At 51.5% G+C, this 70025-nt stretch overlaps 2 protein-coding genes across 2 annotated transcripts; both read left to right on the plus strand.

Annotated features, from left to right (window-relative positions):
• The first annotated feature begins 19571 nt into the window (after positions 1-19571).
• On the plus strand, positions 19572-29358 carry LOC130484270 (zinc finger protein 777-like). The gene is made up of 5 exons (XM_056857174.1): positions 19572-19926; positions 21580-21706; positions 24421-24534; positions 25692-25943; positions 28082-29358. Exons 1-5 carry the CDS (start codon positions 19663-19665, stop codon positions 29209-29211), a joined length of 1887 nt encoding a protein of 628 aa, XP_056713152.1. The 5' UTR covers positions 19572-19662; the 3' UTR covers positions 29212-29358.
• Positions 29359-29441: 83 nt separating this feature from the next.
• Positions 29442-56455, plus strand: LOC130484271 (zinc finger protein 777-like). Its single transcript, XM_056857175.1, has 7 exons — positions 29442-29488; positions 36784-37173; positions 41378-41504; positions 43196-43309; positions 43741-43854; positions 44677-44790; positions 55458-56455. Exons 2-7 carry the CDS (start codon positions 36799-36801, stop codon positions 56453-56455), a joined length of 1842 nt encoding a protein of 613 aa, XP_056713153.1. The 5' UTR covers positions 29442-29488; positions 36784-36798.
• The last annotated feature ends 13570 nt before the right edge of the window (positions 56456-70025 follow it).

Below are 70025 nucleotides of genomic sequence, written 5' to 3' on the forward strand. Positions count from 1 at the left end.
CACAACGCATAGTTCAATTGTGGAACTCCTTGCCCCAGGATGTGGTGATGGCTGCCAATTTGGAAGGCTTTAAGAGGGGAGTGGACGTATTCATGGAGAGGGGTATTCATAGCTACTAATAAAAAGGGATACTAGTCACGATGCGTCCCTATTCTCTCCAGGATCAGAGGAGCAGGCCTACCTATTCTGTTAGGTGCTGTGGAACACAGGCAGGATAATGCTGCTGCAGTCGTCTTGTTTGTGGGCTTCCTAGAGGCACCTGGTTGGCCACTGTGTGAACAGACTGCTGGACTTGATGGGCTTGGGTCTGACCCAGCAGGACCTTTCTTATGTTCTTATGCTGTGTTCCTCCGTTCTGCATGTGACGACGAGCCTCTTCTGCGCTTGCCCCCAGGATTTGGAATGGGACGTGGCCTCACTGCAGCTGGCTCCCTTGCACCCCTGCTTCCCCCCCAAGCACAGCCGCGAGGAGGAGCCCCACCGGCAGGCCACCGAGATCTCCCTGTGGACCGTGGTGGCTGCCATGCAGGCCGTGGAGCGGAAGGTGGACACCCACGCTGGGCGGCTGCTGACCCTGGAGCGGCGGACGGGGCTGGCTGAGAAGAAGCTCTCGGAGACTGAGAAGGCCGTGGTGGACTTCGGCGGCCACCTGGAGGCCCTGGGGACCCTGCTGCAGGAGTATGGGCAGCTCCAGCGGAGGCTGGAGAACATGGAGAACCTGCTCAAGAACCGGAACTTCTGGATCCTGAGGCTGCCTCCAGGCTCTGAAGGTGAAACTTCCAAGGTCAGTGTCTGGGAGGATGGAGGCTGAGCGGGCTGGGAATTGAGTGTCAGAGGGCCTTTGCCCAGTGCGAGAGCTGTTGGCTGCCTGGGGGAAGAGGCCTGCTTGAAGCTCGCCTGCCCCGCGCCTTATTCTGAGACAACGACCCTGCAGCGCCCCGGTTGTTTTCTCAGCACATTGGAGGGAGCTATCAAAGCTGGCACGCCCAGGTCCTATTCTCCACTGAGCAGTTAGGTGACCTAGGTTGCCAACTCCAGGGTGGGAAATTCTGGGTGATTTGGGGGTGGAACTTGTGGAGGGAACTCAGCAGGTATGGGATCCCATAGAGTTCACCCTCTGAAGCTGCCGTTTTCTTTAGGGGAACTGATCTGTAGTCTGGAAATGCGTTAAAAGTCCAGGAAATCCCCAGAGGTTGGTTATTCTCCAGGAGACCCCAGTGTTACTTGTGATCCATGTTGGGAGGCTGGGAGTCAGGACTTGTGGCAATACTTTCATTCATTCCTTATATTTAGGACTGCATGTGACTAATTTAGTTTTTTTATTTCTTGGCAGTCCTAATTAGAGATTTTAAATCATTGATGTTTCATTATTTTTAAATGATCGTTGTTTTATTTATGTTGTAAGCTGCCTTGTGCTCTGCAAGGTAGAAAGGCAGCTAATAAATGTTCAAAATAAATTTTAAAAATTAATTTTTCTCCCATTTTGAAGAAGAGTGTGTCGGAGTGGGGAAACAAATCCAGTTCACCAGATTAGCCTCCGCCGCTCATGTGGAGGAGTGGGGGATCCAACCCGGTTCTCCAGATCAGACTCCACCAAATATGCCCTTCCAGTGCTGCTTGCGGGAGTAAAAGAACAGTACGATGGACATTCAAATCCATGGCACGTGTTCCCTGGGAAGGAGCAATATGCTGGGGTGTCTGGCTGCCTCCTGCTGATGGTGCCACTGATGTCAGCTGGAAGGCGAGAGTCCTGCTTTCCCCATGGGGGCACCCATAGAGGAGTTTGGCAGTCCTTGCTTACAGGTTGCTGCCGTGAAAGGTAGACTCTTCCACCCACCCTGGAAACAGAGGCAGAGGCTGAGACTGGAAGGCTCGTGCCCTGGAGCGTGCTCAGTCCAGTGCAGGGTTTGAAGGCTGACTTCACTAGTATCCCCTACTAAAACTCTTCCTGAATTGAACCACTTCCCATGGGAAAGAAGGCAGTTAAGGGGAGACCTGATAGAGGTCTATAACATTATGCATGGTATGGAGAGAGTGGACAGGGAGAAGCTTTTCTCCCTCTCTCCTAATACCAGAACGCGGGATCATCTGCTGAAGCTTGTGGGGGAGAGGTCAAACCACAGAAACCGGTGGAATTACACAGTCCCAACAATTAAAGAGGAAGGAATAATTACAGATCCCCGGTGGTAAATCGGTCAGATGACTGTGAGGTAGGTGGAGCTGAGAGAGCTGTGACTAGCACAAGGTCACCCAGCTGACTTTATGTGGAGGAGTGGGGAAACAAATCCAGTTCACCAGATTAGTCACCTCCGCTCACATGGAGGAGTGTAGAATCAAACCCGATTCTCCAGATCAGAGTCCACTGCTCCGAACCACACTTAACCACTACACCAGATGAAATGCATGGATCTAGACACTGGCAGAACCTTTCACAAGAGTCTCAGGGAGATCTGAAAAGCCAGGGTCCCTTATTTTAAAAAATTATGTATGGCGATGGAATCCTGAAAGGAAATGCTGCATTGTATTTATTACTGGATTCTTCAGGGTTTTTTTTCTCCCCTACAACAGACTAACATGGCTACTCTTTTGCAGTTGAAATTAGAGGGTTCTCTTAGAACATCAGTAGACTTCCCTGGGCAAATCTTTAAAGGGGGGGCTGACATACCACCCCCACAGAATATTGTTGTTTCACTGATCTGCTGCTTAGAGCACTTTCCCCACAGATTTCTGATTTATGTCTCCATCCATTATTTATTTCTCCAGTCAGAAGTTGTTTGTCCCACTGATTTTCTACATCACAGGGCCCCAACACGATTTAACCTATGGACACTTTGGAAGGTTTTTTTTGGGGGGGGGGGGAAGCAGGCATCACGACAAAATAGCCATCACGGGGAAGGGCAGTCACAATTTAGAACATAAGAAAAGCCCTGCTGGATCAGGCCAAGGCCTATCAAGTCCAGCAGTCTGTTCACGCACTGCGGCCAACCAGGTGCCTCCAGGAAGCCCACAAACAAGACTGCAGCAGCACCATCCTGCCTGTGTTCCACAGCACCTGATATAATAGGCAATTTGTGGAGGTCCCAAGCCAGTCATCCTACTGTGATGGGAGCAGCTATTTCAGAATGGGTGTTTCCTTAAAGCCTCAAAAGTGATGCCACTTGGAGACTTCTGAAGCATCTTCTGCCCCAGGGCAACTGGGTGGCCAATGTGTGAGACAGGATGGGGAGGGGCTGTGGCTCAGTGGTAGAGCATCTGCTTGATATGCAGAAGGTCCCAGGTTCAACCCCCAGCATCTCCAGTTAAAGGAACCGGGCAAGTAAGAGATGGGAAGGACCCCAGCCTGAGACCCTGGAGAGCCGCTGCCGGTCTGAGTAGACAATACCGACTTTGATGGACCAATGGTCTGATTCAGTATAAGGCAGTTTCATGTGTTCAAATGAAGTATTTCTTCAAACAACACATAGTTAAATTGTGGAACTCCCTGCCCCAGAATGTGCTGATGGCTACCAATTTGGAAGGCTTTAAGAGGGGAGTGGACATGTTCATGGAGGTGAGGGCTATCCATGGCTACTAGTCAAAATGGACACTAGTCATGATGCATCCCTATTCTCTCCAGGATCAGAGGAGCATGCCTGTTACCTTGGGTGCTGTGGAACACCGTCAGGATAATGCTGCTGCAGTTGTCTTGTTTGGGGGCTTCCTGGAGGCACCTGGTTGGCCACTGTGTGAACAGACTGGTGGACTTGATGGGCCTGGGTCTGATCCAGCATGGCTTTTTTATGTTCTTATGTTCACCTCAGGCTGCAGCTCAAGGGGTGTTCACTGGAAGGATCTGGCCCTCTCAAAACAGCCTCAAGGCACATAAAATACTTCTGAATCGGGAATGGGAGTCAGCCCAGCCTCTTCTTTGGGCAGGAATTTTTCCCCCATGGGGAAGCATTCAGACACATGACCCCCTTCCTATCTGAAGTCACTGCAGTCTGGAAAAAGTCATTCTACTTTTTCATTTTTGGAAGGTGTAAATTGGCATGAAATGGTCACACTTTTCACAGTTAAGAACACCAGACCCAAGCAGAACAGAGAGGCAGTGGGGCTTGGAATAGGATCTGACATCTCTGTGGCCAGCTCCTGACCCAGCTTCCCCATTGCCAGGGGAATGCATCCAGGGATATACTTCTGTCGAATAGGGAGGTTCCATTCAGCCATTGTAATTGATGGACGTGTTTCCCTCTGTGAATCTGTCTTAATTGCCTTTTATGTCACTTAAACAGTTGCCACGGCCACAGCTTGTTGCTGTGAACTCCATAAAATTGCTCTGGGTTAAGTAGTACTTTAAAAAAAACCTTGACTCTGTACTTTTAAGGCCTGAGGACAATTCCAGTGGTTTTGAGGTAAACCACAACAGATTCAGGGAGATCTTGGCCTTGGGGCGGATCTAGCACTCCCTTTTATCTTTATTAAATTACGTACTCTGCCTTTCTCCCTCACTGGGGACTGAACACAAAAATGCAATTTAAGCAAATGAGCTGAGAAAATGTACAATGCAGTCTCCCACATTCTGTGCTGTTTCTGGATCCATGAGCCTGGCTTACTCAGTGCCCATATGCTGACAGCCAAGGGTCAAGAGCCCTTTGGTTCTTGCCAGTGGTCCTGCCATCTCTAGGCTTAAATACCTGTAAAAAAGGAGAGAGCAGAAGCTTGGTCCAGATCTTACATATCTGGCAGAGATGTTCCTGCAGTTCCTTCCCTGCTAGAAGAGCCTCTGACTATGCCCGAGCTTTAAATACCTGTAACAAAGGAGGAACCAGATCTTACTCAGCTGGCCAAGATGTTCCCAGCCTTCTTCTTCTCTCTTAAATTGCTTATCTGCTGTTTCTAACATGACATCACTTTATTCATCCCAAACTGCTGTTTTCAATCCCAGGTGCCGGTGACATTTGACGAGGTCTCCGTCTGTTTCTCTGAGCAGGAGTGGGGAAATCTGGACGGGTCGCAGAAGGAGCTCTACAAGAACGTGATGAAGGGCAATTACGAGTCGTTGGTCTCACTGGGTAAAGAGAGCAGCCGGGATCGATTGTGTGTGTGTTCAATGCCACGAGATACAGGATGTGGTGTGAAGGCGCATCATGCCTTATTGAATCCAAGCAGGTCTGGGCCTGGAGGGGGGAACACCAAGACACCCCCCCAGGTGTTGCCTTGAGCTCTACATAGCAGGGGAAGGATTTAGATCCGGGGTCATATAGATCTGGGGAGGGGCTGTGGCTCAGTGGTAGAGACTCTGCTTGGCATGCAGAAGGTCCCAGGTTCAGTCCCCAGTGGCATCTCCAGTTAAAGGGACTAGGCAAGTAGGTGATGTGAAAGACCTTTTTCTGCCTGAGACCCTGAAGAGCCACTGCCAGTCTGAGTAGCCAATGCAGACTTTGATGGACCAAGGGTCTGATTCAGTAGAAGGTAACTTCATGCATTCCTGTGTCCTCAACCTTTTGGAGCCTGTGGGCACCTTTGGAATTCTGGCACAGTATGCTGGGTGCAGCTGCGAAATGGATGCAACTAAATGCCTGCCATGGGAGATGGAGCCTGTCACAGAACGGCTGCTGCAGGAGGCGGAGCCAGCCCCCAAATGGCTGCCCCATCTTCCCTTCAGTCACACTGAAGATCTTTGTGGTGTGGTGGCAGCTGCTGTCAAAGCAATTCTTTTAAATACCTGCACATCCAGAGGAATCTCCAATGGCCAATCAGAAGCTTGCTGGGCAAAAGCCCCACCTACTTTCTGAAGACACTTGGTGAACACCTGGAAAGATGTTGGCGGACACTATCCTGCCCACAGGCACTATGTTGGGGACCCATGATATAAATAGAAGGAAGGAACGTTATCCAAACAAACCACCATTCTCTCCCTGACGTTCTGTGGTTGACTCCATCTCTTGAGGCAGCCGTTTTTTGGGTTGCCTCTACCACTCTGTGTCAGAATTCCAGAGTTTCTGCCAGAGAGAGTGGGATAAAAGTGTAATAAACTTCAACCTTCCTTTAACTCGTAAACTATCATCGGGTGATGCTGCCAGATTTCTCTCTGCAGCTATAGGGGCTAGGAACTTGCTTTTTTGTTTTTATTTTTAAAGAAAGCTTCCGTTTTTACGATTTCTCCCCCAAAATCATCATGGATAATGTATTATGTAGCTCATAAGAACATAAGAAAAGCCCTGCTGGATCAGACCAAGGCCCATCAAGTCCAGCCCCCAAACAAGACGACTGCAGCAGCACCATCCTGCCTGTGTTCCACAGCACCCAAGATAATAGGCATGCTCCTCTGATCCTGGAAATAATACGCATGCTCCTCTGATCCTGGAGCTTCCCTGAGCAGGTGTCCAAAGAGGTGGCATACACATTTTATAAATTAATAAATAATATTCCTTGTTCTATTGTTTTTTCTCCTGTCCACAGATTATGCCATCGCCAAACCTGACCTCTTGTCCCAAATTGAACATGGTGAGGACCCAGGATGTCCTGGGGAAGGAGAAGATGACCCAAGGATCATCGGCCTGGGTAAGCTACAGGGAGCACCATTTCCCGGGCAGTTCAAGCGCTCTTTGGGTGGGAAGTGCGGAGGGATTTCCATTCCGAGGGAGTCAGGCAAATGAGCAGGCCGCTCACTCTCTTCTTGACTGCCACCATGTTGGAAATGTGTGGAGAGCCAGCAGTGAGACCGATGTGCCTCAGGTGTGCAGAACTATGTGTGTGTCAAGATTACAAGGCTGTCAGATTAGTAAGACAGGTGCAGGTTAGATCAGATGGATCTAGTGATGATGCAATCAGCCTGGAAAGTCCCTGGAGAGCTAGAGAAAGCTGGCCCGATCCAGTTATAGCCAGGTGGCTGATGCAATACAGTAGCCATGTCAGGATGACTAAGCATCTACTGTGATTGGTGGCTGCGTCCACCAGGTGTATATAATGGAGTGAAACTAAAGTTCTTTGTGGGATGCTATGAGCGGAGAGTGTGAAAGAAGTATCTGTATTATATCTTTGCACTGTAAAATAAACTACACTTTTCTAAGAAGCCGGGGACTTTCTGATGGTGTTATCCTGGACAGACTGCCAATCCGCTTGGCTTCCGCGTCAGTGTGAAGTTACAAAACATGACTTTATTGGACATGACTTTTGGCGGGGGTGTTTACATTTTCTTGGCGCAGAACTGGAGAGCTGATTGCAAAAAAAAGGTCTGTCCTCAGTGTGGTGCAGCCCTTTCTAATATCCACCTAGTGACGTGGTTTTCAAACAGGATCTATACTTACTGCAGGCTTTCAGGCCCCGTACTTCATGCTGCTTTCTCCCCTCCCAATATAAAACACAGGAAGCTCATATGATCTGATGTAAACAAGTGTATATTTTATTTTTCATGTTTGTATTTATTTATTTAAACATTTCTATCCCACCTTTCCTTGTGGCTCAAGGTGGGGATGTTGGTTTTTTTGCTGTCAAGTCACACTGGACTTATGGTGACCATCTGGTATTGACCAGAACCGAGGTCTTTTCCAGTGTGGCTCTGGCTCTGTGGAACGGGCCCCCTGAAGAGGTTAGAAGAGTTGCTTTTTATATGCCGACTTTCTCGACCACTTAAGGAAGAATCAAACTGGCTTACAATCACCTTCCCTTCTCCTCCCCACAACAGACACCCTGTGAGGTAGATGGGGCTGAGAGAGTTCTATGAGAACTGTGACCAGCCCAAGGTCACCCAGCTGGCTTCATGTATAGGAGCGGGGAAACAAATCCAGTTCACCAGATTAGCCTCTGCCGCTCATGTGGAGGAGTGGGGAATCAAATCCAGTTCTCCAGATTAGAATCTACTGCTCTTAACCACTACACCACGCTGGCTCTCCAGAGATTACAGAAGCATGTATCAGTGTGGCGTTCATGAGCACCTAACAGTATTTTATGGTCATTTCACACCATCTGCAAAGGCAAACTCACATCTGCGATTGGGTGTCCTCTCCCAGCTCACCGTGTCCCTCTGCCTCCCTCCTCCACGACCCAGCTGCAAAGACTCAGGGTTCCCTTCTCGGTCCTCATCTCCCAGTTTGAGAATTACTAGGCAAGTGACAAGTAGGATTATCCTGGTTTAGGCAAAGGGGCGGCTCTCGGTCATCTTGTTGGCCCTTCTAGTCCCATGATGTCATTTTATCCAAGCACGCTTTATGGTACTGGGTAGGGAACAAACTAATCCTAGTGTATCCTTTTCTCCCCGTTTGCCTTTCAATGCACAGAAATCCCGGCACCCATGAACGACACCGTCTCTTTTGTGCAACGGGACGTGGCTTCTTCGGGGGAGAGTGAGTGGGACAGCAAAGAAAGGGAAGCGCCCACAGACGACAGCCCTGGTGAGTTAGTGTAAGATAGGGATGGCTTTGATGGGGGGGGGGAGGGAGGGCCCCGCCTGGAACTCTTCACAGTCATGCTTGGTTTTCACCTTCCTGAATAATTTTGTGTCATCTGAAAACTTGGCCACTATACCACTCACCCCTAATTCCCAACCATTTATGAATTAAATAGCACTGGCCCCAATATTGATCCTTGTGGGATCCTACTGCTTCCGTTGTGAGAACTGTCCACTTATTCCTACTCGTTGCTTTCTGTCATTTAACCAATTTTTAATCCATAAGGGGACCTGTCCTCTTATCCAATTTTTAATCAATTTAATCAATTTTTATTCCATAAGAGGATCTGTCCACTTATCCCATGACTGCTAAATTTACTCCGGAGTCCAAGTATATAGCATCTACTAGGTCACCCTTATCTACATGCTTGTTCACTTTTTCAAAGAACACCAAAAGGTTGGTGAGGCAGGACTTCCCTTTACAGAAGCCACGCTGATTTTCCCTCAGCAGGTTTTGTTCCTCCATGTGCTTAATAACTGTATCTTTGATTACCGTTTCTACTAATTTGCCTGGGACTGCCATTAGGCTGACTGGCCTGTAATTTCCTGGTTCCCCTCTGGACCCCCTTTTTAAAAACTGGTGTAACATTTGCCACTCTGCAGTCTTCTGGTAGAGCGGCTGAATTTAGTGATCACTAACCCTCTCTCGTTGGCTCTGTGACCAACGGCTCCAGCGCATAGTAATTTATGATGTCTAGAAAGCTTGCTTCTATGCCACATCTTGAGCACATGTTTAACCAGTCAATGGGAGGGTCGTTGAAGTCACCCAGTATCACAACATTATTTGCTTTAGTTACTTCCCTTATTTCCTTCTCCATGTATCCAGCACCCTCAAAATTTCTGCCTAGCGGGCAGAGAATTGTACATGTGGCACTCCCTGCAAAACATTGGATAGCCCCCACTGTTTTAATAAATAAAGAACTGGTTTGGTTGATCAAAGGCGTTACACGTTGTTAGTTAATTAATTTGAATTAATCCATATTCAAAACCTCCAAGTAACCTCAGAGGTGAGGACTTGGAACTCCCAGCATACTCAATGTAGGAGGCCTGGTTCCATTTTCCCTCTGACTGGGTCCTCTTCTTTTCCCCCGACCCAGACGCTGGACTTGTTTCTCAGGCAGGGCCCAGACGCTTGGCACTGTTGCCAGAGGGATCGGAAGAGGCCGTGTTCCCTTTGCCTGAGCAGGGCCTGGCGTGTGTCGACGGTCAGGCTTTGGGTGCAGCCAGCGACCTGGAGGAGCCTTGCGAGGGTGAAAGGGACTTTGGGGACTTCACCACAATCATTGTCCAGGAGGGGTCTCTGCCCGGGGAGGCTCCTTACGTGTGCCCAGACTGTGGGAAAAGCTTCTTGTACGAGGAGCAGTTTGCCCTCCACCAGAGGACCCACCCCCGGGCCTCTCCTGGCCCCACAGGAAGCCCCGCCCTGAACTTGCCGCCGGGGGCCGAGCTCTACCCCTGCCCAGAGTGCGGCCGGTGCTTCCCCCACCAGGCCAGCCTGAGCAAGCACCGCCTGTGGCACTCAGGCGAGCGGCCGCACACGTGCGCCGAATGCCAGAAGAGCTTCCGGCTGAAGATCAACCTGCGTCTCCACCAGCGGTCGCACGCAGCAGGCGGGAAGGCCGGCTCCTACATCTGTGGGGAGTGCGGGCGGGGCTTCAACCACCACTCCAACTTCCTGCGGCACCAGATGATCCACACGGGGGAGAGGCCCTATGCCTGCGGCGAGTGCGGGAAGACCTTCATCCGCAAGGAACACCTGGCCACGCACAGCCGGCTGCACACCGGGGAGCGGCCCTACAAGTGCCCCCTCTGCCAGAAGAGCTTCACCCGCAAGCAGCACCTGGTGGGGCACCAGCGTCTCCACGAGGAAGAGGCCACCTTGTTGGACCACGGCCCGCCCCAGAAGCACCTGCACAGTCCGCAGGGCCGAGCCAGGCTGCTGACAGAAGCTCTGGGACCCCCCTTCAGGCATGTGACGTTCCCCCCCTAAACGGTCTGTTCGGTGCGCTGCAACACAAAACAATCACTGTATGTTGTGATGGCAGCCATCTTGGACTGAACCGCTGATGGTGTCTGGGGGCAGAATACGAGGATCTGTGGCTTGGATCCGTGGAAGAGTTTTACACATTCTCCTGCCACGCTGGAGAGAAAGAGACTAAACACTAGAAGGACTGTTAGAGTTGCTGTTTGTAAAAAAAAACATGGATTACTGCCCACTTTCCAGACGAAGGGGGACAATAGGAAGGCAGCAGCCGTGTGTTTCTCTTGCGCACTCTTGGTGGTAAAGTTGTCGTCTTTCCTGTCCTGGTTGTTGTCCTTGGGTGTTTGCTTTCCTTAGCCCTGCAGGTAACTTGATTCTGCTTCTTATGGGGAGTCGGCTGTCTTGGCCTCCTCCTCCAAGGGTCCCCCAGTGACCTGGGCTCACACGGGAACTACAGTGCAAGTCTGGCTCGGCAGGGGTGGGCACGTTTTTCAGCCCAAGAGCCACATCTGGGTCACCACCTGCTTGGGAGGACTCAGAGTCGGGTACCGGCTCTTTCTGTTTCCAGCACAGCAGGCGCTGAGCAGGGGGCCAGATGGGGAGGGACTGAGTTGAGGCCCCCTCTGCCTCCCTTCATGCTGTCGAGCTGATAACAGTGTCTCAGGAGGGGCAGCTGATGAAGCGCCTGCAAAATGGCCGGGCAGCTCGAGGGTTGGATGAAAAGCTATTTAGCTTATGGTCCACCCGTGCCCAAAGATCTTGTTCACACACACTGCTACCCAGAAGTGAATCCCCCATCCGGTATGCGTGCTTCTCATTGTTGTTTCCTAGATGTAGAACTCTGCACTTGCTGAATTGTATCTTGTTCACATCCACCCCACTTTTCCAGTGTGTTCATATCTCGTTGAATTCTGTCTTTATCTTCTGGGGTGTTTGCTACTGCTCCCAATTTGGTATCATTTGCATTTATCATTTAATGAGTAGGCCCTCCACACCCTCATCCAGATCATTTATAAAAAATAGTGAAAAGAACCGGGCCCAGAACCAAACCCTGTGGCACCCCACTGGACACCTCTCTCCATTCAGATGAAATGCCACTGACAGCTACTCTTTGGGTGTGGTTCTCTAACCAGTTCCCTGTCCACCTTGGTATCCTAGGGTCCAATCCGCAGTCCTCCAGTTTACCCATCAGAACATCATGGGGAACCCTGTCAGAAACTTTACTGAATCATAGAGTTGGAAGGGACCACCAGGGTCATCTAGTCCAACCCCCTGCACAATGCAAGAAACCCACAACTACCTCCCCCACACACACCCAGTGACCCCTACTCCCTGCCCAGAAGGTGGCCAAGATGCCCTCCCTCTCATGAACTGCCTGCAAAATGAAATCCAGGTAAACAACACTGATGGTGTTTCCATGATCCGGTAAGCTCGTCACTCAATCAAAGAAGGAAACGAGGTTGGTTTGGCAGGACCTGTTGGGGACAAATCCATGCTGACTTCCCAGGATCACCATGTTGTCCTTCAGATGCTCACAGATTGACCCCTTTAAAATCTGCTGCAGTATCTTCCCTAGGACAGAGGTCAGACTGACACCTGTAGTTTTCTTGGTCATACTTTCTCCCTTTTTTTAAGATTGTGATAACATTTGCCCTCCTTCAGTCTTGTGGCACATCTCCTGTCCTCCAAGAGGTCTGGAAGATGATGGACAAAGGCTCTGCAAGCTCTCTAGAAAGTTCTTTGAGCACTCAGGGGTGCATACCATCTGGCCAGGGGGATCTATACACATCCAATGCAGTCAGGTGCCTCTCAACAACTTCTCTGTCCATGTCCACCAGCAGCCCAGACATTGTGGCTGGCCTACTACCATCTCTAGATGGGCCTGTTCTCTTCTTCAGTTATCAAATTGAGGTACAGCACATTTTATTCCCCTCCCCAATTTCTACCAAGCAGATCACATGGTTCTTCTCCCTTTTAGCCTCACCCACAACCCTGCCAGGTAGGTTAGCCTGAGAGAGAAAGCGTGGCCCAAAGCCACCGAGTGAGTTGCAAGGATCTCCCCAGACCTCGTCCCACATGCTGAGCTGTCTGCCGTACCGGCTCACGTGGAATCGGATCACCTGACAACAGGCGAAGGTGGATTTCTACATCTGAAGAGTGTGTGCTTGTTTTGGAAGCGATGCTGGCTTTTGGGCGTGGAAATCTCAGTGGGGGGCAGGTGTGTGGGACATCCAGCAGCCAAGGGTGGGGGCTTCAGGACCCCTCCCTCTGCCCAACAAAGAAGAAGAAGAAGAGTTGGTTTTTATATGCCGACTTTCTGTACCACTTAAGGGAGACTCAAACCAGCTTACAATCACCTTCCCACAACACATACCCTGGGAGGTAGGTGAGGCTGAGAGAGTTCAGAGAGAGCTGTGACTAGCCCAAGGTCACCCAGCTGGCTTCATGTGGAGGAGCGGGGAATCAAACCCAGTTCTTCAGAGTCCACCACTCCAAACCACTGCTCTTAACCACTACACCATGCTGAATGGGTTTTGCAGAATATACAAACATATGTCTATCAGGAAGATTTACATTGGTACTCCGGCTGCAGTTGGCACCTGCTGGTACAGGCCTTGGCACAGGCCCTCGCTGCAGTTTTCAATGCATCCGCTTGTGTGTGTGTGGGGGGGATGTGCTCTAGGCTGGGCCCCCAAAGAAGGCTGAGCTCATTCTGGAATAAACAGCTCCTTTGTGTGAGCCCTTGAGCAAGGATGGAGCTGAAGTCCCTTGAGTGCGTCTCCCAGTGACAGAACTGCCAGATGTCTTCCCCCTGCTCTGGGGTCTGTAGGAGCTAAGCAGTGCCCCAAAACCCAATTTGAAAAGGGGGGTTACTGGGCCCCTGCAGTCAGGCCGGCTTAGCGTCGCATGGGATCTCGGGGGGAGCAGGAGCCCCAAACCCCAACCTTGGACTTCCTTGGCAGGGCCAACCCTGGTTAGCTTCCACGATCTGACAGGATCAGGTTAGCCTGGGCCCATCTTAGGTGGCTGTTCTTGACCTCTTAGTAACAACTGCAATACCAGCATGTGACAGATACACACACCCTCTGAAACCTTTTTGTTTTTCAAATGAAAGGATTTGTTCCTTTGGCACCCACCCCAGACCTGGATCCCCTTTGAAATGGCTCAAGGTAGAGTTGGTCCATAGAACCAGTCTGCTGGCAAGAAGTGGGGCAGGAGGAAGGCAGGTCCCCTTGAGCAATGGGTGTCTGACAACTGTCAGCTGTAGGTGGACAGCTTTCAGGTGGTCCTTTAGAACAATAAGAAGCTGGGAGTCTGTGAGGGGGAGGGGCTGTGGCTCAGTGGTAGAGCCTCGGCATGCAGAAGGTCCCAGGTTCAATCCCTGGCATCTCCACTTAAACGGACCAGGCAAGGAGGTGATGGGAAAGTCCCTGCCTGAGACCCTGGAGAGCCGCTGCCGGACTGAGTAGACAAGACTGACTTTGATGGACCCGGGGTGGGTGGGGGGTCCTGCTTCAGTATGAGGCAGCTTCATGTGTTCAATGATCTTTTAGCTGAGCCACTGCCAGTCAGTGGACGTAAGGCTAAGCTAGATGGGCCCTGTGTTCTGCCTTGGCCAAAGGCAGCTTCATATACTCCTTCTGTATATGCTCAGGGGCGCTTTCTGCATGATTTCATCATGCAGTCGTGCTGTCCTTACACAATGGTGCAGGGCCTGAGCCGTGGGCTCAAACCCAGCCCTGCTCCAAGGGTTAGCGATGCCCCTTATTTTCCAGGCCGTCTGTCCTGCCTTTCCCACCTCCGCCCTGCAGAGGGCGCTGCGGGAAGGGGTCCCCGGCCTTCCCAGGCGCGACCCTCTCTCATGCTGCCCCTCTCGTGGGGCTACAGGAGGGCCAAAGAGATAGGGGAGTAGGGACTTAAAGCAAAAGGGGGCGACACTTCCGGTTCCCCGAGGGTCGCACGCTACTCCCGAGGCGGAGCCGCCACTGCTCGGTGCAGGGAAAGGGAGGAGGAGCCTTGAGGCTCTTTGGAGAGCAACGGGGAGTGGGTTCTGCAACAAGAGTCCGGGAGCGGCTCCGTCCAGCTGCGGCAAGAAGACCCCGCTTTATTATTTCCAGCCCAGTGTTGCCAACCTCCAGGTGGAGCCTGGGGGTCCCCCAGAATTACTACTGGTCTTCCCTGGAGAAACAGCGCTTTCAGAGGGCAAACTCTATGGAATACCATCGATTCTGGGCGGAATCCCCCCCCCGCTCCAGAAATTTGTCAAGCAGACGTTGGCAACCTTTAACTGCAGCCTTAGTCCTCCTTCCAAACAGAGAAAAGGAAGGATTTCTTTACACAACGCCTAGATGAATTGTGGAGCTTCCTGCCCCAGGATGTAGTGATGGCTGCCAGCTTGGAAGGCTTTAAGAGGGGAGGGGTATCCATGGCTACTAGTCAAAATGGATAGTAGTCATGGTGCATACCTATTCTCTCCAGGATCAGAGGAGCAGGCCTGTCATATGAGGTGCTTTGGACCACAAGACAGGATAAATGCTGCTGCAGCCGTCTTGTCTGTGGGCTTCCTAGAGGCACCTGCTTGGCCCCTGTGTGAACAGACTGCTGGACTTGATGGGCCTGGGTCTGATCCAGCAGGGTTTTTCTTGTGTTCTCTCCAGGATCAGAGGAGCATGCCTATTATATTAGGAGTTGTGGTGCTGTTGCACTCTTGCTTGTGGGCTTCCTAGAGGCACATGGTTGGCCCCTGTGTGAACAGACTGCTGGACTGGATGGGCCTTGCGTGGATCCAGCAGGGCCTTTCCTTATGTTCTTATGAATACTAGTCCTGATGCATCCCTATTCTCTCCAGGATCAGAGGAGCAGGCCTGTCATATGAGGTGCTTTGGACCACAAGACAGGATAGATGCTGCTGCGGCCGCCTTGTTTGGGGGCTTCCTGGAGGCCCCTGGGTGGCCACCGCGTGACCAGACTGCTGGCCCCGATGGGCCTCCTGGGTCCGGCCCAGCAGGGCCTTCCTTGTGTCCCTAGGCGAGGGGTCAGGGTCTCCCTCCGCTGCCCCTCGCCCCGCGCCCGCCGCACGGGAACCGGAAGTGGGGCCCTGGGCGCGCGGCCCTGTGCGGCCGGCCGGCCGGCGGCGAGCGAGTGCTGCGGCCTGCCGGGGGCCGGAGCGGCGGCAGGCGGCGTGCGCATGCGCCCCCTAGCGCAGAGCGGCGCTGGCTCGCTCGCCCCGCCGCCGCCGCCGCCTGTCGTGTGTCGTGTGTCGCTGGGCGGCCGGGCGGGCTGGCGGGCGGGCGGGCGGGCGGACCCAGCAGCCGCCGCCGCCGCCGCCGCCTCCCCCCCCCCCCACCGCCGCCGCCGCCGCCGCCTCCCCGCCCGGCTGGAGCCTCGCTGTGGCGCCGCGCCCCGTCCGAGGGGAGGGGGCAACAAAGGGCCATGGCGGGGGAGGCGCCCCCACAGGTGAGCCCGGCGCGCCGGGGTGGGGGAGGGGGGCCTGTCAGCATGGCCCCGGGGGGGGGGGCTGGCAGCCCCTTGCCTTTCTCGGGGGGGGGGGCTGCAGGGTCATCCTGGGGGCTGTCAGCGGAGGGGGCTCTGGCGGCGGGGGGGGGGCGTCTGGCTGCTGCAGCGGGGCTGTCGGGGGGGGCGTTCTGGTCCCAGCCCCCCCGGGGGGGGTCTACGGGGCCCCTGCGTGGGTGGGAGGGAGGGGCGCTTGGGGGTCCCGGGGGGGGGATCTGCTCCTGGCCCCCTCCCCGGCCTGGCACGGCCTGCCTGTCAAAGCGGATCTGGGCAGCCCGGCGGCGGCCTGTGGGGCAGAGGCGCTCCGGGGTGGGGTGGGGTGGGGGGAGGGGGAGGCTGCTTGCCCCCCACCCCCGGGCGGAGCTGTCAAGGCGGAGGGGGGGGGGTCTCCCTCCTCCCGCACCTCCCCAATGAAACCGAAGGGGGGGGCTTTGTTGACATCTGGCTTTGTGGCCGCAGCCCCCCCCCCCGGCGCCTGGCCCGGCCTCCCCCTCCCCCCTCCGGCTCTGCCCCTCTCCAGCCAGGGGGTGCTGATCCGGACCCCCCCCCCCAAGCCGGCAAGGGGGGGCCTGCAGAAGCCCTCTGGGCCGGCCCTACACGTGTGCGTGTGCACGGGGGGTGCGTGGGGGGGGGCTGTCGCAGGCTCCCTCCCCAGGCCGGCTTGGGCCGCGGCAGCCTCCGGGCGGCCTGTGTTGTCTGCTCCAGCGGAGGCCTGACCTGCAGGCCCACCCAGCCCAGGGGGACGGGGCCAGGCCCCTCCGGCACAGGCCGGCCGGAGGGCGCCTACCCCCCCCCCCATGAATGCAGGGTGGGCCAAACAGCAGCCCCCCTCCCCCAAGCCGCATTGGGCATCCTCTGGGGAGGGAGGGAGGGAGGGAGGGAGCCCTTGACCGCTGCTGCTGCTCCTGCCCAGGAGGTGGCTGCCGGAGCAGGACCATGGCCAGTACCTGCAGGCAGCCCTGCCGGTTGCATCTCCCCCACCACCACCACCCCCCCAGTGATGAGGATGCCCGGCTGCATCTGTCAGCATCCATCCATGGCCGGGGGAGCTGCGACTGCGGCTGGGATTTCGCCCCCTTCAATACAGGCGCGCGAGAGAGAGAAGCTTGGAAAGGGGTGGGGGTGGGGATTCTCATTTAATTTAGGGACCTCCAGGATAAGGCCCAGGTGTTTTGGGGGGAAAGGCCTGAGGGGGAGGGGAGAAGAAACAGCAGTTGTCCCGGCTTTTGTAAAGCACCGCAAAGTGGCCTCCCCTCTCCAGCTTGAACCTTCCAGTCGTGCCAGTTTAAGCAGGGGTTTTTCACGGCGGGCGGCCGCTCCCTGGCACTCAACTCTTACACGCACACCCACACCCACTTTGGTGGAGGAACCTGGGAAAGTTGTGCTGGTTTGTGCTGACCATGTAGAGGTGGCCCTTAGTTCGCAGGTTCCTGTCCCCCAGGTAGAAGGATCAGGTAGCAGGTGATGAGAAAGATCTTTCTCGGCCTGTGACCCTGGAGAGCCACTGCCAGTTTGAGTAGACAACACTGACCTTGATGGACTGATGGTCTGATTCAGTAGAAGGCAGCTTCATGTGTGTGTGCGTGTGTCTGGAGTCTGTGGCTCAGCTGAAGAGCTTCTGCTTTGTATGCAGAAGGTCCCAAGTTCAATCCTTGTCATCTCTAGTTAAAAAGACCAGGTAGGAGGTGATGGGAAGGACCTCTGCCTGAGACCCTGGAGAGCCGCTGCCAGACTGAGCAGACAATACCAACCTTGATGGACCAATGGTCCGATTCAGTATAAGGCCACGTCTTATGTATGCTAGGGCTGGTGCTGTTCAAGCAGCAGGTTTCAATAGACTTGACCATCCAATGCCATCTCTTCCTCCAAAGTTTGAAGGCTTATTTTTAAGTTCTTTTTTAGGAAAAACAACAACCCTTCTCTGTCACGTACTCAGAGCATTGGTGAAAACTTTGTGTCTGTATTATAAATGATGCTTTTGACACCACAGCAGGAAAATGTTACTGTTTCTGTGTTCTGCTCTGGCGCCTGCAACCCTTGTTTTCCAGTTTTACTGTATGAAATGACATTTGACTGTCCAGGTCTTTGGACCTCAGAGGGGTAGCCCGTTGAAGCTATTACAGCAAAGGGTCTTGTGGCATCGTAAAGTTCAACAAATTTATTGCAGCATCAGCTTTTGTGGACTAGATCCCCCCTGAGCCGCGGCATGAAATGAGTTGGCCCGTGTCACATATGAATGGCCAGGGGAAAGTAATTGTCAAGCGTGGGCTCAAAAGGCAATAATGACATGTAAGAAGTCCAGTCTGTGATGCTTCTTCACCAAGTTCAGCGGTATACAAAGTCAGTAAAGACCTTTGAAGATGTTTGTAAAAATGGAACTTGGCTGGGGTTGACTGTCCTTCATGCCTTTAATTTCAGTAAAAAGTGCAGTGAGCTATTATTATTTTTTTAAAAAAACATCATGTCCTATTTACTGTCACCCTTGTAGCTTTTCCATAAAATACACAAAGCAAATTACAAAGATCTCATATAAAAGGAAGCAATTAAAATTGACGCTAAAAGCAACAAATCAATAAAGGTGTCTGACCAAATGCGGCTTGACTCACAAAAGCTTCCACCCTGGAAAAATTGTGTTAGTCTTTAAGGTGCTACTGGACTGGAATTTAAATTAGTAAGAGCAGTGTTTGAGAACTACAAGAAGAGGGGAGGCCTTCCAAATCCAGTTCTGTTCTGTATCTTTCCTCCAAAGCATTAAAACCCAAACTTTGTGTCTGCTGGAAAGTTTTTGCCTCTGGCTTGGGCAGTCAGCTGTGGGTGCTAAATGGGATCACCTTGGATCATTAAATGCTGGAGCCAAGCACTGTTGACTACAGGGACTTTGGCCTGATCCAACCAGGTGATTCATACGTGTCATCTGTTCTCACGATCTTGCTTGTTTTAAATGTTCAGGACTTCTCTTATGATTCACTCCTATCTTTGGAGGTACCTGTGACCTAACCCACCATATTCCTGCCAACGTTTTTGGTGTGAAGGAGTTATGGGTTCCGGTCAATAACCCACAAGCCAAACCCCCTCCAAGTACCAAGTACACGCAGGGCCCATTCATACAAAACGTTTCCACGTACATCCAGGAATCAGAAGGTGCTCCTACTAGAAGACGGCTGCAGAACATACACCTGGATATTCCTCATTCAGTATGGCGTTTGCTCTTGAGTGGCCATCATTAAATGTAAATTGGGTTTGGGTACCACCGGAGGAGAATATTGAACATTGGAATACTGAAAGCCCTTGCAACAACCCTGTAAGGTTTGTGGAGTTTTGCTCTTCCCTTGTTGCAGAAGGCTGAGAAGTGTTGGCTTGCCTAATGAGATAGGGGCTGGGGTGTGGCTCAAATTGGGCACTCCAGTGGCAGCCCATGGCTCGCGTTCTCTTCCACTATGCCACTGTTGCTGACATCCAGAGGAAGTTTCAAGCATTCCAGGAGTGAATGTAACTTGGCAGCCCCAAGCAGCTAAGAAGCAAACCAGGAAGTGAAAGAGTCAGTGGTTGGTTTCTTGAGTGTGCTGGGGGGAAGCGCGTTCACACGTTCACTGTCTGTCCTTGCCCACAGGCACCAGAACTGGACACGGAGTCTCGGCGGCCGTTGCCACCGCAGCTGTTCACCGACCCTGACCGAACTTTTGAAAGAGAAACGCAGACCGCTGAGATTTCTCTGACCTTAGTAGCATCATTCCAAGCGATGGAGAAGAAAGTGGATTCTCACGCCACGCGGCTGCTGGACTTGGAGGGCAGGACGGGGACGGCCGAGAAGAAGATCATAGACTGCGAAAAAACAGCGGTCGAAATTGGGAACCAACTGGAGAGCAAGTGGGCCGCCCTGGGGACCTTGATCCAGGAGTACGGGCTGCTGCAGAGGAGGCTGGAGAACATGGAGAACCTCCTCAAGAACCGGAACTTCTGGATCCTGAGGCTGCCCCCGGGCTCCAAGGGGGAAACCCCCAAGGTACGTGCTCCTGGTTAGTTCTGCAGAAGAGGAGCAGATGTTCCTTCTAGCATCGTGAGCTGAGCACGCAGCCGTCATTGCCGTTGTCCTCTTAGGGAGCAGCGTCGGCAGGGTGATTTTTTAAATAACGCTTGAGAAGCGGGTTGGAGTGTAAGGCCTGGTTTTGCTATAAATTTGAATGATAAATTTGAGGGGGGTTAGCCGTGTATTCTTTGGGTGAGGATTGCAGCTTTCTTAGAACTGTTGGATTTTTGGATTAAATGAGATTTGAATCTGTCCGTTCATGAAGCTGTGGATCCACAAGTTTATCAGATCAAGTCCTATAGGTTTCATTCCTCTGGGGAAAACACAACTGGTGACCCATTGGCTGGCAGCGGAACTTGGCTGTGAGGGAGCTGGGCTCATATCCCAGGTCAGCCACAAACTCCCTCTTTGAGCTTGGGAAAACTGCTAGTGCTAGGTAGGGTTGCCAGCTCTGGGTGGGGAATTACCTGGAGATTTGGGGGATGGAGCCTGGGGAGGGCGGAGTTTGGGGAGGGGAGAGACCTCAGCAGGGTATGATGCCATAGAGTGCACCCTCCAAAGCAGGCAGTTTTTCCAGGGGCGCTGAACTTTGTCATCTGGAGATCAATTGTAATAGTGGGAGGTCTCCAGGTGCCACCTGGTGGTTGGCAACCCTAGTTCTCAGCCTTAGCACAGTCATGACCTACATTATTTACTTAACACATTTGTATCCTGCATTTTCAGACATCTGCTGTAGGTGGCTAACAGGAAGACGAAAGAAATGAAACAATAAATAACATAAATTTAAAACAATGACAACAATTAAATAAAGCTAATTCCCCCTCCCCACCCCCCGTGGGCAGCAAAACAATCCTTTAATAATCCTTTTTAAAACCAGCAGTCAGTACATACCAGCAGTGTAAAACAGTCCTGGACCGAGAAGTAGTCCATAAGAACACTGAGATCAGTAAAATGAGAAATGAAGGGTGAAAATCTCAGGTGAATAGACATGTTTCCGGCCAGGGACCTAAACACTAAGAGAGTAGGTGCAAGACAAGCATTAAGGGGGAGGGCATTTCATAGATGGGGGGCCACTCAGTACTAAGGAGGCCTCATCTCTGGATTAAATGAAGAGGGTAATGAGAGAACTTAATAAGGAAGAGGTTTAATTTGCCAAAATATTTCTATCGCCTGATAATGCCAAAACTCAGAAGAGCTTTTAGTTTGGCAAGAATGAATGCTGTTCCTTCGGCGGTATTGGAGAGCAGATATTTAAAAAGTGTCATACCCAAATAGAACATGTAAATGCTCACATAGAACATATGATCATGGAATGTTCTATATTTAATTAGCAGAGGGCCAGTTTAATTACTCCTTTATTTAAAAATATGGAAATGCCCAACAAGACATCTGGTGGTACAGGGGTGCAGGTGACGTGGCGACTATCAGATACAAATGATTCTGTTACTCTGTCTGTGGCAAAATTTATAGGGGCAATAATTATATACCGAAAGAATAACTCTAAGGCTATACCTGTATGAGCAGAGATAGACAGACAGATAGACAGACAGATTCTGCAAAGGGGCCAGTGTGAGCGGGTGTCTAAGAGGGGCAAAGAGAGTTATGTGTGTGCCGTTCTCGTTGCTCCAGGTGCCGGTGACTTTTGACGATGTGTCCGTCTATTTCAATGAGAAGGAGTGGGAAAAACTGGAGGAGTGGCAGAAGGAGCTCTACAAGAACTTGATGAAGGGGAACCATGAATCACTAATCTCTCTGGGTAACGTCATGTGCACTGCTTGCCAGCGGCTGCCAGCTGGCTTGGCCAGGGAGCCTTCCTGGCCCTTTGGGTTTAGGGTGGGCTGAATTTTGAGCAGGCAGCCTCCCTCCCAACAGCTTGCCTCAATTGCCTGGGCCCAGATCATCGCACTCTGCCCCTGCCTCGCATCCTTGGCACAGTCTGTTTGTGGGGTCCTTGCTTAACCTGTGTGAAGCAGTCATGTCCTCTCTCACCCGTCCCAGTATTCTGGACCAGTTTCCGTGCAGTTGATTGCTGCTCGAGACCCCTGGTGTCCCCCTGCCCTGGTCTATGCCTGATCTCTGCAACTCTACTGATAAGCAATTTAAGCTGCAGCAGGCTGAAGGGGTCTTGGTTGCCTTGATAAAAACTGTGAGCACTTCGTAACGTGTGGTGACTTCCTTAAGGAGGAAACGAGAGGTGCCTCATAATCAGTGCCACAAACTAGCCCAAGTTTGTCAGAGCTCAAAACATAAGCACGATAAGTACTTGGAAGGGACACCACCAAGGAATACCAGGGTCGCTATGCAGAGGCAGGCAATGGCAAACCACCTCTGTTCATCTCTTGACCTGGATGGCCCAGGCTATCCAATCTCATCAGATCTTGGAAGTTAAGCCAGGTCGGTCCTGGTTAGGACTTGAACGGGAGACAACTGAGGAAGCCCAGGGTTGCTACACAGAGGCAAGGCAATGGCAAACCACCTCTGAACGCCTCTTCCCTTGAAAACTCCCATGAGGCGGAACTTTATGGGGTGACCATGAGTCGGCTGCAAATTATTTATTTATTTATTTACACAATTTGTATCCCGCCTTTCTGCCCTTACCAGGGCCAGCAAGGCAGTAAACGGTTTAAAACATGCATGATAAAATCACATTATAAAATCAACCTGCCTCCCAAACACGCATCATTATGACAACATAAAAACAGAGTTAAAATATTGTCAAAGGCTTTCACGGTCAGAGTTCATTGGTTCTTGTAGGTTATCCGGGCTGTGTAACCGTGGTCTTGGTATTTTCTTTCCTGACGTTTCGCCAGCAGCTGTGGCAGGCATCTTCAGAGGAGTAACACTGAAGGCCAGTGTCTCTCAGTGTCAAGTGTGTAGGAAGAGTAATACCAAGGAAAGAAAATACCAAGACCATGATTACACAGCCTGGATAACCTACAAGAACCAGAGTTAAAATACATACAAAACAGAGTCAAAACATAAAAACATTAGTTAGGAAGGAGGGATCACTGAGGGACTGCCGAGTGGAAAAAGGAAGCCTTCACCCGCTGGCAGAAGACAGCAGAACAAGGGGACTTGACAGCGCTCAATTATTGTTATTATTTCTTTCTTTTATGGAAGCGGATGTGATCATTGATGGGAATTTTTTTGATGGACACTGCTTATAGTGGCCATACTGAGGCTTGGGGAAGGGCCATGGCTCAGTAGCAGAGCATCCCCTTTTACATGTAGAAGGTCCCAGGTTCAATTCCTGGCATCAGGTAGTAGGTGATAAGATGCCTACGGCTATCTTTCCCACTCTCTGGAGCGCAGGAAGTGTGCAGGGGAAGGGGCAGGTACATTATTTCCTGCAACACTTTTGTGCTACTCCCTGTTAGCCATGAGAAGCAGCAGAAGTGGATCTGGACTATGGAGATTAGCAGGGCTAGCATGTCTGGCTTGCAAAACGTAACCCCATGCCAGGGTGCCTCAGTCTGGCCTACCTCACAAGGTTGTTGTTGTGAGAAAATTTGAGAAGGAGAGACCGGTGTTCTAAGCCGCTTTGAGTCCCAACTGGGGGAGAAAAGTGGGGTATAAATAAATAAATGCAAAATGCAGGCATGGCCAGAGACTGACACAAGTAACAGGTACTCGCGGAATGTTAAACCCCTGGAACATCCCATCTTTAAAATGTAAAGGAAGTGACAGAAAAATGCTTTGGATTCAACATGTTGTGTTTCTTTTATATATGAAACTAACAATAACAAAAGGGGTATTTTTGAAATATATCCAAGTAACCCTTTCATTCCTCCCCCAGGTCTTTTTCTTCCTTACTTTGTTTTGTTGAGCCCAACCAGCTTTGCTTCCCAATGGAAGCGCAGGACCCCCCAGTTCGGAGCCAGGATGACCTTGGCCTCCGTCCTTCCCTTCCGGTTGGGTGCTTCTTGCTGGAATGGCAGGCTGCGTGTTTTGCAGACGGCCTGCTAAAGGGGAACATCCTCTCCTCTGTCTCATTCTTTGCCTCCCTGCCTAGCACAGTTCAGGGTTTTTTTTCCTTTTGTGTGGGGCCGCTGGTTGCCTTTGCTCTTGGGGACAGCCGATTCAGGATCCATTTTTCAGGCTGCCCTCCCAGAGGCTGTGTTAGGGCAACAGACCAAGAGGGCACTAATGCCCCTCAGGGACTGGGCTGTTTGCTTGTCATCAGCAGCTCAGAAGATGACCGGCACCCCTTCTTGGGCCTGTGCTGGTGCCCTGCCACTGGGGGGGGAGGGAGGTATCTCACTTGGGGCAACCAAACACTGTGGACTGGCCCTGGGCTTCTTGTGTCCAGCCGCCATTTCCTGCAGAGGTTCAGGGTGGGTTGAACGCAACCTACTGCAAGCTCTCATGTGCAAATGCATCTGCACTGGGTTGGACTCATGGGGAGGGGGGCAGTGGTTTTTTGTCCAGTGATTCTGAACCTGTGGCACTCCTCTTCTTTTCCTCTGACAGACTATGCAATTTCTAAGCCAGGCGTCTTATCCCAGGCGGAGCCCGGTGCCGACTCGTGTCTCGGGGATGAGCAGGACTCGGAAGAACACGGGAGCCTTCCTGATCCCACGGCAGGTGGGTGGTGTTGGCGGGGATGCTGGTTGCTGCAAGGGTCATGTTGCAGACTCACACTCCAAGGGGGGGGGGGGCTGGGAGGGAGTATATCTTATATGAAACGATGTGACTCTGGATATACCGTTCCTGTTTTCATAAGATTTTTCGGATTATGCATATATTGGGATCCTGAAGAGTAGATGACCGCGTGGGACCGTTAAGAAAAACCTTTGTTGTTCTTACAGAGACTCAAATTTGACTTATTGATGCCCTTATTATCACATGGACAGTACTTACCGGTTGATTATTTCTGATTGTAATATTTATGTATACGTTTGTTGTGACACTTTTAACAAGTAGACTTTAATAAGAAACACACAGTATATTATTGTCGAAGGCTTTCACGGTCAGAGTTCATTGGTTCTTGTAGGTTATCTGGGCTGTGAGACCGTGGTCTTGGTATTTTCTTTCCTGACGTTTCGCCAGCAGCTGTGGCAGGCATCTTCAGAGGAGTAACACTGAAGGACAGTGTCTCTCAGTGTCAAGTGTGTAGGAAGAGTAATATATAGTCAGACTATTACTCTTTCTGACTATATATTACTCTTCCTACACACTTGACACTGAGAGACACTGTCCTTCAGTGTTACTCCTCTGAAGATGCCTGCCACAGCTGCTGACGAAACATCAGGAAAGAAAATACCAAGCCCACGGTCTCACACCCCGGATAACCTACAAGAACCCACACAGTATATTGCTTATGAGTAAGCTGGTTTATGGCCATCTATGCTTTATTTTGAGTAATTTCAGAGGGTAGGCATGTCGGTCTGCAGTAAAACAGCTACATACGTGTCCAGTAGCCCCTTGGGCTCGTCTCTGTTTATCTCGGTGGGGGCCTTGCCTTTCTTGTGTCTCAGATATTCTTGGCTTTCCTGTGGCAGCAGAGAAGCTTGGACTTGACGCCAGCTGAAGGCTGCCAGTCAGGAGCAGGATGCCTGGCACAGTCAAGTGCCGCACCCTCACACTGTCCTGCCGGTGCTCCAGCTGGCACACGAATGGGGAGCCCCTGAGAATGCAGGGAAAGGCTGGACATCTGCCCCAGGTCTGCACTGGGGCGGCCAAAAACACCCGCTGTATAGACTTTCTCTTGCAACAATTACAAACCCCCTCTCTTTTTGTAGCTGGCATAAGGGTGGTGATCAAAACGGAGGAGCCCCATTCCGACGATTGCCCGGAAGATCTGGAGCAGCACCAGATGTCGGGGAGCTCAGAGGGGGATTTCCAGGGCCTGGACCAAGATGCCCCCTGTGAGAGTCCGTACAGCGCGACGACTCCTCCTGGAAACTTCACAGGGAACAGCCTGGAGGAAGTGAACGAGTACGTGGATTATGGGGAGATTAAGCGAGTCACTGTGCAACATGGAAGCTGCACTGGTAAGTCATTGTTGAACAACGGAGGAGCTTTTCTTCTCTCTCTCTCTCCCTTCTAGGCCATCTCAGTCCTCTTTGTGTGTGTGTGAAGGGCCGTCAAGTCGCTTCCGACTCATGGCGACCCTATGAATCAACGTCCTTCAAAATGTCCTGTCTTTGACAGCCTTGCTCAGGTCTTGCAAATTGAGTGCTGTGGCTTCCTTTATTGAGTCAATCCATCTCTTGTTGGGTCTTCCTCTTTTCCTGCTGCCCTCAACTTTTCCTATCATGATTGTCTTCTCCGATGACTCTTGTCTTTTCATAATGTGACCAAAATACGATAGCCTCAGTTTAGTCATTTTAGCTTCTAGGGTCAGGTCAGTCCTCTGGCTCTGGGCAAAAAAAACTATCCCTCGTTGCTCTTCCTCAAGACTTCCCTGTGAGGCCTGTCTGGATCAGAAGGCAAACAGAGAACTGAGACTGAGAGAGTGTGTGCCCCTGGCCCCTCAGGATATCCATGGATGGGTGTTGTCTGTATGTATCCCAGTCCCGTGTCTCCCCCCCACACACATCATCATCATCAACATATCTAGTTCTCAACATGGCCATAGATGTGGATCTTTAAATCCAGAGCCTGGAGCCATGAAGAGACAAGACAGATCTCTCTACAAACCTGAGGATAAAACCCAGGTTTGCAGAAAAATCTGAAATCTTAAAACAACAACCAAGGGAGGGTAACAATAATAAAAGTGCCTGTAGTTTTAAGAAATGAATACCCTCTGAGATCTTAGTGACTCTTCTGGGGGGTTGCTAAGCAACAATACTGTCAGCCTTCCAGTCTTGGTTTCTGTCTGTAAAAGGGAGTGGGCAGCCTTTCCAAGGCTGATTTGGCCCCCTAGTCAAGCCCTTCTTCCCTCCCCACAGCCCTGGAGGGAGGACTCATTGAGGCCAGGCCCAGCAGCAACCACTGGGCAACTTGCTTAGAGTCACCGTAGGCAGGTTTACCGGCACCCTTGGATAGCAAGATAAACTTTATAACACTGAAAACAATGAACTATTTAACAATGTATTAGCTTTAAACACGGAATTGCAGTCAAGGCAATAAAAATAGCCCAATGTTGATTTCAGCCCTGAAAAATACCTCCTTTGTCTCCATTTGATGCTGCCCCATCAGCTGGACCGCCTGTAAAAACTTGCTGTCTGTATCCCCCTTCGGAGGTGAGGCGGGTGGTGCCAGAGATAGGCCTTTCCTGAGGAGGAGCCTCCACTCGAGGACTCCCCCCCCCCCACTGGTTGTTTGTTTCCTATTCAGCACTGAGTGAAAAAGTTCTTTGCCTGAATGTGGTTGCGGACGTGACCTTTGTTCTCAGTCTGCTCCATTGATTAGTTTTCACTGATGCCTTCTGTTCTGTGGTCCACTGGATTTTTAATGGATTCTATAGATTTTATTGAGTTACAGTTAATTTAGTATTTTTATGTTAATTATTGTTTAATGATTGCTGACTACTTATGGAAAATTTTAAATGATGATTTTAATAGCATTTTTTGAATGGTGCCATAGAAGGCGGGGGCTGGGAGTTTTCTGTGCAGTGTGCATATTTCAGATAAGCGCCCAACTAATGTTAAGAGGCAGCTCTTTACAAAAAAAAAAAAAACTTGGCAGTATATTGCTAAGTCCCTGACCTGGATATCCCAGGCTAGCCCAATGTTGTCAGATTTTGGAATCTAAGCATGGTTGGCAGAGCTTGGTACTTGGATGGGAGAGCGCCAAGGAGGTCCAGAGTCGCCACAGAGGCAGGCAATGGCAAACCACCTCTGAACATTTCTTGCCTTGAAAATCCTAAAGGGTCATCATAAGACCCGATGGCCCTTTATGGACACACACATGTATTACTAAGAGACTCGGCTGCCAATTTGACGTGTGGCAAAACCTCCTTGAAAAATAATTTTGCAGTACGGGATGGAGGGCAGGATTCATGTGGGTTTCTCTCCAATCCAGGCCCTTGCAATGTACACGTCCAGTCTTGCCTCTTGGATTGAAAATGTACAGACAAAGTAAAAGAGGATTGCATTAATTTCTGTATCTGTGACAGTGTTCAGGTCTCTTGACCAAGTGATACATATCAATCCCCTGATTTTTCATTTTGTTTTTTCTCCCTAAGAAGCTGGAATTGTGATCAAAATGGAAGAAGAGGAGGAGGAGGAGGAGGAGGAGGAGGAGGAAGAAGATCCCGTCAACTTAGAGCCCCGCGGGCTGTTCTCTTCGAGAGCTGAGCCCCCATGCTCGCTGAATTGCAACGCAGAAGCGATGCGGGAAGACCAGCGAGTCGCAAAGAAGCCCCCCAGAGCGACGGTGGGGATATGCGCCCCGCTGTGCGAGAGGGACAGTAGTGTAGAGGCAAGGCCAGTGACCCTCCAGCAGAGGAACCGGACACGAGAGAGGCCGTACATCTGTCCGGAGTGCGGCAAGAGCTTCATGCTGCGCATCAATTACATCATCCACCAGCGGAACCACCTCAAGGAAGGCCCCTACGAGTGCCACGCATGTGACCTCAGCTTTCGCATCAAGCAGCAGTTCATTCTGCACCAGCGACTGCACACGGCGCGGCGGGTGGCTCCTCCTCCCCGCCGCGGAGGGGCCTTCCCCGACAAGCGCAGCCTCAAGCCGCAGCCTAGGCCCCCTCCTCCCCCTGGGAAGCCCTACAAATGCAGCGAGTGCGAAAGCAGCTTCAGCCACAAGTCAAGCCTGAGCAAGCACCAGATCACGCACGTGGGTGAGCGGCCGTACTCCTGCAGCGAGTGCCGCAAGAGCTTCCGGCTGCAGATCTCGCTGGCCATGCACCAGCGGGTGCACGCGGGCAAGAGCGAGCTCTCCTTCATCTGCCCGCAGTGCGGCAAGGCCTTCAGCCGGCCCTCGCACCTGCTGCGGCACCAGCGGACACACACGGGCGAGCGGCCCTACAAGTGCAGCCAGTGCGACAAGACCTTCAGCGAGAAGTCCAAACTGACCAACCACTACAGAGTCCACACCCGCGAACGGCCCCACGCCTGCGGCGAGTGCGGCAAGGGCTTCATCCGGAAGCACCACCTGCTGGAGCACCAGCGCATCCACACCGGGGAGCGGCCCTACCACTGTGCCGAGTGCGGGAAGAACTTCACCCAGAAACACCACCTGCTGGAGCACCAGCGGGCGCACACGGGGGAGCGGCCCTACCCCTGCACGGAATGCGCAAAGTGCTTCCGCTACAAACAGTCCCTCAAATACCACTTGCGGACACACATGGGGGAATGACGGCCGCTCCCTGCCCGCTCACCACCCTAAGCCCTGGTATCCGGGGACTGAGGACCGACCGGGGGACGGATCCTACACGTGTACCCCTCCGCCCCCTCCCCTGGAACACAGACTAATGGTCTGCTCCCTTAATTAAATTACAGGTTTCAGAATCAAACTAACTATGCCTGTTGGCACAGTGACGCTTGCCGCCCCCCTCCCCAGATCTCCTACTTGCTTCTCCCTCCCACCCCGTTCTGTTCTTTTTGATAATAAATGTGGAGTCTGATTTCATTTGGTAAGCAAATGCTTAAGGTTTCAGGTTTGTTTCATTAACTCAGATGAACACATGAAGCTGCCTTATAGTGAATCAGACCCTCAAAGTCAGTCTTCTCTACTCAGACCTGCAACGGCTCTCCAAGGTCTCAGGCAGGGGTCTTTCACTTCACCTCCTACCTAGTCCTTTTAATTGCAGATGCCGGGGATTGAACTTGGGCCACTTTGTGTGCCAAACGCTTAGGGCTGTTTAGCTTGGAAAGAAGGCGGCTAAGGGGAGACATGATAGTGGTCTATAAAATTATGCATGGTTTGGAGAGAGTGGACAGGGAGAAGTTTTTCTCCCTCTCCCATAATACTAGAACACGGGGTCATCTGCTAAAGAAAGTGAGAGATTCAAAACAGATAAAAGGAAATATTTTTTCACACAACGCATAGTTAAATTGTGAAACTCCCTGCCCCAGGATGTGGTGATGGCTGCCAGCTTGGAGGGCTTTAAGAGGGGAGTGGACATATTCATGGAGGAGAGGGGTATTCATGGCTATTAGTTAGAATGGATTCTGGTCATACTGCATACCTATTCTCTCTAGTATCAGAGGAGCATGCCTATTATTTTGGGTGCGGTGGAACACAGGCAGGATGGTGCTGCTGCAGTTGTCTTGTTTGTGGCTTCCTAAAGGCACCTGGTTGGCCACTGTGTGAACAGACTGCTGGACTTGATGGGCCTTGGTCTGATCCAGCAGGGCCTTTCTTATGTTCAAACAGATGCTCGACCACTGAGCCATAGCTCTTCCCCGTGACTCTCTCTTGGGGCATTGTGTTCTGGGAAGCACCTGGAACACATGAACACATGAAGCTGCCTTATACTGAATCAGATCCTTGGTCCATCAAAGTCAGTATTGTCTCAGGCAGAGGTCTTTCACATCACCTACTTGTCTAGTCCCTTTAACTGGAGATGCCGGGGACTGAACCTAGAACCTTCTGCATGCCAAGCAGATGCTCTACCACTGAGCCATGGTCCCTCTCCAAGGCTCTCCAGGGTCTCAGGCAGAGGTCTTTCACATTGCCTACTTGCCTAGTCCCTTTAACTAGGGGATGAACCTGATGAGGAGTGCAGAGAGAGCAGGAGAAGCAATGGAAGGACTAACCTTGTGCAGTGGCACAACTGGGCACACCGAGTCTTTTAAAAACTTGTTCTTTGATAACTTCCCCACCCCCCAACAGATCTTTTTGGTGTTCGAACTTCAATTTCAAACACAAGTAACATATGAGGCTCATTGAGGGTATGTTTCCTCTTGAGGGGAAGAGATGCTAAATGATTTCCCAAACCAGGGCCTGGGCATTCTAATTTCCCACCTGGATCAAGAACATTCTGTTCATGGGAATGTGTTGTGCATTGAAGATGCAAAATTAGCATCTTTCTGCAGATTTTAGTCCATTCTAATTTGTCTTTTCTGGGAAAGAAGGTGTTTGTTTGTTTTTTGCCATCAAGTCACAGCGGACGTATGGCAAGAGGCATTTGGAGGTGGTTTGTAGTGATGGCCTAGATAGACGGCTTTAAAAGGGGATTAGGCAGATTCATGGAGGAGAGGTCTATGACTACTAGCCGTGGTGACTGAAGGAAACCTCCACGTTCAGAGGCAGTCAACCTCTAAATCCCAATGCCAGGAGACAACACCAGGGGAAGGCCTTGGCCTTTGTGCCCTGTTGTTGGACCTCCAGAGGGACTGGTTAACCACTATGTGAGGCAGGATGCTGGACTGGATGGACCCTCACTGGTCTGATCCAGCAGGGCTCTTCTGAGGTTCTTATCAGGGGAAAGCCTCAGCCTCTGTGCCCTGTTGTTGGACCTCCAGAGGAACTGGTTGGCCACTATGTGAGACGGGATGCTGGGCTAGATGGACCCTCACTGCTCTGATCCAGCAGGGCTCTTCTGATGCTCTTAAAAGGTGTGCTGAAGTAACAGGACTTGCGTTCCCACTCCGATTTTGAGTTCGCAAGCAAGTTAAACTGTTGCCTCACATCCCCCGAAGCGGTCTTCTGCCTTCCCCTGCCTTGCCTGGCCGTTAGAGCAGGTTGTGCCCCAGCTGCCGCAGGGTTTGTACTTCCAAGCTGGTACCTTCCCCAAACAGTGAACTCAGAAAAGGCCATCTTCTTGCATCCTTGGCTGTCCTTCCGGCCTGCCTCGTGGGGCTGTCGCTAGGACCACCAATCGGCTGAAGAGCTTGGCACCCCCACACACACATAAGAAAGGCCCTGCTGGATTAGACCAAGAAGGCCCATCCAGTCCAGCAGTCTGTTCACACAGTGGCCGACCAGCGGCCTCCAGGAAGCCCCCAAACAAGACCACTGCAGCAGCATCCTCCTGCCTGCGCTCCACAGCACCCAGGATAACAGGCATGCTCATCTGACGCTGTGAGCAATGCTGAGCTGCTGCGATCGATGATGCTGATGGACCCGGCGGGGGGGGGTAGCTGGACCCCAAAGCCCCCCCCCCCGCTTGGCTTGTAGCCCGCTGCTTGGAGGGCTGGCATAACCTGGGGCAGGGGCCCTCGCTGGCCGCCTCTGCTCCTCCCTGCGCGCCCTTCCTTCCACTCTCCCCGGCGAAGGGCTGCCGGCAGGGAGGGGGGTCCCGGCCGCCGCCGCCGCCCCCCCCCCCCTTGCAAGGGGATGCTGCCGGCAGCCAGGGATGCAGGGAGAGGCGTTGCGGGCAGGCTGCAGCGAGCTCCTCCCTCCGCAGGAGGCGCTGTGGCCGCGGCGCAAGCAGGAAAGCGAGGGGCTGCAGGTCCGCGCCTGCGCGCTGCCGCCGTGCTCTTTAAACGTCCCGGAGCCGCGCATGCGCGGTGGCTGCGTGAGTGAGAGGGCTCCGGTGGGTGGGTGGGTGCCTCTTTTCGCCCTTCTCGCGCCTCCGCCCCTCCCCCCCACCCGGTCGCCGCCAGGCTCGTTTCGGGCGGCCTCGGAGGCGGCACGCCCACCCCCCCCGCCCGCCCGCCCGAGAGAGCGCCGCCGCTGGCTTCCGGTCTGCCCCGCCCCTCTTCGCTGGGGAGGGGAACAAAAGGCTGAGGTGGGGGGAGGGGGCGCCTGAGGCGAGGCGGGAGTGAGTGGGGGGGATGCTTGGAGGGAATATACTCGGGGGGGGGACTCAGAGCAGTCGCCTGGGAGGGGGAGGGGTGCGGGAGGGGGTGCGGAAGGGGGTGGGGGGCGGCGGGGGGCGGCCTTGGCTGCCTTGTGGGGTTGGGGAAGCAAGAGGAGCAGGAGGAGGCAGCAGTGCTCGCAAAGAGGGGCAGAGTTGCTTCCCTTGCCCCCCCCCAGAATGGGGGAGGGTAAGAGTAGGGTTGCCAACTCAATTCCTGGAGATTTGGGGGTGGAGGGTGGGTTGAGGGAGCCCAGTGGGGGAGCGATGCCAAGGAGCCCCACCCTCCAAAGCAGCCATTTCCTCCAGGGGAGCTGATCTCTGTCTTCTAGGGCTGCCAGTGGGGTAGAGCCTCTGCTTGGCATGCAGAAGGTCCTGGGTTCAATCCCTGGCATCACCAGTGAAAGGGACCAGGCAAGTAGGTGATGTGAAAGACCTCTGCCTGAGACCCTGGAGGGCTGCTGCCAGTCTGAGCAGACAATACTGACCTCGATGGACCAAGGGACTGATAAGGCAGCTTCATGTGTGTTTATAATGCCCTAGAGTCCACCCTCCAAAGGTGCCATTTTTTCTCCTGGAGAACTCATCATCTCTGTAGTCTGGAGATCTGTGGTAATTCTGGAAGATCTCCAGGCCCCAGCTGGAGGTTGGCAACTCTAGGTCAGAAGTGGGTCGCTTGTGGCTGTGAGAGCAAGAAGAGCCCCCTATGTCCAGGAAGACAGGAGGGAGGTGGTTGTGCCGGGGGTGGGGGATGCTTCCTGGGGTTGGCTTCCCTTTTGTGCAGGGCCGAGGAAGGATCGGAGCGGGTCCTGGCTCCATGGCCTGGCACCTACCCAAAAAGGGGTCCAAATGGCAGGTGCTGAGAGTGGCTTTTCTTTGCCCGAAAGCTGCTGCCAGTCAGTCTCTGAGCCAGGTGGACTCCCATACCGGAGTGGGAGCTCACTCAGAAATGTCTTCTGCCCTCAGGCACATTCCTAGCAGCAGATGCCGGTTAAGCTGCAGGGACCATCGTTCAGCAAGAGAGAGCTTAGTTGGCATAGACAGTCCCAGGTTCATCTCCAGTTCAGGATGGATCTTGGTTGGCAGGTGTTGGAGGAGGGCTTGGCTTTGCCTGAGGCCTTGAAGAATTACCAGTCATCTTAACTCTTTTCAAAGCTGGGGGTCGCCACTAAACCCTTACCTGAGAGTTAACTCTCTCTTTTAAAAAAACATAATATATGTCCATTTTCAACCTTTGCCTAAGTGACCAGAGAGCAAAAAATAACAGAATTAGTTCATGTTGAACAGCTGATGTGGTCGCTAAAAAGGCAAATGCGATCTTGGGCTGCATCAACAGAAGTATAGTGTCCAGATCATGCGAAGTGATGGTATCACTTTCCTCTGCTCTGGCTAGACCTCACCTAGAGTATTGTGTTCAGTTTTGGGCACCACAATTTAAGAAGGATGTAGACAAGCTGGAACATGTCCAGAGGAGGGCAACGAAGATGGTGAGGGGTCTGGAGACCGTCCTATGAGAAAAGGTTGAAGGAGCTGGGTATGTTTAGCCTGGAGAGGAGAAGACTGAGAGGGGATATGATGACCATCTTCAAGTACTAAAAGGGCTTGAGGATGGTGCCAAGTTGTTTTCTTTTGCCCCAGAAACAATGGGCTGAAATTAAATCAAAAGAATTTCTGTCTAGACATTAGGAAGAATTTTCTAACAATTAGAGTGGTTCCTCAGTGGAACAGGTTTCCTCAGGAGGTATTGAGCCCTTCTTCCCTGGAGGTTTTTAAGCAGAGGCTAGATGGCCATCTGTCAGCAATGCTGATTCTATGACCTTAGGCAGATCATGAGAGGGAGGGCATCTTGGCCATCTTCTGGGCATGGAGTAGGGGTCACTGGGTGTGTGTGTGGGGGAGGTAGTTGTGAATTTCCTGCATTGTGCAGGGGGTTGGACTAGATGGACTAGATGACCCTGGTGGTCCCTTCCAACTATGACAGAGGATAGAATTTTGGCAGGTGCAACTGGACAAAAGCTCTGCAGAATTACTCTTTTAAGCATTAATGTTAAATTAGGTGGAGCTTGGTCCCTTTTGTATCTGATTCCCTCTCTCTCTTTGCATCTTCTTTTTCTGTTTAAAAAAATCTTTCTGCAACTCTTCAAACAAAATCTCCCCATCACAAAAAGGAAATAATGATCTTTTTAGGGGTACCACCATCATCTGAGGGTGGGGCATAACCCCTTTATGGGTCCCAGCCTGTAGCTGAAAACCACTGGCAAAGACTGGGCTTGAAGGCCTAATAGGCTCCTTCTGAATAAGGTAGCATCAGGCAAACATGCATATATGTGAGGGAGGCTGTAAGAGCATCATTAGCTGCTCGGCCAACACGCACAGCTGGAACATGACCATTTATTTACTCAATATTATAAGTCAGCCTGTTGTGGATGGGATTAAATTCCATCTGAAGGAGCAGGCTTGTAGCTTGGGGGTGCTGCTGGATCCTGGCCTGTGGTTGGAGGCTCAGATCTCTGTGGCACGGAGCCCCCTTTGTCAGCTTTGGCTGATAACCTCTTGTACTTTTACATCGATTAATTCTGCCTCTTCACCTGGCCCTGATGCCACCGGTACCAATATTAAAGGCGCCACTGGTTTTAATTATCAAATTGTTAAATTGTATTATCGGTTTTAATGATATTTATATAATACGTGGTTTGTATTTTAAATTGGAATATTGTTAGAAACTTGGTCGGGAAAGGGTGGGTTCAAAATCCAATAAATAACACCAGCTACAGCCATTCTTCATAAAGCATGATCTGGCCATAAAGCATGATCTGGCCATTACTGTAATGTATCCTGCATGGAGCTGTCTTTGATAATGGACCAGAAACTTTATCTAGTTCAAAACACCACGGCCACCAGGCTATTTTTGCTGAAAGATCTGCACGGACTGCCTGTCTGTTTCTGGGCATCATTCAGAGTGCTGGTCCTTCAAGTCCTAATGGTTTGGGATCGGGGTGCCCGAAGAATGGCCTTCTCCTATACTGTCTCGCTGAGATCTCCCTTCCAAGCCCTGCTTTCTCTGCTCCCACCTTCAGAGGAGAGGTGGGTGGAGAGCAGCAGGAGGGCTTTTGCAGGGGTGAAATGCCCCTTCCCCTTGAGGTTTGCTGCTCTCCTTTAGGTGCTGGGCCAAAACGTTTCTCTTTATCCAGGCTTTTCATGAAGAGGTTAATCCTTTACTGGGGTAGTTATTTACTTAACATCTGCCTTTCTCAAGGAGACTAGTCTACTCCTAGTCTGAAATGTTCTGAGACTTACTTTCAGTCGTTCAGTGTTTTATGCTGTGACTGGGTTTTTAATGGAGAGGGTTAAAAACTATTTTAAAATTGTTAACTCTTATGGCATATTATGTTTTTATTATGTTTTAATTTGTAAGCCATCTTGAGCAGGTTCTCTAGAGAGGTGGCACAGACATTTTCTAAACAAACAATAAAGAAATCACACTCTTAGCCACTGGGTGTCAAGGTGATGTGCAGCAGCTGAGTTTATGATTCTTAAAACCCATAAAACCATCACTACCTCAAAACCACTATAGGCCAGCTTCTTGTGGATTGTTCTAGACTTGCCCAGATGCATGGAGGGAAGAAAGAGGCTTTGAAGATGGCTCCTTCTGTAACTTTAAATGGCTCTTGTGCTGGGTGGCTGGAGATGCATCTCACCCTCCCAGACTTAAGATGTGCATTTTTCATTTGCATTTTACACACGTGAGAAAGTAACACTTAATTGGGTAAAAGTGAGGTGTTGAGAATCCTTCAGCATTAACGTTGCAGCAGCTGGGGAAGCAAATGTTCTGCCATGCAGCCCCCTGGAGGAAACTAGACCCTGGAAGACCAGGCCCTGCCTGTTTGTGGGTTGGTGCAGTTACAGTGGTGGCTGCAGCAGGCCCTGTGGAAGTGGCCCCGTGGCACAGAAAAGTCTCCAGGCAAAGTCTGTCTGAATCTTGTCGAGGAAGCTAAATGCTTTATGTACACAAAATAAGCTGTAAACTTATTGCAATTGTGAGGTTCAAGGCCAATTCCAAGCAAAAAAGCAAAAACATACTATGTATACTATTAATGTAAGGGAAAGTGCTTGACTCCTAGGGGTGGGGTAAGCCATAAACCCAGATAAATGAAATTAATTGCCCATTTTCTCCTTGCCAGTAGCCTCAGCGTGGTGCCATGGAGCCCCGACAAGCGGTGCCCTTGCAGGCCGAGCAGAATTTTGTCAGAGATGCCAAGCAGAATGTGGCCGAGCTCTCTCTGTGGACGGTGGTGGCTGCTATCCAAGCCATAGAGCGGAAGGTGGATTCTCACGCCACGCGGCTGCTGAACCTGGAGCGAAGGATGGTGACAAACGAGAAGAAGTATGTGGACTGTGAGAACACGGTGGTGGACTTTGGGAACCAGATGGAGTGCAAGCTGAATGCTTTGGGCACCCTGATCCAGGAGTACGGGCTGCTGCAGAGGAGGCTGGAGAACATGGAGAACCTGCTGAAGAATCGCAATTTCTGGATCCTGAGGCTCCCCCCGGGTTCTAAAGGGGAAACTCCCAAGGTCAGGCTGCTTGGGGCTGTGGTGGTTAACATCCTGGTTGCTGCTGACTTCCTCCAACTTCTTTGTGCCTGAGATAGTTGTACTAAAGAGTCTATTGCTGAAAGTTTTTGTTCAGCTTTAATGCAGGTTGGGAAGACTCTGTGATATTTTTTTCATGGCATTGTGCAGACTTGGAAAGTAGCTTCTTGTTCACCTAATGGGCGGTAATGAAGGATTGCCCACAGGTGAACAGGCAGGCCAGCATTCTTGAACTAGAAAGAACCTGGTTTGTTCTTTTGGTTTCTTTTCAGGCTCTTGAGCAACAGTGGCCCCATGCCGATAGATATCTACCGGTCTCTTAACCATGGCTGGCAAATCAGAAGCCACGCTCACCAGCATGGTGTAGTGGTTAAGACCGGTGATTTGGAGCGGTGGACTCTGATCCAGAGGACCGGGTTCGATTCCCCACTCCTCCACATGAGCGGCGGAGGCTAATCTGGTGAACCGGGTTTGATCCCCCACATTCCTCTACATGAAGCCAGCTGGGTGACCTTGGGCTAGTCATAGCTCTTTTAATGATCTCTCAGCCCCACCTACCTCACAGGGTGTCTGTTGTGGGGAAGGGAAGGGAAGGTGATCGTGAGCTGTTTGATTCTTCCTTAAAGGTAGAGAAAGTCGGCATATTAAAAACCAACTCTTCTTCCTTTCCCAGTGTTCAGTCAGCCTTCTCTGCTTTTAACCGTGGTCCAGTGTTGTGTCTTCCCTGCTGCCCATGAGTCACACTTTAATTAGGGTGGTTAAGATGGGTGTTATGGGTATTATTCACAGCCAGTGACATTAGTGCATACTGAATGCTGAAGCATAGTTCAACACCGGCAAAAGGCGGGAGAATTCCTGTCAGGGAAGGAGCACTGTGTGCAGAGGCTGGGCCTAAGAGACTGGCACCATTATTGGTTCTTGTAGGTTATCCGGGCTGAGTAACCGTGGTCTTAGTATTTTCTTTCCTGACGTTTCGCCAGCAGCTGTGGCAAGCATCTTCAGAGGAGTAACACTGAAGGACAGTGTGTCTTCAGTGTTACTCCTCTGAAGATGCCTGCCACAGCTGCTGGCGAAACGTCAGGAAAGAAAATACCAAGACCATGGTTACACAGCCCGGATAACCTACAAGAACCAATGAACTCTGACCGTGAAAGCCTTCGACAATATTTTGGCACCATTATGTTTATGCTGAACCATTGATCTTTGTGGCCAGGCAGGCGAGTAATGACTGTGGACTTCTTTATTGTGTATAACAGTGCAGGTTTGGGCTGTCTTCATTCCTGTTGTCTTGTGGACCTAGGTACCTGCAGTATTTATTTCTTTAGAAAATTTCTATGTAGCCTCTCCAGAGAATTAGTTAAAAGTGGCTTACAAAGTGAACTTTGCTCGAAGCAGCTTATGTCATTGTTAACAGCTTTATGGCATCTTAACAATTAAAGATGCTGCATTTAAAACCCAGTCAAAGCATAAAACCATTTTTCAGCTTAAAATGTAGTTCTTAATCTAGAAGCAGACTGTAAAAATGATGTAAAAACACCAACCCCCTAATTTAAAAACCAGGTGAAAAGGAATGTTTTTGCCTGGCACCTAAGAGAGAGTAGGACGGGCAAGTGTGAACAGACTGCGGGACTTGATGGGCCTTGGTCTGATCCAGCAGGGCTTTTCTTATGTTCTTAAGTGCTAGGCAAGGCTGCTGCCTGTTTAGCATCAGTTGCTTTTAAAAAACAAAGGCCAGTTTTTATAGTTGTTCTTACTTTGCCTTATTTCTGTCTTACTTTTATTTTCTTTAAATTGTAACTGTAGGCTCATCCTGGTGTTTGAGGAAAAATGCTGAGAATCAGTGAATCACACACACTAAACTTGCCTAACATAACGTAAAAAAATATGATAATTCCTCATCACATAATCTCACTATTTCACAATACCATTTAACTGATTTGTTTTTTCTCTTCCGTTTTGGTAAACTCAGACCTACTGAGCCATGACCTGAATGGGCCAGGCTAGCCCAGTCTCATCAGATCTTGGGAGCCAAGCAGGCTCAGCCCCAGTTAGGACTTGTATGGGAAACCACCAAGGAAGCCCAGAGGTCGCTATGCAGAGGCAGGCAATTGTCAATCACCTCTGTTTGTCTCTTGCCTTGGAAACCCTGTGGGGTCACCACAAGTCAGCTGTGACTTGACGGCACTTTCCACCAAACCTACTGATGATGAAAGTATCTCTGTTCTAATATAGTTTATAAGTACTTGGATCAATATTTGACTGGTCAAATTATGAATCTTTTTTTTTTACTGGTTAAAGGCTACTCTAAGGAGCCCCCCCCCCCCGGGACCTCAAGGGCAGCTGTGCTGCTCAGTCCAGGGTGGCAACATTTGACTGCTACAGGATGTGCTCAAAGGCATTGTTGGGTGTGGCCTGAGAAGGTTAATCGTGCCACTGGGAATTGTTCTTTTCCAAGAGACCTCAACGTCTGCATACCAGATCAGTCATAGAAATTGTGCAGACATATTTATTTGTTATGCTTTGAAGTTACCCTTTTTTAAACAGTTGGGAACATTTTGGCAATGAATAGCGTAGAGATAGCATAGCAGCCTGAATAGCCCAGGCTGGCACAGACACCCTATGAAGTAGGTGGGGCAGAGAGAGCTCTTAATAGAACTGTGAGGTAGGTGGGGCTGACAGAGCTCTAACAGAGCTGTAACTTGCCCAAGATCATCCAGCTGGCTTCGTGTGGAGGAGTGGGGAAACAAATCCAGTTCACCAGATTAGCCTCCACCGCTCATGTGGAGGAGTGGGGAATCAAACCCGGTTCTCTAGATTAGAATCTGCCACTCCTAACCACTACACCACACTGGTACCTGGATGGGAGACCACCAAGGAAGTCCAGGGCTGCTACACAGAGGCAGGCCATGGCAAACCATCTCTGCTCATCTCTTGCCTGACCCAGATGGGGCAGGCTAGGCTGATCTTGTCTCAGAAGCTAAGCAGGATCAGCTCTGGTTGGTATTTGGAAGGGAGATCACCAAAGAGGTCCAAGGTTGCTACCTAGAGGCAGGCAATGGCAAACCATCTCTGCTCATCTCTTTCCTTGAAAACAGCTTGAGGAATCATTGTAAGCCAGTTGCAACTTGGTAGCACGTAATTATTAATTATTAGCATAGTGGTAGCAAGAAAGTGATGGCAGTGGAGTGCACGTCCTATAGAAACTGCAGCCATTCCCAAAGGTTTCATAACTGGCATGAATGTCTGGAGAAAGGATTAGAAACTTAGCCTAAAAACCACTCAACCGGGGACTGCTTGGACCCTCCAGTCCCCTGTGCAGAAAACAGGTTGATGGGCGTCTCTGGCCATAGATGAGGCGAGTGTGGTGTGCTGATCCAGGCCACATTGGACATGGCTGTGAAGCAGAAACTGGGTCCCTGATCCCACAGGGCTTTCTGAATAACATAGAGTATAACGTGTGCAGAATTATAGCTCACTGGCTGGTGCAGGGGCCAGCTCATCTCTCCCAAAGTAGTTGTGACATGGAGCACTGTCAGATGCAAGAGTGCAAATTTCATGGGTGTGTATTGGACAGCGTTTGTGACGTCCCTGATGACTGTTGTTGGTGAAGCGCAACCAGTGCGAATGGCTCTTGACCGCTGAACAACGGGGCAGGCTCTTTCTTTCCCTGAAGAGCTTGCAGTCTAAAATTTGAAAGTGGTGGTGGTGGTGGAGAGACAGGGCCCATCAGGGTTAACAGGCCATCGGGCTTCTTCTCATTGTCCATTCTTCCCTCCTTCTCCTCCCCCATGCTTTGGCTCTACCTGCAGTGAGAATGGCCTCTGTGCTGACACTGAAACGGACTTGCCTCAAGATGGAGTTGGGGAGGGCCATTGCCAATTTGGCCCCCTCCCCACTCATTATGTGCAGTGACAATTTGGTGAAGGATGTAAACTTTGGAATGATCCCTAAGTGCTAGTGGGAGTTGGAAGTGTGGAAAGTTAGCTTGTCTGTTAGAGAGAGTGACAGGATACACAGCCAGCCAACTTCTTTGCCCTGTCTGCCTTTCCGTGAGCCACGGCTGAGGAACAATCACCCAGCAGTGCTGCAGAAGGTGGCAGAATCTGATGCCGAAGTGGAGAGGCAACCAGCTAGCCACCAGCCGCCCAGCCTCGCCAGTCTAATTCTGCTACTGTTGTGATTCCAGGTGCCGGTGACTTTTCAGGACAACTCGGTCTACTTCTCCGAGCAGGAATGGGGCAATCTGGAGGAGTGGCAGAAGGAACTCTACAAGAATGTCATGAAGAGCAATTACGAGTCGCTGGTCTCTCTGGGTAAAGACTGTGTTAGCTGCTCCGTGACTGCTGAGGCTGAGTCTTGTGTTGTACCACTAGGTTTTTCTTTAAGTGAATTCCTCTGCCTTCATTGTCTGGTAAATGGCAGAGAGCATCCTTTTGAGGCAACGAGGACAGAACATGCAAGAGTTACCTTTGCTTGTTTATATCCTGCTTTTCTCCCTGGTCTTGTCAGATGTCAGAAGCAAAGCAGGGTGGCCCTGACCAGTATTTGGATGGGAAAACACCAAGGAAGTCCAGGGACACAGAGGCAGGCAAGGGAAAACCACCTCCCAAAGTCTCCTGCCTTGAAAACCTTACAGAGTCGCCATAAGTCAGTCGTGACTTGATGGCGAAAAAAGAAAAATCTAACTTCATGAAGTTAGCAGAGCTCCCTTTCTCAACAGGGATGTTGGGAGGTTAAAATCTATGAGGTGTGCCTGGTGAATTGTGTGAGATACGGATGGGATTTGAAGCATTTATGCCCCAATCCTCAAATCATCTTCTGATACGCTGAGGTCCGTGCCAGATGATTTGAACATGATAGTCTTGCTCAACCCCCCTTCTCCACTTTTTCTCTGGGAAGTGAACTCTAGTCTTAAAAAACATTTATTTTTGCAAACCACCCCTTTTATCAAATGTAACTAACTTAAACCCTATATTCATTGTGTGAAACGAATCTCTTAAAATAGTTATTCCCCACCCCTCCAGTTCAAGTATGCTTAGTAATTGGTTAGGCAAAAATCACCTGAGGTTTCATCACGTCAAAAAGTGATGGGAGGGTTGGGCTGAAGCCTCCTCTTGCTAATTCCTCCTTCAGTTCCAGCGGTTCTGCTGTGGCCTGCGCCCCTTCTGGGGGCAGCCCTTCCTTCTCCCTGCCCGACCCCTTTTGCCAGGGTCCTCCCCCATACCGGACATTCTTCTTTGGCTCCTGTACCAGCGAAGCCTTGCCAGACAGCCATCATCTCCCCTTACGTGCCCCTCGGTTGTCCTCTCCCCCAGGGACTCCTCAGTCATTTCCGGATCTCTTCCTTTCCCTGCCACTGGGTCAGATCCATTGGAGGAGTTTGCAGGAGGAGTGCCTCTTTCCCTGCCTTCTCCAAGCGGCCCAAAATTGTGCTATGAGGATCGTGAGACCAGCAGAATGGGCACTGCAGTTGGGCAAAATAGTCTTTTCCATTTGAGGCTTGCATCTGCAGAGAGAGGCGATTGGACCTTATTTTCCTCACTGGCGGAGCACCCTATACTGTGGCTCCTTTTGCTTGTGCAGCGTGGTGTAGTGGTTAAGAGCAGTGGATTCTGAACTGAAGAACCGGGTTTGATTCCCCACACCTCCACATGAGCAGCGGACGCTAATCTGGTGAACCGGGTTGGTTTCCCCACTCTTCCACATGGGTGATCTTGGGCTAGGCACACGCTCTCAGCCCCAGCTACTCACAGGGTGTGAGGATTGGTAGAAGAAAAACAAGCTGCTTGGGGAAGCGGGGGAGGAGAGATCTGCTCTGTGAACTCTTCTGCTGGATCTGTCCCATTAGTTGAAGATCTCAGTGCCTCTGGGTGTGGCTCGTGTCACTTCTATATTCTACCTCGCACTGGGCATGCACTTTAGTTGGAGTAGCAGTATCAGCCACAGTCGTCGTCCCCCCCACATTAAAATACGAATTGTCCATTCAGTATTCTTTCTTCCACAGATTATGCAATTGCCAAGCCTGACCTTCTGTCCCGGATTGAGCAAGGGGAGCCTCCCTGTGAAGAGGAGGCGGAGGTCTCTAAGGAGAAGGAGATTTCTGCAGAACCCAGCCCAGGTGAGATACTGGCTCAAACGCTTTTGTTGAGTTGGACCAGAAGAAGATGTGGAGTCACATGGGTGGCCAGCTTGGAGGGTGGTTGTCTTCCTTCCTCAAACTTCAACATATTTATCACTCTCCCAGAGATGCATCCCTGCTAGGATTTCTGTTCCTAGTGAAAGTTCTTCTTGGGAAAGGACTTCAAGACATTCAGCAGGGAGAAGCTCATAGGCCAGAATTTGGAATTGTATACCAGTATAGAATTGTATCTCTGACATTTTGTGTGGCTATAGAAAAGCGGAGTGACAAACCAGTTTTGAGTTCCCTTGGAATTATAAGAAGTCACCAAGTGAGCTTGTAATAAGGATTAGCAGGTGGTTCAAGGTGGATGCCGAGTAGAAAGAACCGTTTTACTTGTCTTTCTCTCCTTTTTTTGTATCCTGAAATAGAAGCATTGGTTTTTAGGCCTGGCTTGGCCTGTCCTAGTGAAGGAGGAGAAAATGTTCACATGGGAGAACAGAGGGAGGTGGAAGGAAGGGCACGTCCAAGTGACTCCAGCACAGGTGAGTGAAAGATGCTGGATGGTGGGAGGTTGCTCAGGGTGTTGAGTTTTCAAAAGCCGTAGGGGTGGTAAAGTACCTGCTTTTTGCTTGCACAGGGTCTCAAGTCCGCATCAGCTTCTCCAGTTAAAAGGGCCAGGTGGGAGATGATGTGAAAGACCTTTGGCCTGAGACTCCAGAGAGCCGCTGCCCATCAGAGGAGGCAGGACTAACTTTGACAGACCAACGGTCTCACTCGGTAGAGGGCACTTAATGTGCTCAGAGCCAGAATCACTATGTTAGTCAGGAGGTGCACGAAGCTGTATTTGTTTGGCTGCAGCGAAGTTAATACCCCCCCACTGAATTTGTCAAGGGCGAATGTCACACACAGAATCCAGTAAAACTTACTGAGTAGAAACTGCAGCTGCCAAGAAGGAAGCAACTCCTGCAAAGAGAGTGTATAAGAAAAGTTCAAAACAAAAATCTAATTGCTGCATGATACCTGAATGCAAGTAAACATCTGGATTCTTATCTTCTCCCAAAGGGGAGTGGGGAAGACCCCTCTCCCAGTTCTTGGGAAGCAGGTGGGCTGCTGCAGATCAAGAAGAGAGAGAACCACCTTGCTCTGGTCTCGGCTAGGCCCTCACTCCATTTGACATCCCAGCGTAGGTCTCTGAGAAGACTTGCAAACATTTGTTTTATAAATCAAGATCTTGATAGAATATGTGCATAATGCTTCTGGAAATTCTGCACAGGCCCTGCAAGGAGCCAGATGCATGTATTGCTTCTCATATGGGGAGGGGGCGCTTGAAAGGGGGCCCTTGTAATTGCTGTCTTGTTGAACAGACTGTGGGGCTGCCGAGTCGTCCTTTGGCTCCCAAGTGAAGCAGGATCAAGAGCTGAACCTCGAGGGCCCCGCGGTCTCTGAAGAAGGCAAGCGACCCCTCAAGCCCAGCCTGGGTGAGTTCTGTGCCGGGGCGGGGGGTCTGGGGCGGCTCCTGGGTTGGCCTCCTGCTCAAACCACACATCCTTCAGCTGCTCTCTTTTTTGTTAATCTGCTTTTTTGATCCTGCTCTTTGTTCAAGCTTAGGGCAGCAGGCAGGTGGCTCTCTCTTGGCAGCAAGGCTCAGATGGGAGGTGGATTAGCTGGAGAGGAGGCGGTGCTGGCCCAAGGCCAGGTTTCCTTGTTCCTAGTCCTACATGGTAACTCGGGGTCCTCGACCTTTTTGAGCCTGTGAGCACCTTTGGAATAGTGACACAGTGCGCTGGGCACAGTCACAAAACAGCTTCCGCTTACATTCCGGCACACAGTGCAGATGCTGAGGTGGCCAGTTGCTGCCAAAGCAATGTTTTAAAAAATCTGCACAGCCAATCAGATCTCCAGTGGCCTGTCAGAAGCTTTGCTGGACAAAAGCCCCAGCTTGCCCCACCCACTTTCTCAAAGCCCCTTGATGGGCGTTACGAAATGTTTCAGCTGCCACCATGGCACCCACGGGTGCTAGGTTGGGGACCCCTGCTCTTATCTGCTACATCCTACAGGCTCTCTCAGCCTGGACCCATGGGCTGGTCTTAGTAGGAATTGCCCCCCTGTGCCATGTCTTTGCTGCAGCCATTGCTCGGATTCATCTCCAAGCTTTGTCCCCAGGCTGCTGACTTAGAGCAAATTTGCTCTTGCAGATTTCTAAATGTGTGTGTGTGGGGGAGGGGGCAAGACAAAATACCTTCCTGGGATGTTGGATTTCCCTTTTATCTGCCTCTCCCCTCTGGTGTGCTGGGAGCCTTCTTGCCTCTGCAGTTTTGCTTCCTTTTTTCCCCCTTCCTCTGTTCTGTGAGGTCTCTAGTCCCAAATTGGGACGAACGTGTGTTGCCAGCTCATTTGCTGGCCTTCGGCTTGCTAGTGTCATGCTTGGGAAAGGGGCAAGAGAGACTGGTGCTGCCTGGCGTGTGCACCGAGGTGACCTAGCCTTGTGCTGTGGTCTGAACGCACCGTGCACCATTAGCTGGCTGGCTTGCTTTTGAATCGGGCTGCATCTGCAAAGCATGTGGGAAGGGCCTGGATGTTGAGCACCAGAGCTCTTTCCCTCTGGAAGCCTCACAGGGTTGTGCTGGAGGATTTGAGATCTCACCGGCCACCACTTAAGCTCTCCTCTGCAGCCAGCAGGCCTTGAAACATCTTTTTTTTAAAAAAAGAACAAGAGCTTGGCTCCCCAGGTGGCTGACTCCTGCTCCACTCAACTTGTTCCTTTCCTCTCCTCTCCTCCGTGCTGGGCGACCTCTGAGGGCCTTGTGCCGAGGGCTCCCCGTCCCGCTCTGTGTTGTTCTTGCAGAGCTCCCTCGTTCTTCTCCTTCGAGTGGTGGGGAATGGAGTCTTCAATGAGGCCGCCCACCAGGTCTCTGGCTCTGCAGGGGGTTGGCCTTGGATCTGAAGCCGGTGCTCTCTTATCACCGCACAAAGTGGGGGGGTTCCCAGCAGGTTCATTGGGCCCCATTGTGCTGGGCGGGAGGCTCTGCCTGAGCTGGAAGCTCCAAGCAAAGGAGTGGTCCATGGCCTGCCTGCCTCCCCAGCCCCCTTCCTTTCCTCTTGGTGGCTTTGAGAGGAGGAAGATTGTAAAGCTTAAATTCCACTTTGTGATCTAACAGGCTTTCCAAGCAGTTGACAACCATAACTGCCAGGTATAACATCTCAAATCACCTGAAAGGTAGAATTGCAGTGAAGGCCAGTGTGAGAGCAGCAACAGAACCACCTTCCTGTGACTTGAGCAGGTGGGTGGGGCCACCCCTTTGCCTCAAACCAGCTCGAGGGAAGAAAGGTACCTGTCCTGTTTGATTCCTGGAGGAGAAGGGGCAGTGGCTCATTGGTAGAGCATCTGCTTGGCATGCAGAAGGTCCCAGTTTCAATCCCTGGCAGCATCTCCAGGTAAAGGGACTAGGCAAGCAGGTGATGTGTAAGACCTCAGCCTGAGACCCTGGAGAGCTGCTGTCGGTCTGAGTTTGATGGACCAAGGGTCTGACTCAATATAAGGCAGGTTCATGTGTTCATGTGAGGAAGGAGAACCAGCACCCCAGGAAGGGGCTGTCAGGAGTTGGAGGCCAGTCTGTTTTGCTAACTAAGGTGGCCCACCCCTTCTGGGTCAAGCAAGTGCCTGGCGATGTGGAGCTGTTCTCAGTGGGGTGTGGGTGCCGTGAGCTGTGCTCCTGACCCCTCCCCTCTCTGTGGACAAACTTGAGGGTTGCCCAGAGTTGTTGGAGGGCCCTGAACACGGAGAGGGGGAGAGGCCGGTGTAGAGCCCACCTGGACAAAGGCGTGGGCTGGGGAATGAGCAGTGCTGGCTGAGCAGAGACAAGGAGGGAGGTCCCGCCCTTCCTGTAAGACCAGGGCTGACGCCTGCTCCCTTGCTGTCTCATCTCCTGCCCTGTCCTTCACTGGGCTTGCTGTTTTGCCAGGGCCAGCCCTGATTGTGTTTCGATGATTTTCTCTGCTCTTTCAGACAATTGCTCATACTGCAACGTCCCCAGAATGTGGGGTTTTGTGTGTGTGTGTGTAGACAGCAGGCGCCTGCTTTCCTCTGACAGGGGAGGGGGGAATGAGACACCTGAACAAGGCTGCAGTATCAACTGTCAGGGAAGAAAGCTGCCTGGAGCAGATTCAGTAGAAAAGGCCAGCGTGTTCCCTCGAGCTTGGCTGGCGAAGGACTCTGGCCCGATCCGATCAGCCCAGGGATGCTGGGCTGGGGGGCAGGGAAGGCCAAGCTGGCCCTCTGGGCCACAGTCTGCTCCCCCCAGGGAGTGCTTCCTGGGTGAAGTCAGGGGCATCTGCAGTGGCATTCCTGGGTTGAGTTTGAATTGCACGCACGGTCCGTGTGCATGAAGGGAGGTGTGGCTCTTGGCCGGCGTGCTTTGGGACAGAAAGAGGGTGTGAGAACCCGCCTTCGGGTGGTGCGGTGCAGGCACCTCCCTGGTCAGGCCGCCTTCTGGGGTGGCCGGGCAGGAGTGCTTCGCTTGCGGCTGAGACTCGAAGACTACACGGTGTAAGTCAAGTGCAAACAACAGGATGGGACTTCCAGCGAACTGTTCAGGAGGGTTCGAAATACAGAAATCTGAACAGAAACAGAATTTTTTTAATGTTTAATTTTTTCTTTACTTCATTTACAGTGAGTGAAAAAAGTATTTGATCCCCTGCTAAATTTGCCCGTTTGCCCTCTGACGAAGAAATGACCAGTCCATAATTTTAATGGTAGGTTTATTGTAGCTGTGAGAGACAGAATAACAACAGGAAACCCCCCAGAAACCCAGAAGACAAAAGTCAGAGATTGATGTGCATTATAATGAGTGAAATAAGTATTTGATCCCCTATCAACCAGCCAGATTAGGGTTAGGGTTAGGGTTCTGCTGTCGACAGAAGCAATCAATCCATCAGATTCCAAACTAGCCACCATGACCAAGACCAAAGAGCTGTCCAAGGATGTCAGGGACAAGATTGTAGACCTGCACAAGGCTGGACTGGATACAAGACTATTGCCAAGCAGCTTGGTGAGAAGGTGACAACCCTAACTGTCAACCTCCCTCAGTCTGGGGCTTCATGCAAGATCTCATCTCGTGGAGTTGCAATGATCATGAGAACGGTGATGAAGCAGCCCAGAACTACACGGGGGGAACTTGTCAATGATCTCAGGGCAGCTGGGACCATAGTCACCATGAAAACAGTTGGTAACACACAACACCGTGAAGGTCTGAGATCTTGCAGAGCCCGCAAGGTCCCCTTGCTCAAGACAGCACATGTACAGGCCCGTCTGCAGTTTGCCAATGCACATCTAAATGACCCAGAGGAGAACTGGGTGAAAGTGTTGTGGTCAGATGAGACCAAAATCGAGCTCTTTGGCATCAACTCAACTCGCCGTGTTCGGAGGAGGCGGAATGCTGCCTACGACCCCAAGAACACCATCGCCACCGTCAAACATGGAGGGGGACATATTATGCTTTGGGGGTGTTTTTCTGCTAAGGGGACAGGACACCTTCACCGCATCGAAGGGACGATGGATGGGACCATGTATCGTCAAATCTTGGGTGAGCACCTCCTTCCCTCAGCCAGGGCATTGAAAAGGGGTCGAGGATGGGTATTCCAGCATGACAATGACCCAAAACACACGGCCAAGGCAACAAAGGAGTGGCTCAAGAAGAAGCACATTAAGGTCCTGGAGTGGCCTAGCCAGTCTCCAGACCTTAATCCCATCGAAAATCTGTGGAGGGAGCTGAAGGTTTGAGTAGCTACACATCAGCCTCGAAATCTTACTGACTTGGAGAGGATTTGCAAAGAGGAGTGGGACAAAATACCTCCTGAGATGTGTGCAAACCTGTTGGCCACCTACAAGAAACGTCTGACCTCTGTAATTGCCAACAACGGTTTTGCCACCAAGTACTAAGTCATCTTTTGCAAAGGGATCAAATACTTATTTCACTCATTATAATGCACATCAATCTCTGACTTTTATCTTCCGAGTTTCTGGGGTTTTTCCTGTTGTTATTCTGTCTCTCACAGCTACAATAAACCTACCATTAAAATTATGGACTGGTCATTTCTTCATCAGAGGGCAAACGGGCAAATTCAGCAGGGGATCAAATACTTTTCCCCCTCTCTGTATATCCCATCCTTCTCCATTTTATCCTCTCAACAACCCTGTGAGGTAGGTTAGGCTGAGAGAATATGACTGGCCCAAGGTCACCCAGCAAGCTTCTGTGGCAGAGTGAGGATTTGAACCTGGGTCTCCCAGATCCTTGGCTGACACTTAACCACTATGCCACGCTGGCTCTAAAACAGAGCTGAAACAATCCTGAAACAGAGCGTGAGCTTTAAAACATGATACGTTAAATGGTGTAGAAGCCGCCTGGCCTGGAGCTTATTGACCATGACAGGCGGCAGCAGAGCAACAGCATAGACCACAGCGTTCTCTAAGCTGCCCCCCTGAAGTGGGGGCCCCGTGTTGGTCTTGCTGTCTGGGAGCTGCAGACGAGCGGGCACAAACGTCTTTTCTTTAACCCCCACCAGATGATGGGCTTGCCTTCCAAGCGGAAGTCCTCCAGGCACAGAGAGCGCTGTGTGAGACCTTGGGACTGCAGTGTGCCGAAGAAGCCGCCCTCCTCCACAGCCCCCCGCCCCTTGGCGGTCGCCACGGCACGCTGATCCACCAGAGGCGGCACTCGGGGAGCCAGGGGGACGAGGCTGTGCCAGGTGAGGGAGGCTTTGGCAGCGGCGGCAGCCCCGCTGCGGGGTGCCAGCGCGACCGCCCAGGCGACAAACTGTTTGTGTGCCCCGAGTGCGGGAAAGGCTTCCGGCTTCAGAAAAGCCTCTCGCTCCACCAGCAGAGCCACGCCTCGGAGGGCAGCTACAGGCCGCCATGCGAGGAGAGCTTCACTTTCAAGCAGCAGTTCACCCTGCACCAGCGCCTCCACCCCGGGGGGGGAGCCTTCACCTCCCTGGCGTGCCAGGAGACCTTCCAGCAGAGCCACAGCCTGAAGCCCCTCCCTCGGGGCCCGGCGGGGGGGGACAAGCCATTCGGCAGCGCCAGGCGCGTGAAGACCTTCAACCTCAAGTCCGCCTACCGGCCCCACCAGAAGGGCCACGGGCGGGAGCGGCCCTACAAGTGCAGCCGCTGCCCCGAGAGCTTCTCCCAGAAGAAGGGCCTGGTCACGCATCAGCGGCTGCACTCGGGGAGGGGCAGCAGCCCCCTCGCCTGCCTGTACTGCGGCAAGAACTTCAGCCACCCCTCGGATCTGGTCCGGCACCAGCGGATCCACACCGGGGAGAGGCCCTACCGCTGCGGGGAGTGCGACAAGAGTTTCACCCAGAAGCAGCACCTCCTCCAGCACCAGAAGATCCACCTGCGGGAGCAGAACCAGCTGATGGGGACTGCCGTCCGGGAGGCGCTGCTGGACGCCATCTTCATCTAGGCCCTCCTCAGCAGCGGCTCGGCAGCACTGCCCCCAGGGTGGGGCAGAGGGTTTTTTTTTTTTTGGGTGGGGGATAGAATGTTACCTCAGAAAGGGGGAGCAGGGAGAGAGAGAGAGTCTCTCTGGTGCCTCCTTCCTCGCCTGGAGTTGAGGGCTGTGTAGACTCGGGCACTGGAGAGCGGTTTGGAAGTCCTCAGTTTAAAGGCGTCTAGAGATCCCTTGGAGTTGGTAGTCATGATCTGCTTCTGGTGTGGGCTGTACGATGCCTCAGCTGTCCCACTCCAGTAGCACCCCATAGCTGTAGGTTCCTAGGACACTTCCACATCCGGATATTCAAGACAGATTCCTGTGGGTCTGGAGATGATGCCCCCTTTCATCTTTCCGTAAACACCCATTTGTCAAAAAAAAGACAAAAAAGAAATCTAAAAAGTCAAAAACACCCCCCCACACACACTTTTATATATTTTCTGGATTTTTTTTTGTTCCGTAGAAACTACAAAATAAATTAGAAAATTGGGAAAAAAACCAGTAAGTGAGCATTCTGTTGAACTGAACATATTTCCTTGGAGATAGACACTTCCGGGCAAGTGTGTCTGTGTTTGGTTGCATGTAGGGATGGCGAGACGTTTACTTAGTAAAGCTGTTGGAAAGTCCAGCATTCAAGTATCTGCACAGCGTTGATGAGGAACTGTGCATGGCGTTTAAAGCAAGAGAACTTGGTCCAGAGGCTCCCAATCCAAGTAAAGTCAAGAGGAGGAGAAAAGGAGAGAGAACCTGTTGGAAGCCTGCTGGACGACGGCCCCTTTCTCCTGCCTGCTCCTCCCTTTCTGGAGAAGTTGTTGGTAGGGGGCAAGAGGTGGTTATGTCTGTTCCTGACTCCCTCTGAGCTCAGTTGGGAAACGGACTTCTCGACTCCGTTTGCTTTGAGAATAGCAGTGGACGGCTCCCTCTCTGCCACAAGCACTCCGGGCGATCTTGGGCCAATTACTGTGTTGTAGCCTAACTCACTTTGCTGCGTGGTCGTCGGGACAAAGCGCAGGGGCAGAACCTGTGCATGTCCTCCTGAGGTCTTCGGAGGAAGGATGGGATAAGCATGGATGTTGAGATGGGGTGGAGAAAAGGTCATTACTCCCAGTTGTAAGGCACAGAGTTTTGAAATAGATGGGCTCTTTTTTGTTAGAATTTTCTCCTTAATAGTTCCCAGTCCTGTTTGAGGCACAGTGTCCTATCTGGCCTGCGGTTTACCACTGCTGGAGAACCGGCTCCCCCCCCCCCAGGATCGGTGCTTCCAAGGGCCCCTGTCAGGGAGAATGAAAACTGGACTTTCCATCTTCCCTCTCTGCAAGGGAGCTTGTCTTGTCTCCTGCATCATGGATGCTCAGAGGAATACTACTGACACGTGGCATACGCTGATGCCAGGGCACTCCCGCCATAGAGCAGTGGGTGGAGCCAGGCCCTGTGCCCTGCTCCATCACTGGCTAGCCTTGAGCAAGGGGGTTTCGGCCTCTGCATAAAACACTGGTGGAATTGCCTTCTAAGAAGAGGCAAGGTGAAAACGGAAGCCGGGGTGTGTTCGTAGTTAGATGTTGTCCTTCCCGAAGAGCGCAGGATTCTAAATATAACAGGTTAGGTCCGTTCCACTAGTGGAGGTCCCCTCCTCTGGCACGCAAAAGAGTCTGTTGCCAGTGGCGGAAGAACCTCTTGTGTGAGTGGGAAGCTCCTCGTGCCAGAGGAAAGCGCTACTGTTCATAGAACAGATGTGGCATCTGTCCCCAAACTTTGTCCAGCCTATTAAATGGCACCAATCCTGTGGGAGACCCTTGTCTTTCCCTGCCAAGGCCCAGCGGTGCCCGACTCCCTCCCATTCTGCCACCGTTCATCCGCTGCCACGTGTGAGTAGGTATTTTCTTTTGTACAGAAAAGCTCTGAATAGAGTGCTGGCGAAGCGGCCTTGGAGCAGTTGTTTACGCTGAGAGATCTCAATGAGTGCACCCCGAACCGTTGGGAGGCTGCCTGTAAACGCACCTTCTTGAGAAAGACCCTTTCAAAAAGATCTGTGCTTTGTAGCTGCTAAAATTGGGAGCAAGGAATCTTTGCTTCCCTTTGTAAAATAGCAAAGTATTCTAGTTCTCATCACTGTGAAGCAAAAGGTTAGAAATAGGTAGCCATAGCCTGGGGAGCAAACTAGGAAATCTTCTGACCTCTCCTCTGGCTCCTTCATCCAGTCTGTCTCCCAAAGTGTTGCCCAAAAAAGACAGATACTTTCCTAAATGTTGAAAGCAGGAACTGCACGTTTACCTCGCTCTTCGTGACAGATTCCTGGACGTGTGCCGCTTTCATGTTGAATGAGGAAGGTGTATTTTGAACACAAGAGATTGGAGTTCTTGGCTTGGAGGAGAGGGTGCAGTCTGTTGGGCCTTTCAGCAACCTTTTTAGTTGCTTTGTGCTGTCCTAATGCTAGAATTCTTCTGTACCAATTCCATTTTTAAAAAGTGGTTCAGTGTGTATCTCTTAGAAATCAAAGTGCAAAGTGATGCACACTGCATAGTTAAATTGTGGAACTCCCTGCCCCAGGATGTGGCGATGGCTGCCAACTTGGAAGGCTTTAAGAGGGGAGTGGGCATGTTCATGGAGGAGAGGGGTATTCATGGCTACTAGTCAAAATGGATACTACTCACGTATGTATACCTATTTTCTCCAGTGTCAGAGGAGCATGCCTATGAGGGCTGTTCGATGGTGGAATGCACTGCCTTGGAGGGTGGTGGAGTCTCCGTCTTTGGAGGTCTTTAAGCAGAGGCTGGATGGCCATCTGTCAGGAGTGCTTTGATTGTGGGATCCTGCATGGCGGGGGGAGGGTTGGGGTCACTGGGGATGTGGGGGGGAGGTAGTTGTTAATTTCCTGCATTGTGCAGGGGGTTGGACTACATTGTGCAGGGGGTGTAGTGGTTAAGAGCAGTGGTTTGGAGTGGTGGAGTGTGATCTGGAGAACCGGGTTTGGTTCCCCACTCCTCCACATGAGCAGCAGAAGCTAATCTGGTGAACTGGATTTGTTTCCCCACTCCTACACACAAAGCCAGCTGGATGACCTTAGGCAAGTCATGCTCTCTCAGCCTCACCTACCTCACAGGGTGTCTGTTGTGGGGAGGTGAAGGAAATGTGATTGTAAGCTGGTTTGATTCTGCCTTAAGTGGTAGAGAAAGTCGGCATATAAAAACCAACACTACTACTACTTCTAGATGACCCTGGTGGTCCCTTCCAACTCTATGATTCTATTTTAGGTGCTGTGGAACACAGGCAGGACAATACTGCTGCAGTCGTCTTGCTTGTGGGCTTCCTAGAGGCACCTGGTTGGCCACTGTGTGAACAGACTGCTGGACTTGGTGGACCTGGGTCCGATCCAGCAGGGCTTTTCTTATGTTCTTCTGGATGCTGGTCATGATGCATACCTGTTCTCTCCAGGATCAGAGGAGCATGCCTACTATATGAGGTGCTATGGAACACAGGCAGGATGGTGCTGCTGCAGTCGTCTTGTTTGTGGGCTTCCTAGAGGCACCTGGCTGGCCACTGCGTGAACAGACTGCTGGACTTGGTGGGCCTTGGCCTGATCCAGCAGGGCCTTTCTTATGTTCTTATGAACCAGCTTTAAAAAAAATGGCAACATCATCAAGGCCAGCGATTTCCATTTGGCTGAATAACCTAGTGTTCCCTGCCAGTAGGGCAGCCAGTAGGGCATAGATGAGCAAGCTACACACGTTGCCTTAAGTGTAGCCTCCTCACCTAGGAAGTAATGGTCCCCAATCTGTTTCTTCATAGACGGTGGCCTCCCCAGCCCTCACTTCCTGCCCTGGGATAAGATGCATTTCAGGGGTGAGGGAGACTCTACAGAGAGACTGACCCCTGAGAAGCCGAGCACAGGTGAGTCGGCCTGACCTGGTCTAGTGGAGGAGGCCTGCTGCCCTCCCGCCTGCCCTGCAAGAAACAACTCTGATCTGCCGCAAGATATTTCTGCCAGATAGGGAGGGAGGGAAGGGACAGGAAGATATCTTCCATCTCCTGGGGTCTGGGCATCTGTGCTATGACAGCTGGGCACAACTTGCTAAGAGGCGATCCCTAATGTAGGATCAGGCAACTCAGGAGGTTAAAAACACACACACACGCGCGCACACACACACACTTGAGCTGCTGGCAATTGGTTCAGGTCAGGATCTTGGGAACTTACGGGGAGAAATCTGTGTAGTCCAAGTGAGAAAGACGGACTATAAATAACGTAAATAAATGAATGAATCTATTTTTAGCCCTTGTGGGTGAGATGAGAGAGACAGTCTTTTGGCCTGTTGTGGGGAACTCTCAGAAGCCACAAGGGGCACGGGTGGACCTGCAAACCTCATATTTTGTAACCGGAAAGGGGGCTGCCAGTGTGTCTGCTTTTCAGTGCACTGTGGGGGGGGGGCTCTATGTGAGGTCTCAGCTGGGGGAAGTCTGCTTTCACACTAAGTGTCTGAGGCCTGCTGTTGGCAACGGTCATTCATCTCAAGGGGTTGTGTTCAGGTTCGGGGTCCTTTGGATAAGCAGGGCTAGGCAAAGGATTGGGAAAGTGAGAGCCACCTGGCAGGCAGCTGCCTGCGCGGCGGATGGCAGAGCGGTCTGAGCACAGATTCTCAGTCTCCCTTTCCCCCTCTTAGCCCTCCCAACGGACAAGGAACTTGCGATCAAAACGGAGCCAGAGAGGGAGCCAGAAATCTTTGAGCCATGGATGCTAATAGGAATGTCCGGCGAGAGCAACTTCCGAGGCACGGATGCTCCCGACGACACTTCCCTTGGCTCCCAGACGTGGCCGGGGAGCCCTGCAGGAGAGCGGGGAGGTGTCAGCGCTGGCAAAGCCAGCATGGAGGAGTGGCAGAAACCTGTGGAGGTGAGGCCGTATGCATGCCCAGACTGCGGGAAGCGCTTCCGGTTCCAAATTGGCCTCCTGAACCACCAGAGGAGCCACGGTGGCCTTCCGGCCCAACGGTATTGCATGTCTTTGGCCCAGGGGAACCAGAGCCCCACTGTGCACGGGCTCAGCTCCCCACCAGAGGAAGGGAAGGGGGAGCTCCCTCCCGGCCCAGGGGAGGAGAAGGTGTGGGGCTGCCCGTGGTGCCAGCAACGCTTCCGGCTCCAGGTCAACCTGCTGGTCCACCAAAGCAGCCACCAGGAGGCCGCGGCGGAGCTGGACAGCGCGGAGCGGCTGGCCTGCGGCTTCTGCCCCCGGCGCTTCGCCCGCTCCGACCACCTGCTGCGCCACCAGATGAGCCACACGGGCCACCGGCCCCACCAGTGCCCGGCATGCGAGAAGAGCTTCGTGGACAAGAGCAAGCTGACGAACCACTACAGGACCCACACGGGTGAGCGCCCCTTCCGCTGCTCCGCCTGCGGCAAGCGCTTCATCCGCCGGCACCACCTGGTCAAGCACCAGCGGACCCACACCCGGGAGAGGCCCCACCAGTGCCCTGTCTGCCTGAAGGGCTTCATGCAGAAGCACCACCTCCAGAAGCACATCCGGACGCATCCGGGGGAGAAGCCCTACCGCTGCAGCCGCTGCCCCAAGGCCTTCTCCTGCAGGCAGCTGCTCCAGCAGCATGGCTGCGGCTCCGCGCAGGGGGAGCCGGAGCGGGCTGTGGGTGCCGGTTCTTCCTGCTGAGGGTCAGGCGCCACCTCCTCTCTCCTCTAAAAACACCGACCGACCGACCTACCTCCCCGCGAGTCTGGCTGCCTGCTTCCAGACCTGATTTCATTCTGGTCCGTTTAATCTAAAGTGACACGTGAAGCACAGCTGGGCTCCTGGGAGCACCTGAGCCAGTGGAGAGCTCCATGCTTAAGTTGATGAGGAGTCGAAGTTCTGCCGCAGAGCGTGTTGCCGGGCTGGGATCTGACAAAGCCAGTCGAAGCGTCTTGCAAAAATACCGGCTCCTCTGCTGGTTAATGTATATCAGCAGGAAGGACTTTGCTGGTTGTTAACTGTAGACCGGTTAACACTGGAATACCGAACAGACAAGACTTTCGTCCACAATCCATCCTTTCAATTCTGCAATAGAAAAGGTCTTTTAAATGGTGCTTTTGATACGCATTGGAAAAAAAGTGTTGTAAATGAATGTAAATATTCGGAAGCTGGGACAGTCACCACTGACTTTAGTATTTTGTTTTTCAGTGTTCCTGAGGATAATAGGGCATTAAAACTCAGTGGAGCTGTGCCATCTCTAATCTGGACTAGTATGGGGGCTTAAGGGGTGATAGTCAATGGGGGGGGGAGATCTTAAACCTGGTTTAAAATTAATGGCTGTGCCAGAGATGCTTTGGTCCTGGAGGGTTAGAGAATTTGGATAATATTGTGCCTCCAGCAGTCTGATTCTGTGCCTTTCTACTCAGAAGTAAGCCCTCCCCTTGCATTTAATGGGACTGAGTTCCTAGCAGCTATGCTTAGGTTTGTACACCTGCAGCCAGAATGGAGGAGAGCCGGAGCTCAGGAAAGCCCATTTAGTTCAGAATTGAGACCTGCCAGGCGGGGGCCACATCTGGATGTTGTCTTCCACAGCGTTTGACAGAAGAACACAACGGGTATCCTGCTGGATCAGACCCAGGTAGGTCCATCAAGCCCAGCATCCTGTTTTACACAGTGACCAACCAAACAAAGCCCTTCCATGATGCTGGCTCCCAGCCCTGGGATCCAGAGGTTTGCTGCCTCTGGAGGAAAGGTCCTGGAATCTCTCCAACCCCCTTTAAAAGCCATCTGGGCTTATGGCCATCACTACATGCTCTGGAAGCGAATTCCACAATTTAATTACTCATCGAGTCAGGAAGTTCTGTCCATCCGGAGTCTACTACCCCACCAACTTCGTTGATGACAAGAAACTTGCCTAATCTGGCTGTTTCTTAGCCCTTCAAATTTTGGTTTAGGCTTTGGGGCCTGAAACATCCTCTCTGGGAAATAAATGCCATGTCGACCTGCAGTGAGATAAGATGGAAGTCCGGCACAGGTGAAAATGAGGTGGTGGGCCTGGGGCATCCAGGCCAGAGACCCAGAGGGAGTTTCATACACTTCCTCTTGTTGGCACAAGGAACCCTGGGAGGGAGGGGTGTGAGTTGCTTGTCCTAGGCAGACCCCTTGGGCCTGCTTGCCTCCAGCCGTCCTTCTAACTGTAGGTCAGGCCTTGTGTAGCCAGACTGCCCACTGCTTGGATTTGGGACTTGGGAGTTCTGTCTGGACCCCGGACCTTCAATTTGACCAGGTGACATCTCGATCAGAGGACTAAAAGCTTGAATAAGTATACTTAGTTTTGTCGTTTTCTTCCCTGCTTTGCTCTGCTTCTACATTTGTATACTTCTACACATTTATTTTAATAACCCCTATTAATTATACTGTGGTGTTATTTAGGAGCCCGTGGCAGAGTGGTAAGCTGCAGTACTGCAGTCCAAGCTCTGCTCACAACCCGAGTTCGATCCCAACAGAGGTTGACTCAGCCTTCCATCCTTCCAAGGTCGGCAAAATGAGTACCCAGCTTGCTGGGGGTAAAGGGAAGATGACTGGGGAAAGCACTGGCAAACCACCCTGTAAACAAAGTCTGCCTAGGAAACGTCGGGAAGTGACATCACCCCATGGGTCATAAATGCTTGCACAGGGGACCTTTACCTTTATGGTGTTTTTTGGGCTTTGAAGCTTCAATTTAAACCCAGTACCTTGGCCTACATTGGCTACAGCTGCCCAAAATAATTGCTTTTTTGAACTCAACCTGCAAGTGTCCTACCTTGCAGGGTTGACTTCTTGATTAATACCCGGTAGGGCTGGAGACTCGGTCCCTCAGCTGAAGGTTAGCTTAGAGGGGCTGGTGGGGCCTGGTTGGCCTGAGCAGTGAGGATCCACGGCCCCAGTTTTGTGTGTTGCTTCTCACCTTCACCCAAAGCCGCCTTCTGGGGCAATTGGGTACCTCTTAAATTCTAGTCTTGTAGGAGAGGGAGAAAAAGCTTTCTCTGTCTACTAGCCTATCTCCCCCTCCCCAAATGGCTGCCTCTTCCCCAAACCGGCCTGTTGAGCCTGTCCTCATAGAAGAGAGATGGTACTCCAATCCCTGAGTTCTCTTGGCTTCTTTGCTTTGGCTGCCTGTGATGTGTTGGTGCAGAGCTGGAGAGGGGAGCTTCAAGCACTGGAGGGGCAAGAGAGCCAGCCTGGTGTCGTGGTTAAGAGCTGTGATTTGGAGCGGTGGACTCTGATCTGGAGAACCGGGTTTGATTCCCCCACTCCTCCACCACATGAGTGGCAAGGGCTCATCTGGTGAACTGGGTTGGTTTCCCCACTCCTACACATGAAGCCAGCTGGGTAACCTTGGGCTAGTCACAGCTCTCTTAGAGCTTTCTCAGCCCCACCTACCTCACAGGGTGTCTGTTGTGGGGAAGGGAAGGGGATTGTAAGCCGGTTTGAGACTCACTTAAGTGGTTGAGAAAGTCGGCATGTAAAAACCAACACTACTGCTTCTTCACTTCACCCAGGGGAGGGGAGGGGGGGGTACCAGCATTACTCTCCTGGAATGGGGCTAGAACTACCTCTCCCAGGGGCAGCAATGTGGCAGCTGGCTTATCCTCATGCTCTTGTTGAATAGCCACAGAGTGCTCTTTCTGCCCCCAAAGGTGCCTGCAGTGTGATCTAAGGCTGGTTTTTATTGGTGGGGGGGATTTTGATGGACTTTTCCTCCTTTGTAATATTTTGTAGCTGTGACCTTAGCAGCTCTAATAGCCCAGCCCGGCCTGATTTTATGGGAACCCCCCCCCACACACACACACACACACGCACACCCCAGCAAGACCAGGGTTGCGGCACAGAGGCCGGCTGGCGATGGCAAACTGCCTCTGCTCATCTCTTGCCTAGACAAAAACCTGTGAAGTAGACCTTCATGGGGCCGGCACCCACGCCACGGATGCCCGGTGGGTGATCTCGGGCCAGTCACACACTCTCGGCCTAGCCTACCTCACAGGGTTGTTGTGAGGATAAAACGGAGGACAGGAGAACGACGTCAGCAGCTTTGAGCCCCCACTGGGTGGGGTGGGTGGGGGGAAGGCCACACGCAAATAAATGAATGGATGCCCAGAGGTGCCGGTCTTGGATCTCCTGCCGGGGTTGACGCAGCAGGGGAGGGGGCTGGAAGGAGGGAGTCTAGGGCCCCCCCCCCCGGTGTCTTGTTTGTGCCAGCCAGCCCCCGGCCCCCTGCACGGCAGGCCCGGGGTGGGTCTCCGGAGCAGCCCTGCGGACGCCCTCGGCCCTTGCCCGGGGCGGGCGGCTGGAGACCGGGGGGCTCCGCGGGGGCTGGTGCGGTCAAGGGGGGAGGGTCGCCAGGTTCCGCATTGCACTCGCGCAGTTCGCACGTGTCGCTTTGGCAAAGGCGTATCCGTTGCAAGCCCCCCGGCGGGACGCTTTGGGCGGGGGGGGCGCAGGGGGGCTGGCGCCGCTTCTCCTCTCGCCCGGCCTGCAGGGGGCGGTGCAGGGGCGCGCTCGCAGCCACTCACACATGCACACGTGTCTCTAAGCGAGCTCGGCGAGAAACGAAGCGCGCGCCGGCGTCGTGGCCGCGCCCGGCTCGTTGGGAGTAATATGGGGGGGGGGCGGTCAGGGTCCTGGCTGGAGCGCGCCCTGCCTTGCAGGGTGGTTTTGCGGGCGGTGCCGGGAGCTGGGGTGGGGGCTTCGCGGTAAGGGAGGGAGCCGGCAGCCGGCTTGATCGTGCCTTGGCGTGTGAAAACCAGCTGTTGAGAGGAGGGCGGCCTTCAGGCATGCGCCACTCACCCGTGAAGCTGCCTGATGCTGAATCAGACCCCCCCCCCTTGGTCCACCAGAGTCAGGATTGCCTACTCTGCCTGGCAGCGGCTCTCCAGGATCTCAGGCAGGGGTCTTGCCCATCACCTCCCGCCCTGGTTCTTTTTAACTGGTGATACCAGGGATTGAACCTGGGACCTTCTGCATGCTAAGCGGGTGCTCTACCACTGAGCCACACACCCCTCCCAAATGCCAAAAGCTCTTGCTGCATTCAGAGCGTTTACGTAGCTGTGTTGCAGAGCGATTCTTTTCAGGTGCGAGCGGAGCCTTCTCCTGGCGGTCATGTTTTACACCTTTGGGACCGGATGTGACTTGCAGCAAGCCGGATCTGCTCCAGGGTTGCAGGTTCTTCTGGAGAAACGCCTGCGTCATTCAGGCCTGTAATCATTTACATCTTCCTCTGCCTGATCTGTGATTTCATTACGTTCTGCTGTGGTTAAGAAAGGGGGAGGGAAAGGATGGGGACCAGGCGTTATACGGGGAGGGAGGAATGTTCTCTCCCAACGGCCTGTCAATTAAACAAAGGGAGATGAGCAGCGCCTGAGCATTAAGCGGACAGTGAGCAGAGTGAAGAAACCAGCTCTCAGCAGTGAATAACTGGACGTATCACTTGTTCAAACAAAATCATTTAATATGACGGCTGCCAACATCCCACCTCACGCTGCTGTAACGGCAGTAAAAGTAACCCCAGTTTGTATTTAACAAGTTGGCAGTTTTCAGCAAACAACAGCTTCTTGGTACAATATCACAGACACCACTGATGTTCACTACCATTCAGTGTCTTCGTATTTCTAACATACAGACGACTCCTATTAAGCACAACACAAAGCTAGACTGGGAAGACACGTTTTTATCCATTGCCACAAGGCTAACTGTTGAGGCACCCAGAGTCACGGTCCACAAACATGTGATCCTGGGGCTTTTTTTGGCATCGTTTTGGAAACAAAACCCCAGAGAGCCCCTGGTGGAGGACGCAACAGCTTTGGGGACAGCCTGTAACTTAAGATTCCTGGTAACAGAAGAAAGCTGGATTTCTCCGTCTTACAGACGGGGCCAATTTAGCCGCAGCCACCAGATGGCTGTATTAGTATTTTTTTAAAAAACATAATGTTCCACTTTCCTCCCTTAAAATGAAAGCAACTAACCAAATGATAAAAATACTGTTATCATCAATTAATATTAAATACTCATAAAACCAAATAAATACTTCATTTATGAAATCAAGTACACCTTGAAACCATCAATAAATATAACTGGGTCAAATGTCTAAAATGGACTGAGTTGGAAGGTTGTATGAAACTCGCTGCTGGGTGCTGGCAACCTTCTTTGGGGAGGGGATTCCCCAATAATGGGGATATGCTACGGGAGAAGCACTGCTTTGCACCCAAGTCTGTCTCATAACATGGCTATGGAGTCCGGCGCTGGGTCATCTAGCAGGCAGAAGGGCTGATAAGTAGGCCGTGTAGGAAATAAGGGGATAGCTTAACTTTGGCTACTGAACACACACTGTGGACCTAAAAGGGAAAGGGAAACACATCACAAACATTTTCAACAGTGGCTAAAAAGCACCCAGACTCCCTTGGTCACGTGTGGAGTGCTGCTCTGGAAGTCCACCCACAAGGCATTTCCCTCATTCGGCCATGGTTTCATCGACTCTCACAGTAGGATTTCATCCTATTCGTTCTGGTAACCTAAAACAATGCCGTAATTAGAATCCTAAACATGACCCAAAATCAGCAACACCAAGGAGGAGAAACAACATCAGTAACAACAAGAAGGGGAACATTTGTATATTTTAGGGGATTTTCCTGATCCAATTCAGCCTCCCCACAAAAAACAGAAGTTGTGCCTGGAAACTGAAGTGCACAAATCCTCTAAGGACCCTTGGGTTAGATCCCACGGATCCATTCCACAAATGGCAGCACCTTCCCCGTCACAAGGGACCTTCCCATCGGGGAAACCGCTCACAGAACGGAGGAACCGTGGGATCCCCCGCTAAAGCACAAGTTCTGTCTCTCAAAACGTTGCTGTAGCAAGAGAGTACAGGACAGGAGGGTGAGTCCTACAGGCCCTCAAGTCAATACTTGGAACAAAAACTACTTCAAAAGGAGTCATCCACGGCGTCACGGTCATCTTCTGTCCAAGAATCTGAACAGCTTTGGAATGGGACTCTTCTCAAAATACTTCTTCAATTTTAGAGAGCTCTTCAGCAGGGCTCTGTTCATGAGAACTAGTTACGTCAAACAAGCATGGATTTCTCCACTGTTTTGGTGAAGCTCAAGCATCGAAGGCATCTTTAGCGATGCCAGACCGTTTCTGGCCACACAAAGGGGGCTTCTACAGTTCGACCTTTCAACACCGGCATGAGAAGCTGAACTCTTCATGCCCGAAATGAAATGGTTTCAGACGGCGTCTTTGTGTACAAGATCTCTTTTCTCCACAAGCCGAGCATAATTTCAAGATCTTCATTTTTTATGTTCAGCAGAATTTTGGCTTAGACTGTTCTTGGCTTTCCATTAACCCACACCAAACACAGATGTTCATTGGACTGGCAAATTCTCTGCCTGTTTCGGTAGAGGAAAAAAAATGGAATACTGGCTATTATAAAAAAAAATACGTTTATAAACCACTTCATTGGTCTGCTTAATTGTTAGCAGCTCATGTTTAACACCTTCTGCTAAGTGATCTTGATAAGAGTATGTGCTCCAGTCCCACCATCAGCATGGTGTCACATATAAATGATATCAAATGGACAGTGAGAACCCATTTCACTGTGCAATGCCAGTCTCGCGGCCAAACCTTTCTTGGGTCCACTCTGCTTTTTCTGACAAAGTTCACAGAGCTTCAAGAAAGTCATTACAGCTTCGGCTGTGACGTTTTTATACTTACGACTAAGCTCTTTCAGCATCCTGGTCCGGCCCCCATGGCCAATTGTAACATGTGCCTCATGCAGAATGTCGAACAGATCCTCGTACTGAACAAAGAACCCGACTTCCGTGTGGCCCGGAGAGACGGGCACCACCAGCTTCTCTTCCGCCCCGATGTTCAGGACGTTGAAGCGCCTCAGGCGCCGGTAGTGCTTGCCTTTCTTGCTGCGAAGCCTTTTGGCCTCTTTGACTTCCTCAATCAACGTCCGGTATCGGTCACGGTTAATGTAGCTGTTGTTGTCCTCGCGTTTTGTAGACAGGATCTCCTGCATCATTTCATAGAAACGTTCCCGGTGTTGTTCGCGCAGCGCGTGCCCCACGTCCACAGTGGTGTCCGCCCATGTCAGAAAGGGGGCCGTACCTGAGTAGAGAGGAAGCTCTTACTCAGGGGGTCCCAAACAACACTCTCTAAACTGGAGGGGAAATACATCAGGGGTGGACGGAGTACAGTTAAAGCACCCCAGCCCAGAGCCTAATTGTTTGCACCCATAGGACCCCTTTCTGAACAGGTCCCATGTGGAAATAGAACAGGGAAAGTGGTTCCTCAAAGATTTAATGTGAACAGATCTGTGAACAGGGACCCAGATTTCATACCGAGTCCCAATCACAGATCTGTCCCAGGAAACCTACACAGACAACCCCACAGAGATGTACTCACATGACCCCTTCAACAGTAAGCATGATATGACCCACACAATCTCTTCTAATTCTATGAACACATTATATCAGAAGGGGCCTACAGTTTGTGCAGGGAATAAATCCACAGTCACAATTCTAAGGCTGGCACTTATGAGTACAACTGAAATATCCCGGCTGTATGCTCTGGGAAAACTGCCAAGTGTGCTTGCAGCTTCTAGGTCACGGTCCCCGATGCCAGAAAGATTCTCTGCAGTGAAAATGGGCTGCTACCAGAGGTCTGCCTTTTCCCCACAACACATGCTGAACTTAGATCTGATGTATGTTGCAGAGAATCTCGCTTCCTGAACTTAGTGCCCAACCTGCCTCAAGAGCTCCTAGCAGGTCTCCTCCTGAACCATTCCCCCGTCCCTCGTCACCCAACTCTGCCACTCCCACTCCTAGCCGACATCATTTTCACCCAAACTATCCTGCATCTTTTCTCGTCTTTTCCCCCGCATCTGCTTCGCTAACACCTTGTTCGACAATGTATTGTGGTGGTGAAAAGTGCTGTCAAGTTGCAGCCAACTTCAGGCGACCCCGTAGGGTTGTCAAGGCAAGAGACGGGCAGAGGTGGTTTGCCATTGCCTGCCTCTGTGTAGCGACCCTGGACTTCCTTGGCGGTCTCCCATCCAAATACTGACCACGGCCGACCCTGCTTAGTTTCTGAAATCTGATGAGCTCGGGCTGACATTGTTTCAAATTCCTACTATTATCCACCTACTGCTTTGGGTCTAGGCAAATGTTATTCCAGTACCATTTCCTGGTTGCATAGAACAAAACTAGAAAATGTACTGGGGATAGAAGGTGTGATGAGACAGGAAACCAAAAGGCTGCGAACAAACAAACAAAAATAAATCAATACTAGATAAATACTAATATATATATATATATATATATATATATATATATATATATATATATATATATAAATTTTAGTAGAATAGAATACGATAACATACAGGAAGTGAAATAGTAGAACGGCAGCTCAATATAACATCTTGCCCTTAAGCTGATAAATTATCCAACAGAATAAGGGCAAACATAAGGATCACATTCAAATATAATCAGTTATGAGGGGAGTGAAGGAATTAAGGTGCAGGGAATTCTGCTTCAAGGAAGGAGTTCTGCAAGATGTTTCTCACAGTAGCAGATCCCCATTCCATTGAAAGCCTTCCCGGCTGCCGGAGAGCGGGGAGGGGCTAAATAGCACAAGGCCCATGGAGGGGGATGGGAATCCGGGGCTTCGGCCTTTCGGCGGCTCTATTTATGTAAACAGCAAGGCCGGAGCTCAGTCACAGGGGAAAGGGGAAGCCGTGAGGCTTGGGAAGAGGGGGGATAATTTGCAGGGTGGAGCTGTGCCTCAGTGGTAGAGCCTCTGCTTGGCAGGCAGAAGGTCCCAGGTTCGATCCCCGGCATCTCCAATGAAAAGAACTAGGCGAGTAGGTGATGTGAAAGACCCCTGCCTGAGATCCTGGAGAGCTGCTGCCGGTTTGAGTAGACCATACTGACTTTGATGGACCGTCTGATTCAGTATAAGGCAGCTTCATGTGTTGATTCCAATTAGGGTTGCCAGCTCCAGGTTGGAAAATTCGAGGAGGTTTGGGGGTGGAGCAACTTTAGTAGGGCAGAGTCCATCAGCCATTTTTTTCTGGGGGAACTGATCTCTGTAGTCCGGAGATCAGTTGTGATTCTGGGAGATCTCCAGGCCCTAGCCAGGGCTTGGTAACTCTACAAACAACCCTGGCCCTCCATTTACGAAGGTGGCTTTCCAGGCAGCCCTGGCTGGAACACAATAGTTCTTACAGCAGGTCAAGAGCTCATCCCCACATAGCTCTTTGGAGGACAGAGTCCCACCCAGGCAGGGGGATCTAAGGGCGCAATGGCCATCAAGTCCTGTCCGCTACTTACCAGTGCTGGGACCTTCACCAAGGAAGAGCGGCTCCTGGACATGAAAGGGGCTTTCCCGTGGTCCAGCTGCAGGCCTGTCTTCCACCGTGACGGCTCGATACTCTGTCCGGGAAGGAGGAATCTCATCACAGCTCTCTCACCTTCCTCTCCACACAGCATTCAAACCAATAGCTGTCCTTGGGCAGGAATCACTGAAAGTCTGTTTGGGGGAGGACCAACCCACCAACCTGCAGAGAGAGTCTGTTTCCTGCTGCAGTCAGGCAGATGCTTCAGCTGTACAACAGACATGCGGTTCACATGAAGGTTAAGAGCCAAAGCTGGCTCCTGGCTGGCAGGGGGTGAGCGGCCACAATGCACAAGCAGGCCAACCAAGTGAGTTTCTGTGATGGAATGAATGGACAGGTGACCTCTGAAATCCCAGCAACACTCAAGCAGCTCACGGGGTTAAGCAAGACATTCTCCCTTGTCACACACTTGTCTGGTACAGGTAGTGGTTGAACAAACAGTAGCCCTGACAATTTGCTTTAGTTTGCAAATCTGCAAATCACGGACAAGTTCTACTTTCTCAGCTGCGCACTCGATGCACAATCCTTGAGATAACTTTGAACAGAGGGACTGATGCCCAGAAAAATGTCTGAACAAGTTGATCTAATAGTTCATAGTTTTGATAACTATCTTTCTATGGGGATTTCCTTCTAAGCTCAGAGAAGTACTCCCCTCAGACCATCCAGAGTGACAAACTGGAAGATTTTGGTACGGTCATGAGTGTTTCATATAACTGGGCCTATATAAGATCCCCCCCCTTTGCCGTCAAGTCACAGCTGACTGATGGCAGCCCCATAGGGTTTTCAAGGTGGTTTGCCATTGCCTTCCTCTGCATAAGGACCCTGTCCAGAGATTTAAGACTGGGCACACAACCAATTAATCTGAACTATTTGAGTTGTAATCGGAAAACAGAAGAGCATCCATGTCCACATCTGGGAGGGAACTTGTAGACTTCCGAGGATCTTTTCAAGGACAAGCATCGCACCGGAACCAATTCTGAGGGAGGTCAACGGCAAGACTCACCCAGGCTAGAACTACGGCAGAGACCTCCTTCGCTGCAGTCCCCCGGATCAAAGCGCACCTCCTCCACCTCTTCTTTAATCCATGAGGAAGGACCCACTGGAGCTACAGGGGAGCCTAGGACAGAGGACGGCAAAGTGTGTCATTTTGACCTGACAGGGAGCAGTCGCACAATCTGAGGGGAAAGGGGCTTCTTGGTCAGACAGGGGGATGGAAGCAGGCCAGGAAGCTCAGGGGAAAGTTGTGGCTGAAGGAAATAGCATTTGGTGAAGTACAAAACAGAGGGGAGGGGAAAGGGAGCTGATGAAAAGGTCAAGACCAGGGTTCCCCAATGTAGTGCCCACAGGCACCATGATGCCTGTCAACACTTTTCCTGGTGCCCACTTCTGACTGACCCCTGGAGATCTGATCAATGGTGCAAATTAAAATGGCCACAGGGCTGCTTTCTATGTTCTGCTCTTTCCCAGCGTATTTTTAAAAATTAGTCCTCTTGTCCCCTGCCCTTGAGCTTCCTGTGTGTGTGCGCACGTGCGTGGCCATTTTGTGGCTGTGCCCACCACCCTGTATCAGAGTTCCAAAGGTGCCCACAGGTTCAAAAAGGTCAGGGACCCCAGGTCAAGACAATACAAAGCAGAGGAAATTCAGTTTTAAATCCATGAAGACCATCTAAGAGGGTACAGGACGTTTTCTGGAGACTGAAGAGGGAAAGAGGCTTCTGGCACAGGATCTCCCCCTACCTCCTCAGTCACCAAAGGAGGGAAAGGCCACAAGGATGAAAAACCCATAGTTTGTGAGGCTCCCTGCTGGGTGAGCCGGCTACTCATAACCCGGCCTCCCAGCACTCTGTCCCAAATGCCGAGGAGGGCAGGCCTCAAGCCAGGCCCCCCCGTTTATTTATTTATTCCTCATTTATAGCCCGCCCTCAGAGCAGGTTACAACAATGCATAATAAAATATCAATTAAAACACACCTTAAAACATAAAATTACTCCATAAATAAGATGGCGTTCAATACTAATAAATAGTGACCATTAGAAAACCCTGGCCAGGCAGTGAGCTCCCATAAGCTAGTTGGGGGGAAGGATGAGAACCAAGACTGAGCAGGAAATGCCATTAATTCAGTCCTCACCCATGTGGGAGCCATCGCCGAACTCTCTCACCTCCTCAGGGGGCTCGGCACTCCCACCTGGTCGCTCCTCAACCTCTTGATTAAGCCACAAAGAAACGTCCACTGGAGCAACTGGAGAGTCTGTGAAGGGAAGAGCGCTGTGGGTTGCTACTTCATGCTAAGCACGACTTACCGTCCACCAACTGCTAGTCAGAGCTGTACAGCTGACCGAATCACTATATCAGGGATCCCCAACGTGGTGCCCATGAGCACCACGGCACCCACCGACACCTTCCTTGGTGCCCGCCAAGTGTTTTCAGAAAGTGGGCGGGGCCAGGTGGGTCTTTTGCCCAGCAAGGCTTCTGATTGGCTGAGCAGATTTTTAAAAACACTGCTTTGACAGCTGCTGCCACCACAGCACAAGCATCTTCACGGTGTGACTGAAGGTCAGCTGCGGCAGCCACTGAGTGGCCTGTGGCTCCACCTCCTGCAGCAGCCATTTTGTGGCTGCGCCCACCACACTGTATCAGCGTTCCAAAGGTGCCCGCAGGCTCAAAAAGGTTGGGGACCCCTGCACCACATGATCAAGACTCTTCAGCTCCTTTCGGCTTGCACTTTCAAAGCATCCTCATTCCAACTCAACCCGTGCTACATTCTGAGAATACCCGGGTTAACCGTGGGGGAGAAGAATTCAGGGCTGAGGTTATTCTTGTGTTTCAAAAGGCATACTTTCTCTGCCAACGTACCTGTGCCAAGGTCCAGAGGGGCACCGCTCCCACCGGAAACTCCAAGGCCTCGCTCACATACCTCCTGCCCTCGCTCTATCCGGGACAGGATTTCAGGCTTGGCGACAGCGTAGTCTGTTCATTGGATGGAAGGATAGGAGGTCATTACCCATCTCTCATTAACATTAGGAGCAGACAGCTATAGAAGGTATAAATAAACTTCCCCTAACTTTATAATTAATTCACCTGACAGACCACGTAAAGAAAGGAAAGCAAAGACCAAGGAGAAAATGTTCTCACATTCCATACATTTGAGGAAACGGTCGCTCCCTCACCCAGTGAGACCAAAGTCTCAAAGTTGCTCTTCATGACAGTCTTGTAAAGATCCTTCTGCAGTTCATCCAGGTCTCCCCATTCCTGCTCATTGAAATGGACCGAGATGTCATCAAAGGTGATTGGCACCTGCAAGAGCAAGAACGGCAGAGTCCCCGTCCAGACGGCCGACTGGAAAGGCAGAAATTCCTCCAGGCTTTGCCCAGAGAAATGCAAATGCCTTTTCCTCTGAACACAGTAAGCACCAGCAGACAGACATGAAGCTACGAGGGGCTCGGTCAGACTCGACTTAATATTAACCAACAGGCAAGAATTAGTGGATAGAGTGACAGTGGTGGGGCCACTAGGGGGAAGTGACCATGTCCTCCTAGAATTCTTTTTGCTGTGGGGGACCAAGGAAATTCATAGCCAGACTTGTATGCTAAATTTTAGTAGGGCACACTTTAATGAATTCAGAGGCATGTCGAGAATCATTCCATGGGCAAGACTGCTGGAAGGGAAAGGAGCAAGAGGAGGGTGGGAGCTCTCCTAAAAGAAGAGCTCTTGCAAGCTCAAGCCCTCACTATTCCAACCAGACAAAAACTAGGTAGGGGATCCAAGAAGCCAAGGCAGCCAACATCGCCCCCCCCCCCCCGTCCCGATCTGGACTGGTGAGCTCGCTGCCGGTTCGCC

Source organism: Euleptes europaea, chromosome 11, assembly GCF_029931775.1.
Source record: "Euleptes europaea isolate rEulEur1 chromosome 11, rEulEur1.hap1, whole genome shotgun sequence".
Classification (NCBI taxonomy): Eukaryota; Metazoa; Chordata; class Lepidosauria; order Squamata; family Sphaerodactylidae; genus Euleptes; species Euleptes europaea.

Bases quoted from the DNA above. Each gene is read 5' to 3' on its own strand.
- LOC130484270 (XM_056857174.1), top strand. From the start codon at position 19,663: ATGGAGAAGAAAGTGGATTCTCACGCCACGCGGCTGCTGGACTTGGAG. The intron at 21,707-24,420 runs GTAACGTCATGT...TTCCTCTGACAG, and splicing joins TGAATCACTAATCTCTCTGG to ACTATGCAATTTCTAAGCCA. The intron at 24,535-25,691 runs GTGGGTGGTGTT...CTCTTTTTGTAG, and splicing joins CCTTCCTGATCCCACGGCAG to CTGGCATAAGGGTGGTGATC.
- LOC130484271 (XM_056857175.1), top strand. From the start codon at position 36,799: ATGGAGCCCCGACAAGCGGTGCCCTTGCAGGCCGAGCAGAATTTTGTC. The intron at 37,174-41,377 runs GTCAGGCTGCTT...TTGTGATTCCAG, and splicing joins CTAAAGGGGAAACTCCCAAG to GTGCCGGTGACTTTTCAGGA. The intron at 41,505-43,195 runs GTAAAGACTGTG...TTTCTTCCACAG, and splicing joins CGAGTCGCTGGTCTCTCTGG to ATTATGCAATTGCCAAGCCT.